The sequence below is a fragment of the Eublepharis macularius genome, chromosome 3 (assembly GCF_028583425.1).
Source record: "Eublepharis macularius isolate TG4126 chromosome 3, MPM_Emac_v1.0, whole genome shotgun sequence".
NCBI lineage: Eukaryota > Metazoa > Chordata > Lepidosauria > Squamata > Eublepharidae > Eublepharis > Eublepharis macularius.
The window spans coordinates 140,841,410-140,913,498 of NC_072792.1; the positions used below are offsets into that span (position 1 = coordinate 140,841,410).

Sequence of the window (72,089 nt, forward strand, 5' to 3'; positions counted from 1 at the left end):
AAATCTTATTGGTCTCTAAGGAGTACTGAACTCAATTACAGCAGATATGAGAAGGGAGCTTTGACTCTCCAAAGCTTACACCCTTGAAAAATCATGTTGGTCTCTAAGGTGCCATTGGACTCAAACCCTGCTGTCCTAATTCACCTTGAGCTCCAGTGAGAAAGAGTGGCTGTAAATGAATAATCAAAGACTTTATGGGTTAACATCTGGCAGTGCTCTCTCCCACTCTTATTTAACTTGTGAATGGTGGAGATGTGCAGTAACTGGAGCAGCAACACATGCCTGGCTTTGGATCTCTCTGGGTCCACACCTCTGTGTGCCAGCAACAAACTGGAGGCCACCCCACCATGATAACTTTCATAATAGCAGCCACTCATGTGTGTCCTCCTGGGAGCCGCGTGCTGGCCAATCTCTCTTCTCTCCTTTCCTCTCTGGCCCATTTTGATCCGATATCCAGACAAAAGGAGACAAATCTAGTGCCTCAACTTCTGCAGCATGAATTAGGGGATCAGGTGGGCTTGCTCACTTACCCATGTGACTTGCTTGGAATCCTCACCCACTCTCACAAGCCCCTTGCTGGGTCCATTTTTGCATTACATGGAAGGGGGAAGCTCACCTTCGGAGGAAAAATAGCAGCAGGGAGGGAAGGACCTTGTGAATTTCACCCAGGTGCCTTGGAAAGAAAGCCCCCTTCTTGCAATGCCTGCCTGGGAGGTTTCCTTCTGGGGAGAGCAGCGCGCCTTTCAAACCTTCTGCAGGGAGGGGAATTACTCTCCTTCTGCTCCTGGGACTTCTTGCAAAGGGTGCTTTTTGCATGTACCCGGGAAATTTTGTGTCTGTAAGAATTCTGCACCCAAGGCAACCACCCCTCTCGCCCTACCTATGCTACGCCACTCATCCTGACTCTTCAGAAAGCAGATAGTATTGAAAAGGGGATGCAAAAAAATGTTCTAGCTCAAACTTTTTTCCTCCTGTTACAAGACCAAGAGATCTCAAATCACCACAGACCTGTGCTGTAACAAGCACCTGTGAAGGACTTTCTACATCTTTCACTTTGCACTGAAACAGCAGAACTGACCATGTCCAGAGCTCTTAAGTTGGAACTTAGCCAATAGACTTATTGTACAATAAACATACCCCAGATTGGCTCCAATTTTAGGGAAAACATGACAATGTATAGAAGATAATCTTCTTACACTCTCTCCACCCTGTTGTAACTAAAGCCTTCTCCATATAACTCTTCCCTGCTTTCAGTCGACATGCAGAGAGGGATAGTGTGTATGAGTGCACGGGTCCTATCTTCACACAATGGTCAGCTTGTGAACATGACACCTACACACAGATCAAATGCACATACATTGGTGCTGTACCCATAATCAGGAAAGTTTGGAAAGGTACATCCCTGATCATGGAGAGGGAACATATGCACACACACTTTCCGAGGATGTAGATGCCATGCTCATGAGCTGGCAATCATATGGAGTCAAGGATGGAGCTACCCTCATACTTGCTTCTCCCATGTACATGTTGAGTGAACACAGGGAGGGTTTAAGATGCAATCAAAGTCTTATTGCTTGACAGGAGTGATAAAATGACCAGACTACCCTGCAATGATTTATTTAACCCTGAGGTAATTCAGTTGTCCATGTGGGTTATCTTTCATGGCTTATGAAGATCATGAATTCCACAGATTGAATAAGTGATGGCATTTACTCCATACATCCAGTTTATCTAATGACAACAGGAATTTTGATGTTAAAAATCATGATATTCTTAAGTATGGAATTTTTAAAAATCAAAGCCTTATTGCAAAGATATTGTGAAAATAAATGCAACAGAATTTACTCCTATTCTCATTTTGCAGTTGTGGGCTTTGCCAACATAACTGGCATCTGATATCCCATGAAAGACCATGAAGACCTGTTGAAGAAACAAAACTGCAACAAAAGTTCTATTTACTTCAACAAAAGATTCACACAAGCCTTTATTTAATAAAATAATGTGAAAAAAATGATAATCGTATTTTACATTTTATCAGACCTAAACCCTGAATTGCAAAAAAATGTTCTGAGGTATTAAGACTGGGAAAACCATGCACAATGTTTTTTTGTAAGAGATCCAACACTACGGGAGGCAGGATATTTTATGAACAGACCTTGACAGACCACGTTGAAGGCCAGAATGAAGCGATGTAACAGTTTATAAGTATATTTTCAGTCATGATATTCAAATAGCCCTGATAATAAACCATTTGTGTAAGTTCACACAGAAAATATAGACACAAAACCCACAAGATCCTGAAAAATTACATGAAGGAATTGTTTCAAGCATGTACAATGTGCAGCTGCACTGGAATTCAGTTTGTTCAATTTAATACTGGATATAGGCCCAAAATGCTGATAAAGTTAGCATCCAAACTATATTTTTCTATAGTCTGCATCATGCAGCCTCACTTATTGTCAGTAAGACGATGAGCTGCACTGATACATCTAAACTGCTATATTTAAATACCTAGTTAAAGAAACAAAGTCATTCAACTCTATTTCCACTTGAGCAAAAGGTGTGAGTCAATGTGTGCTAACAAGATACTTGCCCTGTTCTTCTCAAGCAGGTCTCTTTCCCCCATGCAGTGACAATCTCATAGTCATAAAAGACAAAATAATATTGCTGACCATAGGCAGGAAAAGAAAGAAAAGCAACTTTGAATTATAGACATGGGTCACAATTTACCTCAGAATATAAAGTGATAAGTGATCTTTAAGTGCCTCAGTTCTGAAGAAAGATAGGGAGTCCACCATCTTTAAAAGTTGGTCAAGGTTGTCAGGTCCCAACTCAGAGATTCGCCTGTATGGGCTACTGAATCAGGACAAGACAGCTGTGACTATACCACTAGTTCTTGTGTCAGTCTCCTCCCTCACCTACAATCGTGAGGGAGAAGAGCAGAGGAAGGGGCTAAGAAAAACAAGTGGAGAAACTGCTGCACTTTCAATTTTTTTGGTTTAGCAGGGACTTACTGGAAACAGTGTCCACTTGACAACTGGACAATGAAGATACAAATATAGCCCTGGATGGTCACCATTATTGTAAACATACTAGACCCTCTCTAAATCATGCTAGTTGTAGGTAGACATGGGTACGAACAGAAAAAAACCCCGAACATGGTGTTTGTTTTTCGTTGCCATCCATGAACAACAAACAACGAACATTGATGAACATGATCCTGTTCACGAACATGTTCATTGTTCCTTGTTTGTGGAGGCCAGCAGGCTCTCCTCCAGCCATCAAGATCCTACCACACCATTCCCTGAAAGCCAGAGCTAGGAGTCCCCCTCTCCTCTGGTCTTTTCCTCTTGTAACAAATTTGGAGCTCTAGTCCACACTTGGAAGGAAGACCTGCCTATCAAGCTAAATTGGGCTTAGATTGGGGTTTCCAGGGCAACAGCAGGAGTTCAGACAGAGTTCAGACAATCCCTGCCTAAGTTGCCAAGGGAATTGATTGCAGGTGCCAGACTGTCTGGCTTGACGAACAACAACGAACAACAATGAACGAGGCTTGCAACTACCACCTGTTGTTTAGAATGGGGCCTCATGAACAGCTTGTTTGCAAACAGCAGATTGGGCTGTTTGTGGGTTTTTTGAGTTCGTATTGCTGTTCAAGCCCATCTGTAGTTGTAGGCACTTTAATAAGAAAATAGATAGGTTCATAGCAGGTAGATTCTTGACTTTTAGTGACTTATGCCTGTTCCTCCTAAGCTTTAACATACTCCACGATTATAACCATTGCTCTGCAGTCTGTAAATGAATTGTTCCCCTTCTATAAAGAACACCCTTTATTTTTAATGCAAAGGGTTGTTTTAATAAAGGGAATTCTACAGTGATTTTCAGAGTCCTTAGCAGAAGCCTGCCCCATTGAGCTCAGTGGAAATTACTTCTGCCTGTATATAATCATAGTTAGGATTAAGCTGCTAGTCTCCCTGAATTCTCATGAACTTTTACAAAGCCCCTTAGTATATTTTGCTTTCTCTTCTCTCAGCCTTTCCTTTGTCAATTCTCTTAATAAGAGAGGTTGCTAGAATCTTGATGAACATCTATTCTTCTTCATACTACAAGTCAGTATTAGAACTAAGCAGACTGGTATTTATTGAATTTGGCTAAGATCTACCAAGAATTGACAAACTTGTTACTTTCCTGTTCAAAGCATTTTAAAGATATTTAATAGAACCTTTAATAGAAATTGAAATGAGTAACGTTTAGACAAAATTGGATTTTTGATCAATTGCGTGTCCTAATAGAAATCAGTCAACAGAAGGAATTTGACAAATTTTGTAAATAAAATGTGAATTTGCATAGGAATGTGTTGAATATCTCTCTGTTTACATTTTAGGGCTGAAAACAGCTATTTGGAGAAATAAAAAAATACTTCCAAAGCAATGCCGACTATGAAAATATTCACTTTTCCTCCATTGAGCTGCTTCAGCTTCAGCATTATTATTTCTTCTTCTTGGATTACTAGATTCCAGCCAATTAGGGGCCACATAATGAACATGATTATGTCATAATGTTAGACAGCTGATCAGAATTTGCTGTATGCTAAAATCACGGAAAACAAACGAAGTCAGTTCAGAGTGAGGGCAATGCTTCGTGAATTAATCATACAGGTGATTCCAGCCAATCAGGGACCATGTAGTGAATACGATGGTGCGTAAATATTGCACTTGCTAAGGGAAATTGTAAAGAACAAAGCAAATGAATAAATTAACATTTTGCCAAAAATACATTAAAAGGGGTAAGGGCGCTTTCTTTAAAACAGTGAGTAGGTTTAGCTCAGCGTTAAACATTCATTATTAAAGATTCTGGCTTTATAGGAACAAGTCATGCATCCATTCTTGTCATTTCTGTGTACAGTGGAAAGTCACATAATACAAAGCAGAATCCAGCCCACCACAACATTTCATCTCACTGCCAAATAAAATAAAATCACAATCACTTATTATTTTAAAGTCTATAGTTTCCTTTCATGGGCTGGCAGAAATGATAACTATATTCTCTAAGTGCTATATTTTTATACAAAGGTTTGGTATAAAATTTATATTTTTGTAGATAAAAATAGAAACAAAAACAAAGCTTGGTTGTTGTGGATTTTCCGGGCTGTATAGCTGTGGTCTTGGCATTGTAGTTCCTGACGTTTCACCAGCAGATGCCAGCCACAGCTGCTGGCGTCAGGAACTACAATGCCAAGACCACAGCTATACAGCCCGGAAAATCCACAACAACCATCGTTCTCTGGCTATGAAAGCCTTCAGCAATATAAAAACAAAGCTTGTTCTTTCCAAAGTATTGCATATTACCTGGCACTCATATTTATTTAATATGAACAAATTTGGAGGAGGTGTTTTTGCCATAAGCCTTCAAAGCTTTGAAAGCATTTGGGGTTGTCAATAATATCACAGACACAGTGTCAAATATCCTGATCACACACATACAGAAATTAAAATAATAACTGTTTTACTTCTTATTATCTATACAATAACATATACATTCTACAAGTAGGGAAAGATTAAATTTGAAAGACGCAAAATGCTGACGGTGCCATTTCAAAGGAAATATTCCATGACAATCTCACAGAGAAAGTCCAAAAGATTTTTCTTTCTAGTTGAAGACTGGGTTTTGTATACCATTCAGAACTGGGCTACTGCCAGACCACTTCCTGTGGAGGAGGGTGAGGGAGAATGTGAAAAAAACGATGCTCATTATTCCCAGAATCACTACTCCTGAAATCAGGGCACTGGTGACTGAATTCATTTGAAAAGCAAATCCATTTGGACCAGCTGCAAAGGAATAAGAATTAAAGAGGAAAATGTTACTGTTTTACAAGCACCAGGAACCATCTAGACATTTAAATTTAAATACAGATTTATTTACATAAACACAGATTTATTTACATAAAAGCCCCAATCTTTTTCACTGTTAAGAGGTTAAGAATTCGGCTCACCCGGCTGCAGCGTAGCCACATAAGCCGGGAGCTGGCCTTTGCAACCCCGCCTGGAGGGAGAGACAGGCTCCCTTCCTAGGCATATGGGGCTTTGGTCGGGGGAGGGGGAGCCAAGAGCCTTTTACAGATAGCTCCACTTTCCCCGGCCACAGTTGCTTCGTGCGCCCGACCTGAGCAGAGCACATCTCAAGCTTTCTCAGCTGAGCTCCTCTGAGGCTGGTTTTACTGAAGGCCCTCAGGGTTAGGCAGTAGTATCTGCCCTGGAGAAGCTGTGATATCCCCCTGCTTGCTACCTTCAAACTTCAAGAGGAGAGCCAGGGCCCAGTGCCAGGCTCACTGGTTTGGCAGAGACTTTTTCATATTTACATTTGGGGCCTGTTGTCTTTCAGTCAGGAGGGCTAAAGTTGTTATCCGCCCTGAGCCTGCTTGCGGGGAGGGCGGAATATAAATACAATTAAAAAAAATAAAAAATAAAAGCAGGGTTATACCCAGCCCTTGCAGGCCTCTGGCCTACCTAGGCTCCTCTTTCTGCAACACTGTTTTACTTTGTTGGGAGAGAGTACCTGTGGCCAGCAGCAGCAGCAATAGGCTTTGCTATAGGCCACATGGGAGAGTTGCAGCCATCTGAGGGGTGGATTAATTCATACTTTATTGTTACTGATCTAGCAGGCTGGATACTGGTAGCTCTCCTCCCTCCCATCTAGGCCCCCCCCTCACTGTTTACACTTACTTAGAAGGGAGTATTTCTAGCAGCAATAGCTCTGCCTCAGCCTTCAGGCAGCAGGGGCCATTTTGCAGGAGGGCTTGGCAGTTTATTCAGTTGGGTGCAGCCATTTTGAGAGTAGCAACCAGTGACCTTAGTCTCATGGCAGTACAGCCATGTTGTGAAGACATCTACAATATGCACAGCTCCAAGAGCAGCCATTTTGAGTGTGGCATTTGTGTGGTCTGATTTGCCTCTTGCTTACTGGCATAGCAGTCATTTTGGTGGGGCTTGTGCAGCTACCTGCAGACTCATTCTTTGAGGATGATATAGAAGCCAAAGGGATGAAGGAAATACTGGGCTATCTGTTTCTATCAGTTGGAAGGGCTGAAGCAGGGTTAGGCCCAGCCCCTGCAGCCAGCAGCAGCAGCAATAGGCTTTGCTATAGGCCACAGGGGAGAGTTGCAGCCATCTGAGGGGTGGATTAATTCATACTTTATTGCTACTGATCTAGCAGGCTGGATACTGGTAGCCCTCCTCCCTCCCATCTAGGCAGTCATCTGAAGGGTGGCTTGCTTCACAGATTATTGCTACTGGCTTAGCAAGGATCTACAGTCCCAGGGTCATGGCTGGTTAAACCACCTGCCCCCCTTCCCTTGCTCAATTTTGCAGCATTTGTAGGCCGAAAGGGTTGTTTTTAATTTTTGTCACTCATGTCACTCACACCATCTAATAGAATGCTGTGTTATTGCACCTGCTGAAACCTGCAAAGCTTTCACACAGGGCACAGTAGTCTAAGATGTGATCTGATCTTTCTACCAGATTTGCACAATTGACGGCTGGTAGCAGGTCTGGCCTAGGCTGCTATAATCCAGTCATGTTGAGGGGGTCAACCAGCTGCCGCTGGGTCTGCAGCTTCTATATCTTCATTCTCATCTCCCATATAGAGTTGGCTTTTGGAGTGTCTACTTGCTTGGCCTGGTTTCATCACTAGATCTCTGAGTCATCCACATGCCCAGGTCACACCTGCCCAAGAGGGTTGTAACAGTGGGGTTAGCCAGGCCTACCCTTTTTCTGGAGTAGGGTGGCCTTATAGTTATGGCCCTCAATGGGACCCAGTTCCTTATGGTTCCCTCGTGTATGGCATGGTTCCATATAGGGCATTGCTGTTTGGGGACACAGCATTGCCCCTGGGGATCACTTAACACAGACCACCCGGGACAAGATAATAAAAGGGGAATGTGTGGATGTCTTCACCCTTCTCTTCAGGGAGCTGGAGAAGAAGGATAAAGACAATCTGGATGAGAGGGACAAGGAAAAGATTAGGCAGAGATGGATTGACCAGACTTGGTCCCAATGGTTGCCCAGCTTTCTTAATTATGCAGGGGTATTGGAGAGGGTGGAGCCCTGGAGGGCTCTCCCCCTCTTCCAGTCCATGAACATCATTTACAGAGGATACACTGATTTTGAAGGGGCATCTTGGCTGCGGTATGATGAAGAATTTCGCATATGGGCAGCCTTGAACCCAAGCCGTCCATGAGACCAAATCCACTAGCAGCTGTGGCTACAGGTGATGGCTCCTGCTAAATCTAATCTAGGTGATAGGTCAGACAGTGGTCACCTGATTTTCCAGGCTTCACAAGCATCAGGTACCCGCACTCCTGCGGGACAGCAGGTTCAATTCCGGCTGCTTTTTGGGGCTTTACGTCCAAGGGAGTGTGCAACAGGAAGGCCTGTAAATACAAGCATGAGTGCCCTTCCTGTGCTGGTGCACACCTGTATGCAGCTTGCCCCATGGCCAAGCAGGGCAGTAGACGCTCCAGTGGTGGAGGAGATCAGTAGTCAGCTGGAAAAGGGGCCCAGCCCAGTATAGCTGAGGGTACTTGAGCACTTGCTACAAGCTTACCCAAGGCGTCATGACACCACATATTAACTTTTTGGGTTTAAATTTGGCTTCTGGATCCCCTTTCAGGGCCCTAGGACACCTTTCATGGCAGCCAACCTTTGATTAGTGGCTGGCATGGAAGAGGTGGTCCAGACTAAAACCCTGAAGGAATGCACTGAGGGTAGGGTTTGGGGGCCTTTTGATGCCCCTCTGGAGCCTTCCTTGAGGGTTTCTGCTTTGGGGGTGGTTCCTAAAGGTGCCTGGTGAATTCTGTCTTATACACTACTTATCTTTTCCTCAAGGATGCTCAGTGAATGACAGCATTCCAGAGGATCTCTGTTGGCCGAGAAACTGGAGGTTCCTTTGTGGCATGAGAAAATGGAAGATCCTTCCATAGTATTAACATTTTTGGGCATTGAATTGGACACGGGACAGCAAACCTTACGGTTGCCCCTTGAAAATGTGGAGGACTTAGGAACCTGGTTAGATGGTAGGAGTAAGGGTAAAGTCTCCCTTCTGGAACTCCAGCAGTTAGTTGGCCATTTAAATTTTGCCTGTAAGGTGGTCACCCCAGGTAGGGCCTTCCTCAGACAGCCGTGTGATGCCAGGGGGACCTTATGGTTGCCCCATCATCGTTTGAGGATCGGTAGGGGCATGCATGAAGACCTAGAGGTCTGGCATGCTTGGTCACTTCTGATGCCTCAGGGGCTATAGGATTTGGAGTTTACTTTCGGGGCCACTGATATGCTGACCAATGGCCTGCGGATTGGATGACACGGGGATTGTCCAAAGACCTTCTGTTCTTGGAATTTTTTCCCTTATTGGTGGCTATGTGGCTTTGGGGGACGGAGTTGGCCAACCACTCGGTCCACTTCTGGTGTGACAACTTAGAAGTGGTGTATGTGGTCAATTCTTTATCATCTAAATCCCCTAGGGTGATGAGGCTGGTGCATGCCTTCACCCTATAATGCCTCCAATTAAACATTTTATTTAGAGCCAGACATGTTCTGGGAGTTAACAATGGTGTGGCAGATGTTTTGTCTCACCAATAGATGGAACAATTCTCGCAGCTTGCCCCTTGGGCCAATCGGCAGCCAACTCAAATGCAGTTTGACAGCATATGTGAACAGGGTGATCCAACTTTCCATAGCCCCCAGCACATGCAGGGCCTATGACTGTGTGGTGGGGCAGCTTAATGGGTTCGGAAAGGCGGCTGGGCTTCAACAGTTATGGCCTATTCCACCTGAACACCTTATGCACTTTTGTGTGGTAGGTTCTTTCAGTTAGGTCCATGAGGGGACAGGTGGCCACCTTGGCCTTTGCGAGCAAAGTGTGTGGCCTACCAGAAGACACGGGTGATTTTAGGGTCCGTAAAATGTTAGAAGGATGGGCCCGGGAAGCTGGGGTGCATGGTGATCTTAGGCACCCCCCATCTCCCCATTGGTTTTAAGTGGCTTGGGGGCTGCCTGGGGCGGGGGGGAGTTTGTTTCTCTAAGTATGAAAGGAAGCTTTTTCTGCTGCTTCTTTGATGGCATTCTTTGGGCCACTTTGGTTCAGTGAGCTGGTGTCTCAATCACGTAGGGATGCGTCTGGATGGGCTTTGGCAGCACAAGATATCAAATTTGTGGGGGATAAGGTTTCCATTAGGATTCGGTGGCCCAAGACTGACCAGCGGCAGCAGGAAACTACTTTTCCATAGGCCCCTGTGAGGATCGGGAGCCTTGCCTCATTAGGGCCCTTAAGGAATATGTGGGGCTCCGTGGGGAAGGCCACGGCGTGTTGTTCTGCCATGAAAATCACACCCCATTAACTAAGTATCAGTTTGGGGCTGTTACAGAGAGGGACCTTAAGAGAATTGGTTTGTCTGGGGTCAAATTCGGCACTCATTCCTTTAGGATTGGGGCTGCCTCTATGGCAGCAGCCATGGGGTATCCTCACCAGGTGATTCAGCATGTGAGCAGGTGAAGGTCGAGTGCATTTAGGACTTACATCCGCCCCTGCCTCAGTTTTAAGTGATCATACTAATCACTCTTTCCTTTGGTGCAGTGTCGGGCCAAGGAAAAAAGAGAATCCTGATTTTTGGACATGGCATGGTGTTCTGGGCAGCCTACTGAGCCAGGGGAATGCCAGTTGGATCCCAGCTGGGCTTGAGGGTTGTGGCCACTGTTGAGGGGCAGGGATGGCGTGGCCTTTGGTGGCCGGCCCTACTGCCATTTTTGTTTAGGGAAAGGATGGGTCTTCCCCCACATATTTTGGTCATCCACCTCGGTGGTAATGACTTGGGCTTAGTGCAGGGAAAGGCCCTGTCACTACAGGTAGCTGAAGACCTGCAGGTTATAAGCAGCCAATAGCCAGGCGTGCTTATATTTTGGTCTGAGATGCTGCTAAGACAGGTTTGGCGGGAAGTCTTAGATCCTAGGGCAATCAAAGGGGCTCGGCGTAAGGCTAATCATGCCATTAAAAAACCCTGGGGGATGGCTTGGGAATTTATTTACCACACCCAAGAATTAGGGCCAAATTTGCCGACCTCTACCAAGGCAACGGTATACACCTGTCGACGGAGGGCAATAAATTTTTCTCGATGACCTGCAGCAAGGGCTTTAAGCCACCTGTGGGGCATGAGGGTCTAAGCAGAGGCTTGACCGTTGTGGTGGCAGGAGAGTTTTGGGAATAGGGTGCAGGCCGGTGAGCACCCTTGGGTGAGGAACAGAGTCTGCCAACAGTGCGGTATTCTTGGTATGGTAGCAATGCGGCTACTATAACATGGACAGACACCTGTGGGGATCCCCAGGGACAAGGCCTTCCCTCTAGCTGTATGGCTGAGGCATTAGATGCTTGATGGGGGGATCCATTTGCCTGGCCAGCTGGGTTGCAGCCATTCGAGGGATGGCCTACACCCGGGGCTGTGGGGCTTGCCCAGACAGGTGAAGGCAGAGGTCCAGGGATGACCCTGTGGCTTGACCTGTACCGCTTAGTTAGCCTTTGCTATGGTTTATGTTTATGGTCATGTTAATAAATGGCCCTTTAGTTCCAAGCCTGTGTCTGTCTCTTCATTCCAGCTGGGGTTGCAAGTACTTAATTGTTTTCAAATGCAATCAATGAGGCTAGGCTGGACAGTATTTACTGCTGTAGTTGTTGAACTGTGAATCAGCACTCTGCTGGTTCAAATCCCACTGCTGCTTCTAATCCCACTATGCCATGAGCTCAGTAGGTGGCTTTGGGTAAGCAGCTCCTCTCAGCCCCAGCTCCCCAGCTGTATTGTAAGAATAATAATAACACTAACTTTGTTCCCCACTTTGAGTGGGGCAATAACCAGTGTAGAAGAGTGATATACGAGCTCAGTTATTATTATTTCTCTCTTAATAATATCCACATTCCAAGTCATTCTTTGTGTTATAGCTTTATAAGGAAACTAGGAAGAACCACTTACAATAATATAACCAGGATGGCTATTGGCTTCTTTCAATGTTAAATCCATTTTAAAGGGAAAGAGCTAAGCACTTAGCCAGCAATATGAGCTGAATTGAATGCTCGAGATTAACCATGTGCTTCATTTACAATCAATATGTTTTCAGTTTAAATTAATACAGAACATACCACAACACAACTGATTAAATACATGGAATTCTCTTATTCATTACTGTAAAAGTCAAATCCTCCTGTTTTTAAAAGCCGTTCTCAGTTATTGGTACAACTTACCAAGCTGTGAATTATTAGTTGGAGTCTCATCTGCATAAAATATAAAAAAAGATACTTCTGTAGCTTCTTTCTGTTCAAATAAAATCTGTGATATTTTAAAACACACCAGCTGTTTCTAAATTGCTTGTTAGTCACTGTCAGTATATTGGTTAGACTCAGAATATTAATTATAAGAAATGGATTTATAGGACAATTGGTCATGATATTGTTGTTAAGAATAGTTTCATGTTATCATTATTCCTTTTTAAAACATTTGCTATATTTTTTTAAATACCAAAATAGGGCATGCAATAGCCTCCTCCATACCCTTGCTTCTCCCTTTACACTAGTCTACATCTTATCTTGTCTCCTCTTCTTTGCTTTGGAGTATGGGATCAATTTGCAATTGCCTCCAAAACACAGACTAAATTCTCAGTTCCTTTTTTAACAGTGATTGACAGGCACTTTAGCTCTGTTCAAATACTAATTCAATATGTGAAGGAGAGATAACACACACTGTCCTCATTTAGACTTTGATTTGAAGATCAGAACAGAATCTATGCACATGTAAGGCTGCCTTGGTGCAGCTGGGAACCCTGATTCTTTTTCAGATTTAGTAGTTGCATGGAGAAAACCACATGATTAATCACCAGCAGTAGCATGCAGTCTGGTACTGGGAACTGCCCCTTAACAACAAGGTTTTGAAACCATGTAATGTATGAGAAAGCCTAATCATCATTCCTACCAGTCCTTGTAATGATGGGGCCAGCAGAGATGATAGCACTTCCAGAAGTGCTCTGTGGATTCCAAGTGGTTCTCATTGCAGCATCTCTTCTTCTTCTGTTACTGCAGATCTGAAGGGTCAATCAAAACAGTCATGATTTTAGAGTGTAAAGGGCTGTTTTCCTTCTATACAGAATACAAGGTATATTTAAAGTTCTGCTACATTTTTATTTAACTAATTGTATGCAGGAACTTACTTGCTGTAAAACTACTGATTTATTAAGTATAATGCCATTATATTGTCGAAGGCTTTCACGGCCAGAGAATGATGGTTGTAGTGGATTTTCTGGGCTGTATAGCTGTGGTCTTGGCATTGTAGTTCCTGACATTTCGCCAGCAGCTGTGGCTGGCATCTTCAGAGGTGTAGCACCAAAAGACAGAGATCTCTCAGTGTCACAGTGTGGAGAAGATGTTGGCAGGTAATTTATATCTACTCAGGAAAGTGGGTTTGGGCTGAGTCATCCTGTAGGAGTTTCCCAGGGTGTGGAATGCTAATGGAGGGAGGCTATGTTCAGCCACTGCTGATTTTTCAGGATGGCCAAGTCTGCAGTGTCTTTCATGTTCTTTTATTCTTGTCTGGATGCTACGCTTTGTGGTCCCGATGTAAACTTGTCCACAGCTGCAGGGTATACGGTATACTCCTGCAGAGGTGAGGGGGGTCTCTACTGTCTTTTGCTGAACGTAGCATCTGTTGTATTTTTCTGGTGGGTCTGAATGCTGTTTGTAGGCTGTGCTTATGAAAGCTTATGAAAAAGCTTATGAAAAAGCAGTGGCTGAACATAGCCTAACTCAAACAGGACACAGTATCCTATTCCAGGACACTAAAATACTTGACAACACTTCCAACTACTTTGTCAGATTGCACAGGGAAGCCATTGAAATTCATAAGCATAAACACAATTTCAATAGGAAAGAAGAGACTTTAAGAATGAATCGAGCATGGCTTCCAGCCCTGCAAAACACCAGGCTAACGAAATACTCCATATCCCACAACAGCCCTGCAGAGAAGATTAGCATATCAAGCACCAATCCATATGCAAAAGAACCTCCTCAGGATACAGTGACGCCTCCCTCCATTAGCATTCAACACCCTGGAAAACTCCTACAGGATGACTCAGCCCAAATCCACTTTCTTGAGTAGATATAAACTACCTGCCAACATCTTCTCTACACTGTGACACTGAGAGAGATCTGTCTTTTGGTGCTACACCTCTGAAGATGCCAGCCACAGCTGCTGGTGAAACGTCAGAAACTACAATGCCAAGACCACAGCTATACAGCCCGGAAAATCCACAACAACCATTATAATGCCATTTGTACCTGTTTGCATCCTTTCATACACAGAGTTTATTTACTTTGAATATAGCAACGCTGCTGTAAATTCTCTACAGCCAAATTTCTCCTTGGATTTGGAGTTGCCTGATCTTGCTTGCTAACTGTAACTGATGCAAGAATCCTCTGTTGCTATATTTTTATTTCTGAATTTTGTACAGAAAATTGTGCACATCTGGCTTGCTGCAAGTTTGTATGTTTGTATGTGATTAGTTATATCAAGTTTCTCGTTTCAGTGGTGTTTTACCTATGTGCAGTGCCACAAACTTATACCAATAAAATACCAAGCATATTTATTATCATATCAAGTTTGCTTTTTTGCAATAGTTGATCAGTGTGTACCTGAGTGGAAAAAAAACTCAAATGATCTCAGAGAAGTTAAAATTGCAAGAAACTGCATGTGGCAGCTTTTAATTAAAAAATACAAAGTTAATTAAAATAATTTAGGAGAAAGAATACAATCCAGAGTGAACTTCCAAAACAATGAAGAAATTAAACTGGGGAAATCTGCCTTTTCCATATTCAGTATGCTATCCAGGCCATAATATATTTGATCCTGTAATACTTTATCATCAGAATTTTGGAATCAGATGTTGTCTCCTCCTTCATCAGTTGATCTCGCTGCAGATACAGCTTTGTTCACCAGAAACCTGGTAAAAAAGCAAACCTGTTACCTACAGTGATTCTCTTAATTATAACTGCAGTTATCACATGATTAACTATATAAAGGTATAAGCATGAATGATCAATGGACGCTTCTCTTAGGGCAATTAAATACACTGGCAATGGGGAAAACACCACAATAAGATTCTCAAAACTTAATTCCAAGTTCACTGGATTATGTTAACTCATTCTGTCCTCCATATTATTATACTACACATCTTGTGGCCATAGCAGGAATGGCATTGCACATTAGTGGTGAGTGACTCAATTTCTGATTCATGTTTTCACTGAATTCAAATACATTTAGCTCTGAATGTAGCATTACCAAAACACTCCAAAACCTACAGGAGCAAGAAAAGGGCAGTCATCTGCTCTGCACAGCTTTGTCACACAATGAAGAAAAACTGTGGACATTTTCTGATTCTTGTGCTTCACGAAGCGGAACACCTCAAAGGAAAACCGGCCCATCTGACTCTTGCCGTTTTCAATTATAGTTGTCTGAGGGTCCTTGTCACAGCTGAAGGAAAAGATTGAAACTGATGTAACTGTATGTACCACGTTTTCTGGTTCCAGAAGAGTAGAGAAAGTGAGCAAAACATTCAGATTTTCCCTTTTCTCAAAGGAAAACAGTAAATGCCATATAAGAAATGCACAAACATGTTCAGAACTGCCAGGCTTGAACTGCCAGTTTCAGTGCCAATTTGCCTTGCCACTGTGCTTCATTTTTCTCTCGGGCAAAACTTGCTCAGTGCCTGGGAATGCTGATTATCTTCTTTTGACCTCTACTCTCTCTCCCTCCACCTACTCTTCATCTTCTACTGTTGCCCATAAATAATTCTATTTCCTTGTCACTGTCTACTATATGCCTGAGGAACAGTTTAAGACTTTTGCCTTGGCTTTTGATTCCTGTTCCTATTATCTATCCTTCTGTCATCTAGTTCTGCTGCCCAAACTAGTCTGCTGCTGCAGTTTTTGGAATTGTTCTCTTGTTTCTGTCATGAATTAGTGTAGTTGCCATTTCATGTCCATTAGTAGTCACCAAGCACCATTTGTTTCCAAAGTGTTTTGCAGCAATGGAAGCAAGTGTTAATTAGCATCAAAAGTAAGAAACTAAATATGTTTAGCCCGAATCCCAGTAAATTCATTAGGACTTTTTTCTAGTAAAATGTTTTTATTTCTAGTAAATGTTCCATATGGGTATTTATTTAGACTCATGCATAGATTAAACCTTGCAAAAATGTGAGGGTAACAGTAAACTTCATAAGATGTTCCTCTATTAAAACAAGCCCATAGGCCAATTTACTTGTCATTTACTGCCCAGGGGTATCTTTTTCTCCATGATGGCAGTTCAGACTGCATTTACTTCATATACCAGCCTCCAGATCTTCAGCATTTCCCCATCAGCATCAGTTGCTCTCAGCATGGTGCTAAAATGCCAATGCAGCAGTGTTTAGAACAACATAAATAGGAGTTACATATCATTCCTTATTATACAGATCACTGGTATGGGGACAGGCTGATTGATGGATACTACATGATATTTATTTAGATCTTCAGAATGTGAAACCATGGTTTGGAGCTTCATAAATAAGCAGTGAAGGAGTCTTGCAGTTTGACCCTACACAGAGTTACTTATACTCCTCTAAGTTTACTGACTTCAATGGATTTAAAAGAGTTTGTTCTGCTTAGAGTAGCAGTGTTGGGAATGGATCACTTGTGCAATCCCTCTTTCTCCCCTCACATGCCGCTTGTGATAAGCCACTGCTGGTTCTTAAAACAAAGCGGTAAGCCACTTTGCACTTACCCTGCAAACCAGAATTCCAAACTACAGTTTGTCCCCAGGTTGGAATCCTGGACTGTGGAGTAAATTCAAAGCATGGTCAGGATGTAAACGGAATTTATGATTTGCTACAAACCCCAAAATAAGTACTGCAAAGGACCACAGAGATCATGCAAGTGATCCTTTAAATGCTCATTCATATAGCATCAAAATGGCATTATAATTGAACCAAGCCAATGTAAATCAAACATTCATTTTTATGACATGTTTTTACTAGATATCTGCATCTGAAGTGTGGACTGCTTTTGACTTGACAGGGTGATACAGATGCCCAAGCTACCTCAGGGTATGAACATTCACCTTGAGGAGGTGGGTTGTCAGCAGCATGGATCCTCATTTCAAAACAAATGCACTAAAGACAATATCCTTAGTATATATTTATTGAAGGAGTTGTGTAGAATAGCTTCTGCTAAAGGCTGAATTATTTACGTGTATATTTTGCACCAATATCAGAGTGATTGATGCTTTTGTTAGGGGCTTGTTAGGCTCAGTACCTATTTTCACACATGTAAACTAAATGCAACTAAAAAAAGCTTTTAAGCTTATTTTTTAAAATAGTGCACAAATGTTATGTCGATCCAACACAAGTATGGCAGAAAAAAATCCTGTATTTTGAAAATGCCTACCTAAAAAAGAGATCATAACGCAGATCATCATTTGGATTTCCAGATGGTGTAGTATAGCAGTAGTCCATCAAAACATTCCATCTGTGCAATGAAAGATAATTAACTGTTAAAAACCATCATTACTTGAGATTAAGTATGTTCAGATGTATGTATTGAAAGTGCTGGTTGATAACTTTAATATGTGCTGTTATCATCTATTATGATTCAATAGATGAACAAAATTCCTGTCTTTCATTGAAGCAATTTGGCTTTTCAGTGCTACATTATGTATGATACTGAATGATAGTTACAATATAACTCGTGTGGAGTTATAGTCTTGACGTCTGTTAAGTGGTGTAGATGATATAGTCACAAAGCACAAAAGTGCTATATTTACCATTGATTTGCTGTCATTTCATTAGTTTTTTCAGACTCCATGAGATCATTAGCCAGAACTCCCATCCTTTAAAAAAAAATAGAGGCACCTACATCTTGTGTTATTGGGTCACTAATGGATAACCAAGGAGAATAACCCCAGTTTTTTCAACTGATTGTACCTATAATTTTGCTGTTGGATGGGATGCACAAACAGCAAGTCCTGTACACTGGACTGGAAGTCTCATTCCTTATTATTTCATAAATTATTTCAACCTTAGCATCCTTTCTTTAGTAACATGATGACTAACTGATGAGTCCAAAGTCCAAATCCATTATCTAAGAATTATTGGCTCAGGATTCATGCTCTGAATAATGATCAGCAAACAGAAGCTTTAGATATGCCGAACATTGCTTACTGCCAAATGCATAAATAGACTCTGAGATATTATTAGGGGCCTACAGTCAAAGATCTGGCTGATAAATAGGTGAGATTCTGCTCAGTCCATTCACATCCTTCCTCTTTGGGCTCCCAGAGTTCTTCAGATTCCTAAATTACTGTCTATTCCTTAGACAACAATCATGCCTGCCAAAAGTTCAACACTTCTCCTGTTCCATGGCCAAGTAGTAGTTTTTCCCATCAATGCCACTTTTCCATTCCATTTTGGTCACCACTCACCAATTCATTTCCTACACCTACTCCCCACCCCCACCCCCATCTTTTCCATTAACATTTTCCCTTTGGTTCCTGCTTCTAAGAAATAAAGGACTTTGTTACATGAGGAAAGATAAACTTTGAAACGTAAGAAACTAAGATGCATCCTGCTGAACAATACTTCACAAATGTAGGGGCCCACATCAACATTAACATTAGGTTTCAATGCTTAAAATGATCAGACAAGGCAGTAACAGTGGTGGAAGAAAATACAGTCCCAGGACTAAGTGTAATTTCCTCCATATTCCTTTTAACTTCAGTAGGGGGGTATATTCTTAATGTCATATTGAAGCTGCAAATTTAATCAACATATGGCCTATTCATTCCTTTCACTTATAGCCTCAAGCTTGGTTGATAGCCTGGCTGTGTTGTGTGTGTTATGTGCCATCAAGTCACCTCCGATCCATGGCGACCCTATGAATGAAAGACCTCCAAAACATGCTATCATTAACAGACTTGCTCAGATCCTGCAAACTGGAAGATGTGGCTTTTTTTATTGAGTCAAGCCATCTCATTTTAGGTCTTCCTTTTTTCCTACTGCCTTCCACTTTTCCTAGCATTATTGACTTTTTGAGAGAATCATATCTTCTCATCAAGTGTCCAAAGTACGATAGACTTTGGGCCAAGCTACACATGACGAATGACACTTGAACGGCAAGTGGATTGAGTGGAGGGCAAGTGAACAGGGAGAAATACACTTGCCATTCAAGTGTCATTCGTCATGTGTAGCTTGGCCCTTAGTTTTGTCATTTTAGCTTCTAGGGAGAATTCAGGCTTGATTTGACCTAGTACCCACTTAATTGTCTTTTTGGCTGACCATGGTATCCACAAAACTCTCCTCCAGCACCACATTTCAAATTAATCAATTTTCTTCCTTTCAGCTTTCTTCATTGTCCGACTTTTACATCCATACATAGCAATAGGGAATACCATAGTTTGGAATATCTTGATCTTGGTTCATCCACATCATTTTTTTGGAGCCCTTACCATGTTTCCATCTTGCTGGAATAGTGAGGACTTGAGCTTGCAAAAGCTCATGTTTGAGAAGAACCCACCCTTCACTCACTCCTTTCCCTTCCAGCACACTCCCCCATGGAATGACTCTCATCAAGCCTCTGAGTTCATTAAAGTCAGCCCTATGAAAATCTAACCTACAAGTCTGGCTACAAACTTCCTTGGCCCCCCACAGCAACTGGAATTTAAGGAGGACATGGTCACTTCCCTCTAAGGTCCCCACCACCTTCACCCCATCTACCAATTCTTCCTTGTTGGTTAATATTAAGTCTAGTATGGCCAAGCCCCTTGTAGCTTCCTCCACCATTTGAAAAAGGAAGTTACTGGCCAGGCAGGTCAGGAAGTTGCATGAGTCTTGTAGCTTTGCTGAGCTTGTCTCCCAGCACAATTGTGGAAGATGAAGTAACCCAAAATTATAAGGTTCTGATGTCTGGATACTCTACCAATCTGTTCAAGGAGGGAGCATCCATTTCCTCCCCCTGGTCAGACAGTCTGTAGCAGACTCCAACAATACCCTTTGTCCATCCTCCCTTTATTTCCACCCATATACTTTCTACTGGGCTGTCAACCACATTCTCCAGAACTTGCTGACAATCAAGCCCTCTCCTCACATACAATGCCACTCTGCCTCGTCTTCAACTCTTCCATTTTTTCTTGAACAATTCATCCCCATCCACTACCACATTCCAATCATGGGAATCATCCCACCAAGTCTCAGTAATTCCTACTATATCGTAGCCCTCTGTTTGCAAGAGAAGCTCAAGATCTTCCTTCTTATTACCCATACTTCAGGCATTGGTATATAGGCACTTGTAGCCTTGTACCTTTGTTTGATCTGTCCTGCCTAGGTGGGCCCCCACTGTTATCACTTCTTCATTGAAATCCCCTTGTTGATCATCCCCTTCCCCTTGTAGCACCAGTTTAAAGCTCTCCTGATGAAGCTCTCCAGGTTCTTTCCAAACATTTTCTTCTCTGACCTTGAGAGGTGAAGCCCATCATGAGCTAGAAGGCCTTCTCTAAGGAAACTTATTGCTGTGTCATTCGTTCCCATGTGAACCAGCACAAATGGGTACTGATCAGTCAGTCTGATCAGTTTCAGCAGTCGGTCTGTAATATTCTGAATTCTGGCTCCTGGCAAGCAACACATCTCTTGGAGTAGGGGATCTGGCCTGGACACATGGCGTTCCATACCCCTGAACAGAGAGTCTCCGATGACCACCACTTTCCGTTTTCTTCCACTTCCGTGTGGCCCCATACCCTCTTCACTCCCTACTCCAGGTCTTTGTGGTTCTTCTTCTACTCTCGTCTCCATCACCATCTCAAGCACTGCAAAATTATTCTTGAGCTCCAGTGCACCAGAAAGTCATCTTAGTCCATGTCTTCTGGTTTGTACTGCAGAACTGAGAGGAGGCTCAGAAGGGAGATCGACTCTTCCTTCTTTCTTGGACTTATTTCTTCATGCTTGTGCAGAGCCCCCAGGCTCTTCTCAATAAAATCCTCCCCTTCCTTAATTTCCTAAAGAGTAATGATCCTCTCCTCTAGGCTCTGAATCTTCTCCTCCAAAAGCCTCACTGGCTTACACTTCTGACAAGTGAAGATTTATTCTAATATATGTGAGATATTCTGCATAGAGGTTGAACAGGTAGGATGATAGCCTCATTAGAAGATTGGAAAAAGGAGCAATCATCCCAGTTGCTAAAAGCAAAGTACACTTACTGGCTCAGCACAGGTTCTTGATAGGCAGTGTTGCCAACTTTGTTGAACAATGAGAGGGTCCTATTTGCAGAAGAAGCCTAACTAACTGTGGGAAAATGCAGTTCACATGTAGAGAAAGCAAAGAATATTCAAAGCAAACAGCTCCACCCCATCACTGCCTTCATGAACAGACTGTAGTGAGGCTTTATCACCATGAGACAGCAAACTAGCATAGTCACATCCAGAAGTAAGGGATAGATTCCCGAAGAAGGAGGAGTGCCAGGAATCCTCAGAGTTTTCCTCTATGACCCCTGAGCAACTGACTGTGCAATCCTCATAATACTTTCTGCAGAGTAAACCCCATTGTGTAGACTGGAGTACTATAAAGTGCAATCTAGACATCAACATCAACTGGCTTAAAAGGGTATAACTCTGCAAGCTGTATGTGTGGAAAGGCTGTAGGCAACTACCCTGTCCAGCAAAGAAAAAGAAAAGTGGGAGTTGCTGTGTGAGCTAGTATGAACTCTTTTCTTCCTTTTTCTCCCTTCTCAGCAGCTGCAGTGGCTCCCATGTCTTCACCTGAAAGGACACCTGAAGGCACAGAGACAGCTCAGTGGTGTGTATCTTGCATCCTAGTAAACTGTCCTCAGCTTAGTCCCCCACCTACTTGGGATCTCGGAGTTCATGTTCTAGGGAAGTGGCAGCAATAAAGTGCTATGACTCTGCTAATCTCCTCTATTTTCATAGAAGGAAGAAGTAGTGGATGAATGGACCAGGAACAGAGTACAAATCCCACACCTTTACACATTATGTAAGTACAATGCAGTATACAGTGTGTTATATTACACAAGATATTGTGGATCACTGAGTTTTATAATATACCCTATAAAGGCTCAGGGCAGGAAACACTATATCCTTTGAATTACTAGTTTTCTAGAATGTGTTTTTCACAATTTTAAAAGTTCCTGGTCTTTCTGGCCTTGAGGTGCACTGGTAGGCCATCAGGCTAACCTTGACTGCCATCTGACATTATAATAAAATCACACGTATTTTCACAGAATATATTATTATCCTTTACAGCTGCAGCCAATCCAGCTTTAGCTGAGCCTGAGTTAGCTAGACTGGCAACATAATCAGAATCAGCAGCAGCAGCAGATAATGTGTGAAAACGAAGAACACTTGTTCAAGGCTGCCCAGTGATTGAGCTGGGCTTTCATTATATGTCCAAACTGAACATTGGAATTTATGGATAGTGATGGTGCTTCCATGCATGGTATGTCACCAAACCCTTCATTGCTTGAGTGTGTATAGGATCTGACAGATCTGGTAAACAAAATGAATTTACTGTACCTGCCATCAAGATTGGTTGCTCTCACACCAGCAAAAATTTTTGTTTTCAATGGTAACCCTGTACTAGGGATAATCAGCTGCTGGCTGTAGGTTGAGTCCTAGAAAAGCAAACAATCTTGTAATATTATTCATTTTATTATTTATTTAGGGGATTTATATGCCACCTCTCCATAGTCCTGCTTGAGGCAGCTTACTGTAAAACTGATATTATAAAATCATAAAAACATCATATATTATCAATATGAAAACAAAACAAGCCATTAATGTACAGCCACACAACTCTATGTAATATAGAAGTTACTTGATGAGGTTTCCAAATTCACACTACAAATACTATGGGTAATGAGTATTAGACAATTGCTAATGGAAATTTATGTATGGAGAGGTTATAGGTAACAGAGAAAACAGTATACAATCCTCTTCAAAAGCATTGTTTCAAGACACTGATATTAAAATGTATGTGGCAGAGTTGGATGTCAGGGCCAAAGAAAGAGTTAGATAAAGTACAGGTTCCCAGTCTCAGCTGCAAACTTGTAGGGTCAGGAGTTCTTTCCTTCTTGCCCAATGAGGCCCAAGATGGTCCACAGAAGCAGCATTTCTGCAGCCCATCCTGAACCAGGTAGTGGCAGCCTGGGGGAAGCATATGCTCTTGAGTTTCTTCAGTGAGGTTCAGGGTAGACTGTAGAAACAGATAACTTCACAAGTAATCTGAGCCAGATTGGCAAAGGGCATTGACTTGAGAGGAGCAGATGAGTTTATGTACATCATTCTTTCTCAGCTCTATGCCATTATCACCCTAGTCCATAACAAACTATAGACCCAAGTGTTTCCTCTACACTCCATCTTGGACTTTTTATGAATGCCACAGAGGGACATGCCCCTCTAGAGGCAAGCTCTGCCTTGACAGCTCATCCTGGAACCACTGAGGTGGTTCAGGAAAAGATGGTCCCTCCAGGCTGCCACCACCAGGTTTTGGATGGGCTGCAGAAATGAAAGAGCTCTTTCCCCTATGCTGTTATTGCCCAAGTATAAGACAAGTAGCCATTTGCACTGCATCTGGAGTTCAATCTAGACTCTTCTGCGCAGCACAGCATGGGTATATTGGCTTGATCCAGCCATGGGTGGAGAAAAAGTAGGTAATAAGTGTTTAATGCATTTCCCACTGCTCTTCCCTTGCAACACCCCCCAAAGCACCCTCCCTTTCCTACTGTATACATTAGGAACAAACAATAAATCCTAGTAACCTCTGCCATCATCTCTATTCATCGACACTCAAGCAGGTATTAAAAGTAGTAGGAGAAATTGGGGGAAATTAGTTCCCCTTTTCTTTCAGCTGTGGGTAGGGCTACCAGGTCCCCTGGTTGGAGCAGGGGATCCTCTGCTCCCTCCCTCCACTCCCTGCCACCATTCACCTGGCTGGTGGGGGGAAGGTAGGGAAACAGGCCTCCTAGGTATGCTTCCTGTGTGGTGTCATCATGCAGGCCCCAGGGACGCAAATTGGCCCAGTGCAAAGGATGGGAGCACTCCTAGGGCCTACACTATGATGTCACTCCCAGAAGTGACATTATCACACTGCACTGGGGGTGCAAAGTGCATATGCAAGGACTGAAAAAGGTGAGTGCTGAAGGGTAAGGGGACCTGATAACCCTAGCAATAGGTCACATGGGAAGGGGAAGGCAGAGAAGATCTACTGAGTTGCTATAGCATAGTGGTTAAGTGGTTGTGATGCAAATCAGCACACTGCTGGTTCAAATTTCACTACTGTCATGGGCACAGGAGGAGGTGGCCTTGGATAAGCCACTCTTCTCAGCCACAATTGCCCAGCTGTATTGTGGGGAGTGGTGCACTAAGATGTGCTATATACCTGCAGTTGTTGTTGTTGTGTCTTGTAGAAGGATACTGCGGATGAGAGAAATTAAATGGCACTTATGCAGAAGAGTAGGTTTATCCTTACTGACTTACATTATGTATTGGGAACCATATAAAACTGGATTAGCACACTCAGACATAATTCAGTATAAACAAATGCACTTAAGAGTGAATAATGCTGTAATTTACAGTGTGGAGGGCGTGTCAGTATATATCAAGAACATAACCAATAGGAAAATATGTGTCAACTGCAAACAGTGCCTGACAATCTACAAAGGAACTAAATCAAATGGGAACCATGATATGTGAATGGAATACTAAAGTGATGCAATATGTCACTTAGAATCTATAAACCAAGCTGCGGAATACATTAATACCCAAATAATCCCTCCATTAAGTTTAGCAAGATTTTTTTTAAAAAAAAACCTTTTGAAGACATCTTCAATATCAGCAAAATTATCCTGACAATTTTTCAAACAGTAGTGCTTTTATTTCTCTTCTTCCACAGTTCTGGAGATTTCCAGAATAACTTTCACATAACCCACCATCACTGGGATTCACAAGGAAGCCTATAGAAGGAGGTCATAGCCAAGTGGTACATGCATATTTATTACACAGACTCAAGGTGCAATCCTGTGCACACTTTTGTGCACAACCAACTTATAGCCAACTGACATGTTACAACAACCCTGTGGCCACCACAAGGCCTTGGGATTTTACATGCACTGTGATCTTCCTGTTTACCAGGTATGAGTTACCAAGCTTGATTCAGATCAGGACCAAGGTGCACATGAAAAGGGTCCAACTCCCTCCCATCCACCCTGCCAGTTTCCCAACCTGAAACCGCTCCAAGGAGATGTTATTTGCTCTTTTGGGGAAATTATACATAAAAATCATTAGATACAATTTCCCCAACATATTAGCTTGGACCTCACCTAGAGTTCCCATATGCACAAAGAGGAACAATTTTTACCAATTTCCCCCAAACTTCCCCCCTAGAAATAGCATGGGGGGCATTTCAAGTTCTTTGTACACACAAAATTGTAGACAGTCACAGGATCCAAGACAATATTATACATTAAAAAAGCATCCCAAATTGCAAACTGGGATTAAAAGTGCGTTTTCATCTGAAAAGGCTGAAGACCATTTCTCTATCTTGTACTTGGGATCTCTAGTTTTTTTGGGGTGAGGAAAAGAACTGGTTTTCTTAGAGATAATGATAGATGTTTTTCTCATAGTAACCGGCATTCTTCTTAAGTATAAATCAGATTTATATAAGTTCTAATAGTTTTATTCTTGTTACCTTGAGGCCATGGCACTGCATATTATTCTGTAGAGGTGACCTAGCTCCTAGTGAAATGTCAAGGAGATCCATGGAACATGTGCTCACTCATACCAGTGAAAGCTGTAGTACTGTGTAATCACTGCTATTATTGTGGGGCTTAGGGAACAGAGGGTTCAAACTATGAGCCACATGGCCAGAACTGCTACCTAGCTTTGGGTACAACAAAAAGGCCACCACTTACTATTCTTATTAAGAAAGATACATTACTTAAAGATGTTTTAAGTTATCAATTCTCAACTAAAAAAACAGATACGAGGTCTTTGGGGGTAGAGTGACTCCCTCTATATTGATTTAATAATACAGTCTATTTCTTCTAGCTGTGATGAACCCTAGTTATACCTCCTACAGTTCCCTACAGCAGCCATAACTTTTATTGTAGGGTTTTCTATCTGTACTTTATTGTCTTTTTGTCTGGTGTGGTTTTTGATGAAAAATAGTGTATAGAATTGTCAAATGTTAATTAAAATACATATATAATAATGGCATTTGAATTATTAATTTACAACATTAATGATTCGTTAGCCAAAACTTATGATGAAATGAACTAAACAATAGGTTGACACTTAATAGGTTAATTCCAAGATTGCCTACTTTTTAAGCCATAAACTCTGGTAATGGGGAAAATTGTACTTCAATTTATTATGCAAACACAGAAGAGTTTGACTAGAATTTATTAAATTTTAAATGTATGGAAATGGCCAGACTTCGTATTCATGTTTAATTAATTGCTCTACTCAAAGACTGCGGGCTTGACCCTAACAAAACCCCTTAGTCGTGAGCATCTCTTGTTCACCAAATTGTCCCAATAAAGCCTACAGTGGATTTATGCATATACATAAAGTCAGTGGGAATACTAATATGAGCAATTTCACCCAAAGGTATAATGCAATCCCACTTCCCTAACTCCCATCCAATGAGCATCAACTTTATATGTGAGAAACACAACTGCATTAAATTAGGATTGGGATCTTGCTTCATAAATAACATTCACCAGTTTATATTAAACATGACTGCTTTGTGCAGTCATTAAACATGACTGCACAAAACAAAATATGATCTTGACATATCACCCAAGAAGAGATGAGCACAAACAGCAATATGAACAAAAAAAAAGCCACGAGCAGCCCAATCTGCTGTTCGTGAACAAGCTGTTCGTGAGGCCCCATTCCCCACAAACATGTGTTCATTCCAAGCCCTGTTTGTGGCTTTCTTCAGCTGTTCATAAAGCCAGACAGTCTGGCACCTTCAATCAATTCCCTTGACAATGTAGGCAGGGACTGTCTGAACTCCTTCTGTTACCCTGGAAACCCTAATCTAAGCCCAATTTACCTTGATAAACAGATTTCCCTTCCAAGCATAGAGCTCCCATTTTGTTACATGGGAGCAAAGGGTAGGGGGGAGGGGGTCTTCTGTAGTTATGGGAACACTAATCTTATCCCTCCAAACCCTGATAGGTAGTTCTGACTGCCAACCACAGACCTCCTGTATTTCTTTATGGGTCCTCTGGTTATAAAAGGCACTGTGCTCCCAGCTCTGGCTTTCAGTTTTAGCAGACAGTGGAGTGGGAGAGAGCTGTCGCTGGCATTTAAGAGAGAGAGGGAGAGTGCATTGGAGCTTGAATTTTTTCTGTGTGTGGTGAGGTGGGGCTCTACTCCCTCAGGTTTCAGGGCTGCTGCCATGCTCTGGGGCCAAGCTATTCCTTATTATTATTACATTTCCTGCTGCCTGCTCAGGTCAGGTTTCTGGGAGCGGTGGGGTAGGGCTCTACCCACCCTCAGGTTCCAGGGCTGCTGCCAGGCTCTGGGACCAAGCTATTCTTTATTATTATTACCTGTCCTGCTGCCTGCTCAAGTCAGGTTTCTTGACCAAACTTGGATGATGGCTGGAAGAGAGCCTTCTGAACACTCCCTGTGAATATGGGCTCTCTAAGTCCCAAGGGTGTCATTCTGGCCCCAACAAACATCCAACCATGAAGATGTTCGTGAACAGGTCATGTTAGTTGATGTTCATGAATCACTGTTCGTGGATGGTAAAGAACATCGTGTTCAGGGTTTTTTTTCCTGTTCATGCCCATCTCTACTCGGGAACAGTCATGCACCTAGATTCTTAGAGTACCCATGTATAACATGCAAAGAGACATATGCATTAATTCCTCTAATTTTCAGAGTGAAGACAGACATACTATTTTAAAAGGTGGTGGAAATGGTTTAATAAGGCTGCCACTGCAACCATTCTGTCTTGCAGGGATCTGGAAAAATATTTTGCAGGCTTTCAGCATCCTTTAATTTCACTAAACTGAAAGATATGCTGGGTGCTTTCTCGCTTGTGCTAGTGCCATTTGCACACACACTCTATTTGTTATGGTTTAAAATGTCCATCACTTTATTTGTAAAGGGAAGGGATGTTCATAGGGGAGGACACATAGTTCAGAAGTGGAGTACATGTTTCATACATATCAAATCCTAGGCTCTGTTCCTGACATCTTCTGGGTAGCAGGTGTTGGAGATGACTTTCCTCTTCCTGAAAGCCTACAGAGCTGCTGCCTGCCAGAACAGACAGTGCTAGGCTAGAAGGAACAATGGTCTGACTCTGTATTAAGCAGCTTCATATTGTTCAAGCCATTTATAGATACACAAATAAGCACAAGCCACTTGGAAAATTACTTTTTCAATGTGGAGAGGTCATCTTTGTCACAAGGGGTGGGACAACAGTAAAAAAGTGGACTGATACACCTCCTTGGACTAATCTGGCATTTATCTTGATAACACAGTAAGAAATTGCAAAAACTGGATTAACACCATAGATGAGAAATGTCTGTGACTACCCTTAGAATCCGTCTTCAAACTAAGATCGCATTAACAGTTGAGAGAGTTGAAAGTTGAACAAGCACCCTGCGAGAAAAAGGTTAATCAAGCAAATGCCTCTGGGTACATATTTATATAAATTCTAACAAGAACAGTTCAATGGATGTCTTGGAACCTTGTACCAAGCACACCATTTTGTTCCTAACGTTTCAAAAAACTTTCCACTTTCTTCTTTTTGCTACATACAGCTTTTAATATTTAAAAAATGAAAGTGATATCTTTAATCTAACACAGTTTATTGTGCTCTGCCAAACTCTATACTGTCAGGTAGCAAAATTTACAGATATGAAATCTGTTTAAATAGGATTAGAAATATTCTGCTACAATATTAATAGCTCATTCATTATACTCCATCAAAAGTACTAACTTTCAAATCAACTGCATGAATTATAAACGAGGTCCATGATGACATGAATAATAATAATACAAAAACTGTAATTTACAAAAATGCTTCTTGGAAGATTGAAAACCAGTTTTTAAATCTAGCATTCAAATAGATCAATAAAATGTTTAATCAACTCAAAAAAATAACATTTGGAGGACCAGTGTTGCTATTAGAAATTAAAGTCAGTAAAGTCCTTTTATATTTCTCTTCTAATATCCCTCTTAATGCAATATGAGATTACCCAATTACATAGATTCAAATTTGATAATAATGTTAATAAAAGAAAAAGAATTTAAAATATTAGTCCTTGCAATATTCAATGGAAACTCAATGAAACAGCAGCAACATCCTATAGACGTTGTTTATATTTTCTACATCAGTAACTGCCTGTTGAATTTAGCACCACGCAATTTGCCCCAAAACAACTTGCAGTCACATGTAACATCAATAAAGTACTCCCTCTCACACCATTTTCTGAAGCTGAAACAACCACTAGACAATGCATGTAACACCAGCTGGCTTCACTAATCTTCCTTGTCACATATAATGTAAGGAAAATAATATTCCCAAGTGCTCTGAGGCTAGATTCAGCTTTGAAGCACGGCACAGGAGGGGTTTCAGTCTCCCCTCCCCCACACACGCCATTTTCCTCTACTGAACTCATAGCCATTTCACATGTCTAGTTTGACTCTGGACCCAACCTTCCATTTTATACGGGGTGCTCAGGGGATACTTCTGTCCATTGATTCTGGGAATAAACTCTTAGAATGAGCTAAGGCAGTCACAGAGTGGGTTCTTCAGTAGAGAAAAATGTGCTATTTTAAAAAATATTCTTCTTCTTTGTACTTACATTGTAAAGGAGTAAATTCAAAGTGCTAATGAATGTGCCATTATTCTCTCTTACAGAGATAGCAGCGGATGACCTAAAATAGATTTAGAAAGCAAAGAAAAAATATTGATAAAATTATTTCTGTGTTGCAATTTCATATTTCTATGTTGTTTGTTGTTAAATTGATTTTTTAGAGTCACCACAAAAAGTAAATTCTCCTGTTTGGTTTATAAACTACCCGAAGTGTAAAATTTATTGCACAGGATCTGACAAACCCTTAGCTATTCTTAAAATAATAGGCCTTGTTAAAACAATATATCAGACAAATAATTAGCTAAGAGGCTAAATGACAGAAACAAAAAAAAATAACTCTCCATGATGCGGAGTAGCTCCTCTTAAAAATAGTGTTTATTGTCATATATTTAGTGCTATACTGCTGCGGCAAAAAAATACGGTTGGCTCAGGATACATATTTAATTGTCTGTTTTTAAAATGTCTACCTCCATTCTTCTGTCCATATATCATTAAAGGTATCTTACAATATTAAAGAATATTAATACCAAAAACATTATTAATAATAAAAGCAAAATGAAACCAGAAAACTAGGGCATTAACAGCCAAGGTGGTAAGTTAAATCTGGGCAATTCTTTTTTAAAAAAAATCAGAGTATGAAAGCAAGAGAGACATGGAAGTGAAGTGTCTCCACAGTAAGCCAAGCCAGTTGGCCCCTGTGGTGATACAAGCCAGAGCTTCAAGGGGTTGTTCATAGGCTTCTCAAGCCCTCCTCTTGCAGGGGGTATTTCAGGAAAACTCTGAAATTACAGCATTCCCTAGCATACCTGTTACTTCCAGGTGCCTGGGGAGTCATATAAGTATGGCAGGATGCTGTCAATGTTCTCCCCATTTCCCACCATTTCCCCCCTACCAGCCATCTGAGCAGCAGCAGGAAGCACCCATTGGTAGCAGGGAATCCCCCGCCACTACTCAGCTCACTGGTGCAAACAATGAATATTAGGTCACCCACTGCTTCCTTCTGAAAACTGTTGGCAGTGTGGGAAAAGACAATTAGTGAATTGACACAATATTACCAATGAGGAGTCTAAGCCAGGTAGTACTCAAGGCTCTCGCAGAGTTGCTAGAGTTTGGTTATGCTTACCCCTAACCACCAGCAGCTCTCCAGAGTAGTAGCCCACCAGGAAATTTCTCTATATGTTAAATGGCCATTAGCCCCTGATTTTTCCACCCAAGTCCCTGTGGTATAGGATGCTTTCACCAGTCTCTTAAAAGTCAAAGAAGACACTGGACAGACTTTGTGAAAAGAGGAATATTTTATTCATTTACTGACAACTACTCCTTTGCTATTTACATGAATTTTGGAAGCAAATTCCATCATAAAAGCAAGCAACAAAGCACAGAATTTTCTTCTAAACGTATTCTATTGTAAACCACACCCTTGGAACTGAGTTCCTTCTTGCAATTAAATTTTCCTTTTTAAAATTATTTTCTTACTCCTTTGTTCCTCATTCTTATTTTCATTCACTCTTCCTAAATTTCTTAAAACTACTTTGTACATAATTGAAAAGGACTGGCATTTACACAAATGGTTGGTAGAGATCTGGCATGTTTCTACAGCACATCCAGCCCATCTTTTCTAAAACTCCAGACAAATATCCTAAAATGTAAAGATAATACAAGGCTGTCTGTTGGGAACATAAATCAGCAACCCTTTTTTACAGTACCAATGCAATAATCATACTCACGAAGCAAGTTGTGTATTGTTGACCAGGTATTCCAACGGATAGCTACAGCTAAATTTATACAGAAGTCCTGGTAAATAGCTGATGATTGTTGGTGGATCTGGAGTATCTATATATCCTGACACATTACCTATTTGGACTGTTGATATATTGCCATAAGCATTAATTCCTGGAACTGAGGTTACCTATTTGGAGAAAATACAGCTTATTGGATGGCAAAATCTATAAGAAAAGATGATGATTAAAATAATGTAGAGGTGGATGATAAAGATTATATATCATTCCTATATCTTCATTGGAATACTTGTTGCATCAGAGATATCCACTTCCATTTCCCCATCACCATAGTACCTCCATTTATTCAAACTTTTCTTTGCAACCATGACACTTTAAAACTTGGAATTTTGACAAATAGAAGGAACAGATGTCTGGCAATGATACCGGATTCTGTAACATTGTACCATTTTAGACCAGTCTACCAGCCTGCTCAGACCTAATGCTTTCCCATCACTAAAGGAATTCTTTTGAACCTGGCCCTTTTTGCAAGCCAGAAATATGTGTTTGAGTTTTCTGTGAGCATGAAAAAATCCCACCCCCTGACCCCGCTTCTTCTTTTATTATTATTATTATTATTATTATTATTATTTCAATCCTCAGGGGCTCTGGGCAGTGAACAACAGTTAAAATCAATAACAAGAAAACAATTCTAAAGAAAATAATTCTAAAATCAACATACAATAAGCAATAATAAAATAAATTAACCAAGAACATTAAAGTACAACGGTGGGGACAACCCCCCCCACCACAAAGGTGGGAGGCCGACATGGCACTGCCCCCTTCAACCACTGAACGCCTGGCGGAACAGCTCTATCTTACAGGCCCGACAGAATGATAATATATCCCGCTGGACCTGGGTCTCCATTGACAGAGTGTTCCACAAGGCTGGGGCGAGGACTGAAAAGGCCCTGGCCCTGGTTGAAGCGAGGCGGGCTTCCTTAGGGCCGGAGACCACCAGTGTATCCACTGTATTTCTTATGTTGTATCTCTTCCACTGTATCTCTTATCTTGTACTATTCAACCTTAGTTGAGCTCTGCTTAGCATAACTCTGCAACTGGCAAAACGTGAATAGATTTCTCTAAATAATCAGTTCAAAACCAAAGATCAAGTTCATAGTAAAACTTTAATAACTAAACATGTCATAGAAAACACAATACTTAGGAAAAGTTCCTAAGGAATACTTAGGAACTGTCGGTAGACATTTATAGGCAGAATATGAAAAGGTAATTTGCTAGCTAATCCTATACTTACCAAGAGCTTCTACATTCTTTTTCCTGGGAGTAGGTACAAGCTGGATCATGTAGGTACAGCCTGATAAAATCCTTGACATCAGAGTCTGGACTCGAGTCTTGAAATGGAATTCCAATCCAGGCTAACAGTGTTATAGATTTTCCCACAGTCAGAGAGTTTCTTTTCTAACCCAATCATAAATTAAGGTACTCATTCAAAGTTTCCCTCCAAGACTGGCTTTTGACCAATAACATCAAAAGTCTGAATTAAAGGAGCTTTAAGACACCAAGGAGGAACCAGTAATAATCCATCATGCCTTTTTTGGCATCTTAACCAAATGGTGAAAATTGAGACTGGAATTCATATTCCTTTTCCAACTTAATGAATGAATCTAAACCTGTCCTTCCTTTCTTGGCATTGTAACATAGTGGTCCCCTTCCCCACCGATAAGCCTGAGTTATTCTAAGAGTACATTTATCTTTTCATAACAGCACAGAAATTCTGATCCTGGCCTAACCAAGATCTTCAACACCGGGCTAATCATGCAGGGTGATTTCAGCATCCTTGCTGAAATTGCCTGGTTGGGCCAGGATCAAGACTGTAGGGCTGTTAGCAATGTACCATTAGAATGACACGAGCTTATCTCTGGGGATGGGGCCATTAGATCATTGCCACCAGTTCAGTCAGGGCAGTTGCCTATGAGCTAGGAGGACGGTATACCAGTTGAAGTCTGAAGCCATTCCTGACACACACCCAAAGACACATGCAATCAAAACTGTTAACAGTTTATACTGGGAGTCTCTGAAAGGCAAAGGACTCCCAGAGGATCATAGCTGCTTCCTCTCCCTTGTTGCTCTGACCAGAATTGGTGAAGGACTGCTTCACAGTATAACCCTCAAAGCAGCATACAGTGAAATCAAAAATTAAAATTACAGTACACATGTACAACATAAAATGAATCTTCAAAACAACGAGCAGCCAAATCCAAAGACTAAACCAGCCAAGCAGCAACAAACAAAACCTAGTATCAGCAGAAACTGACATTAAACATGTGCCTCTTAAATAAGAAGTGGAGTACACATACTTCCATGGGCAAGAAATTCCAAAATCTTACTGTCACCATGAAGACAAACCTATTGCGCATAACCTCTGAAAGCCCTGATGGCAGTTGATATGACAATTAGGGTGATTCCCCCCCCCCTTTTCTTTTTTAGATTAGTGAATTGTTCCTCTAGGATAGTATGTGTTAGATGGCTATTTTATTCCTTTCTTTTATTAGACTGCCACTACTCCCCCAACTCATCTTAAGTTAACTTAAGTAACACCAAGTAGTCAGAGATATGGTTGTGCTGGAATTAAAACCTCTTAATGGCTGAAGGCTGCCTCCAGGAGGTAAAACTACCAAGAAGTTTATTGTTTCTTGTACTCCCCCCAAGTTATAGAGAAGTATTATTTGTGTAGTGCCTCCCATCTATCCCTTTGTCTTGGTAAATATAAAACAAAATACTCTTGCCCACAATCAATCAAGAGTTGTGAGGGATGAACAAATGACAACTAACTTTTATTCACTTCCCTGGAAGGGAAAAGAAAGAGCAATAAGGCTGTAAACTATTTACAAATGTAATAATACAGCAAATGGTGGGCACAGGATGTAGGAAATAGTGACTAATAAAACATGATATTCTGGGAACAGTGAGAAAATATCAACCAATCTGCACTTTGAGAGAAAATTATGAGTGGTTAGATCCTGGGTTACTGAATCCCAGAGTAAACTACCAAAGAACTTTAAAATCAGACTAGGATTTGTCCCTTTAGTTGCCTTCCACCTTGGAAAACTAATGAAAGAACATTAATTGTTACATTTATATCACTCTTTTAGCCGCCTGCTTCCACTGAAGTCAAATTCTGGGACAAACACTGCCCTCTGAGACAAAGAATTCCCTAACCTGCCTTTCTTGTAGCTAAATTTTGTCAGAATGGCAGTTTAACTGTTTTGCCCGCATCTGCCCTACCAAGGATCCATGGGCCCTGGTTGGCTGTTACCCACTTATTGGCTGTTACCCAATGAATTCCAACCAGTTTTAAAGGGGATTGGTAGTTTTCCAGAATTGGGCAGGATTTTGATCTGTCCATCATACTGTAACATATGACAGGGCCTATCCAGCTGCCCTAAGTTTAGGGATGCCAGACCCCTGCACGGGCGAGGCATGCCCTGCCTCCACTCCCCACCCCCTGCCCCCACTTACATGGCCAGCAGGGTGGGCGCATGCTCCCATGTACAGCAGCCGCCTGGATCAGGCCCATTTTGGCCCGGATTGGGGTCACTGCTGAGCGCAGGACCACTGCTGACCTCCACAGCGGCCCAAAACGGGCCTGTTTTGGCCCAAATTGAGCTTGTTTCAGGCCTTTTTGGCACAGATTGGGCCCATTTTGAGGCACTGCAGAGCGAGGGAGCACTCCTGTGCTCTGCAGCAGCCCAAAACAGGCCCATTTTGGCATGGATTGGGCCTATTTTGGGCCACTGCAGAGTGCAGGAGCACTGCCATGCTCCACAGTGGCTCAAAATGGGCCTGATCTGTACCAAAACAGGCCCCAAATGAGTCCAATTTGGGCCGAAATGAGCCCATTTTGGATCGCTGTGGAGCACAGGAGCACTCCCGCGCTCCACAGTGGCCCCAATCTGAGCACCTGTGGAGCATGGGTGCACTCCGTGGGGCCATGTGATGATGTCACTTCCCGGAAGTGATGTCACTGTGCTTGCAGGAGCATGCACACACACATACCCCACCACAAAAGCTAAGTGCCAGGAGCCAGTCCCCCGCCGGGAGGTTGAGAGGGCCTGGCAACCCTATCTAAGTTACTATAGGCTCATGATGGAGATTGCAAACTTTGAGGCACCCCAATCTCAAACCATTTATTTTAGTAGATTTATTTAGTAGATTTTCAAATGGCAAGAGCAGTGAAAACAACCAGCTATGATCTTTGTTGCAAAATAAAACAATAACAACAAAACTAAAAAACCACATCTTCTGCTGGGAAGGGTAAGTGTAGCATGATGTTACTTTACAAGTGGGTTCCAAAAGGTATAGTAAGTTAGAACTGGGTTCCCCTTTTAAAAAAATTACAGGAAACATGCTAGCAAATTTCTCACTTGATCCTAAATCCTACTTGAAAACAACTCTCCTCGAGTTCAAAGGTACTTCCTGGTAAGTGCTTTAAATACCACAGCCACAATGTTTATCAACATTCAAAATATTATTCATTTTTAAAACAAATATCTTGCCTTACCATTAAAGCATTTCCACAGGCTTCCAAAGTGCTGAGATTGATGATGAAAATGACCACTGCTGGAAAAGTGTTGTTATTTATAAATCCTCGGCAATGGGAATCCCCGTGTTTCCCATTTAGTGCCAAATCAGTTTCAGAGTAACCAGAAAAAAGGACAGTGCAAAAATTAATCTTCATAGTAATTGCCTGTACTCCACAGTAAACACTGATATCTCGTTCAGCTGCAAGGAAGCACATTTAGGAGCATGCAATTATTTATCAATTTGTAAAATGTTGAAGTTGTATATTGACCAATCAAGTATTCAATCTGATAGAAAACAGAATAAAACAAATAGAGAACGAATTTAACATGCCAGTGCAATCTAAAAAATATCTTAAGAATGACAGCGGTCCCTATTGAAACAAATGGATCTTCCTTGGCAGGGAATTCCATAAAAGAGGCACTACAAATGAAAAGACCAGACATTGCACTCTCATGGACCTCATATAATGAAAGAAATGCAAAGTACAGCAGCAGCAAATCTTAATGCCACAGAGAAGCAGCTTCTTCACAGATGTAACAACTGCACTGAAAATTATAAACAATATGTAGTAGTGACTTTCCCCCACCCACCCATTTTACTCTCTTTGTACTCCCTGTAGTTAGTGGGCAGGAACAAGAGGACTCCCCTATTCCTTAAGGACATTTGTAGTGCAATCCTTAGCAAAGTTACACCTCTTTAAGACCATTGACTTCAATGGGCTTAGAAGAGTGCAATTTTTCTTAGGATCAAACTGTTAATGCTTCTTTCTTCAAGGTGTGTAAATACCCTAAATGTAGCTACAAACCTTTCACAAACATATTTTCCAGTCATGTTGTAGCTGTAAACATGCATTGCAGCGTATGTGAATAAAAATGAAATGAAAGAAGAATTGTAATAAAATGCCTCATTGTACAAAGTGGTACATTTAAAGCTTTCACACAACCGCAAATGATGCAAGATATGAACTGGAAAGCTGTTATATGCAAAGAACTTGATAATGCAGCATTTACACAAATCTGTCTCCAAAAGCAATATTTGATGGAGAGGTACATTTTGCCCACAATTATTCCTACATCATGTAGGATTCAGTAAAACATGAGTGAGAATTCAGAGCACTCAATACATTTGGTTCTGGAAGTGTAAATAGCAGTTAATAATAGCAATTTAGAATTCAAATCAACACAGCAAAAGAGGCTATAAATGGAAGAAAGTTCCCTGATAACATCAGATTAGTACAGCATGAAAAAGTCAACATACTGATGAAACCTTTAGTAAAAGGATTTTAAAAAATCAGCAAATGCCACATTACCATTATAGATATCGGGGGGGGGGGGGTGTTCATTAACATTTATCCCTTGATTCTAATTCTATACACTTGGAAATAAGACTATTGATTTTAGCAGTACTTGCTTCAAAGAAGAGTGGGACTGCAAGCTTTGAAATATACAGCCTGATTCAGCAAGGGACATTCATATGTGTAAGCACCAGGAGAATTCTATATGTGTTGTTAATACCAATGCACAGAACTAAGCAACTAAGCCAAGCAGTAAGCCAAACACTCTTCCAAAACGAAGCTTTTTAAATACCATCAGGTCCACCTAAAACTGTTGCCCTTATCACGGCAAGGACAGTTGTGGGAACTAGGGTCCATGAAAAAGGATCATCACATATGATACTTTTATAATTAAGGAAGGGTCAAGTGGGTACCAACCTCCAGGTGGGACCTGGAGATCTCCTGGAATTACAGTTGATCTCCAGACTACAGAAAAAATGTCTGCTATGGAGGGTGGACTATATGGCATTATACCCTGCTGAGGTTCCTCCCTTCCCCAAACCCCACCCTCCCTAGGCTCCTTCCCCAAACCACCCAGAATTTTCCAACCTGGAGTTGGCAACCCAAATCAAAGATATTTCCATGTTCCAAGCTAACATCAAGAAAGCTCTCCAGATTTTCTTGATGTATAGGGTTGCCAGATCCCCATAGGCTCCCAGCATGGGAGGGGCAGCACTTAATGGAGCTTCAGTGCTGGTCTCAGTTCACAGAGCCCTGTTTGGGGCCAAACTTGCCCCCAGTGAAGTGCAGGTGCATTCCCTCAGCCAGCGCAATGTTGTCACTTCGCCAGCGATCGGTAGGCACCATGACAAACTGCTAGGAGTTTTCCCACCACCAGCAGATACCTGGAACTTTATTGATGCGCCTTGCTTTATACAGATGTGCTTCCTGCACTAAGGAGAACCAATTGTTGAGATGGATCACTCATTGTTGACCCCTCTTCCCTCAGAGACTCCAAAACAGTGGAGTCATCTATTATTCCTTACACTGCTTACAGATTTTCAGAGAAGGAAGCTGGCTGAATCAGTGATCAAATAGCTGTTTTAAGCATTGGTTTGGTGTTTAACCAAACATTCCTATTTTGTAGCTTATATTTAAATAATTTATTGGTAGTTTTTGAGCAGGCAAATGCTTCCCTCACTGCTGGCTTTAGAGCACTAGCTCCATAGTTTGTTTGGAGGAAGAGTTTAGGGAATCATCAATGAACTTAAGTTTTGTAATTAGGTCAAAAGATTTTCCAAGGTGAACAAAATATTTCTCTGTTCTTTCTGATAAAGGTATCCTAAGAGGTTACTTCCACAGTCAAAGAGACTGGGCCTTTCCATCTGATCTCTAAGGCAGACATGCATATGGATACCAGGGGTGAACTGGGAAAGAAATGGTGCTGGAAAAGGACCCTGTCCCTTCTACCCTGACTTTCCCAAGCTAACCCTCAAAGAAGAGAGGGGGAGGCAGCCTGAATCCTCCCCAATTTCCCCTTGTAGTGCAAGGTTTGGGTAGGCCAAGCAACAGCCTTCTGCCACTGGGCTGGCCTGGTCTAGGTTGAGGGGAGGCTATCTACCCACCATGAAAATTCCAGTGGCTATAATGACCAATCCACTTCAATAGATACTGTATGTCTGGCAGAAGGAACCCTGTACTCTGATAGTGGTATTACTTTCTTTGGGACAGCACATTGTGCCAGTAGAGATCCAGAATGTTTTGAGTACTGTCTAGACTGGGCATTACATGAGATACTCCATCTGTTTTTATATAACCTGTGATTCAGAGAAACTTAGGCAAATGTAAGAGCTCTTGCACATGGTCCAAAAGTCATTTGACTTTTATCCATTGAACTTATGTCGACACATCTGCATTCTAACTGAAACATTTTTAAGTTTCAAATACAATTTATTCTATGGTAGACTTGGTTTCTGTTTTTTTTTTTTTAAGTCAATCCCTTCCATACACACAGAGCAACATTCATTGTTCTCTGTGCTGCAGCCATAGTTTGCACGTATTCAAGTTCAATTGATACTAATGATTTGCTCTAGGTTTCAAATGGCTAAGTATTTTTGCTTATCAAATAAATAATTAAAATATATTTTCACTAAATTGTAGCATACCATGAACAATGCAACTGGTAAAAGAAAAAAATGTTATACTATATTGAAATCCTGGAAATGAGTATTTATTTTGTTTATATATATACAAAATTTATACCCTGCCTTTCTCCCCACAGGTCCACCAAAGCAGCTAACAGATTAAAACATACATAATAAAAACACATCTTAAAAACCATTAAAACTAAACAGAAACACATTATTCAATGAACTGAAACCAAGTTAACATACACATATAAGAACAAGAGAAGGCAAGAAGGAGAGATCACCAAGGGGACACTAAACAAAACAAAGATGTCTTACTGTGCTGGCAGAAGATGACAAAAGAAGGGGACAGAGGAGAGGGCTCCAGAGTTTTGGTACCAAGAAGGCCCTCTCCTGAGTTTCCACTATCCTAATCTCAGAAGGCAACACCCAAAGAAGGCCTTGGAAGATGTTAGTGGCAGCTGGGTAGGTTATTAGGGAGGAGATGGTCCTTCAGGTATTCTGGTCCTTTGATAGACGGCACTTGAAATCAGGTTTCCTAAGTGCAGCAATCAGACAGCTGGTCGGGAAACAGTTAACTCTTGCTTGGAATGGAAAGCTTGAGTGACAGGCTGCTCCCTCCTCTCTGATCAGTCAGTTAGAACCTGGCTGAAGGACTGCAGGTGGTTTCTGACAGGATTGTTCAGAGAGAGTTTGGGAGTGAGTCTGACAATGAAGGTCAGACAGGTTCCCCTCTGGATTGAGGGAAGAGGAAACTTTTGCCCTAACTGTAATATCACTATTCTGAAGAATTCTATTTAAGATTCTTAGTATAAGTGTCAGCAGATGCTGAAGCTCATTGACACAGACACCATAGAACTGAGAGTGTGTTTTGGCAAGAGTGATTGGGTAGTAGGTTAGACTCCCTTTCAAGCCAAAAGAAGAAGGGTTATATCTTCTTTGGAGAAAATTAATTCCTGCCCAGTTTCTAAAGGGGGTTTGGTTCTGAGGAGGACCCTGGGTCTGTTGTGAAGGGAAAATAGTTTTAAACTAACTCCAGGAAGCCTGAACTGTCATAGGAAACTCTGTGAAGAAACATTGTTGCTGTAAGTAAAATATTAAGTAAAACATTGCTCACTGCTAAGAACCAAGAATATGAGAAACTATGCTTCAAGGAAACTATTTTTTCTGTTACTCAAAGTGTATTCTCTAATACCAACAAAATTTTACCTCAGCACTTTCATTCCCTGACTACACTTATTCAATCCCTGCCTGTTAAATAAAGTTATTTCCTTTTAAATATTATACAGTCTCCATTGCCATTTCCAACAAAAAGGAAGAGGGCTCCATCAGGTCCCTGGGCTGGGCTAAAAAGCCAAAATTATATCTGAATGCCAAGGTAGGAGAAACGTACTTTCAAACCACAAAGATTAACACACTACTTGGGACTGCTCAGCCAAAGCAGGCAAACTGAATTTTAGTGGGAAAATGTGGGGGCGGTCAGTCATAGGTCCCAATCCAGTTGGGTCCAGACACATATTGATAGCCAATGTAGATGAGCAAGGACTAGAGTGACATGTTTTCTAAGACCCACTCCAGTCAACATCCTTGTTGCAATGCTCTGCACTAGCTGAATTTTCTGAACACTTCAACTCCAAAACTGCCTCTAAACACTGGTTCAGGGTTCTTACAGCCTCCTTGGGATCTGCCAGAAGTGCAAAAGAGAACCAAGAATCATCTACATAATGATGATATCCCAACCCAAATCTTTAGATAGTCTTCACCAGTAGTTTCATGTAGATGTTGAAAACAAAGGGAACAAGATGGAGCCTGCAGGACCCCACATACCCAAGGCCAAGGGGCTGAGCATCAGTCCCCCCACACCATCTTCAGAAAACTACCCTTCAGGTAGGACCAGAGCCATCACAAAACAGTGCCGCCTAGTCCCAGCTCAGAAAGACAGTCCAGATACCACAATTGATGTTCTCAAAAATCGCTTAGAGGTTGAGAAGAATCAACTGAGTTGCAAATATTTGCATAGAAAACAGAATTAATACATCAGAAACAAGAAAATGAAATAGCACTATTCATCCACTGTTAAATGGAGAAAATATTGCCAAACATAGTAAGCCCTTGTTTAATTCTTTTTGCATTGCAATTATTCTTTGTGCTTCAATATGTGGCTCATTAATTTAAATAACAAAGAATGTATTAAATCTTGTTAATGATTTAACACTTTTAAAGTGCCAGAAAAGCATTAGTTATTGCCACTAAGACTGTCTGGATGAATTGTTATATCACCCTTCCCACAACATGAGGAAACCAGACTAGCTAAAACAAAACACATAGCTCTTCCATATATTGCAAAAAGTGGCAAGTGCCTCTAGGTCAACAAAAGGGTGTCTCATGGCACTTTAAAGACTAATAGATTTATTGCAGCAAGAGCTATCCTGAAGGATAAAGTCAAACCATGAATCCACTGTTAAAATAATTGAAAAGGAGGGCTGTGGCTTAGTTAAGCAACAGACATTTTGCATATAGAAGGTCCCTGGATCATTCCCTGGCATCAGTGGTCAAAAATAAATCTGATAATAGCTGGACCAGAAAACATCTAAGACCTTAACAAGCCACTGCTAGCCTGATTCAGTAACGCAGCTTTTATACACTCATAGGTAATAGCTAAAAGCTACATAAACACACATGCCCCAACGTGATGAGCTAATACCATTATCATCACATACTAGGAATTGAAATAGAAGATGACATTATATACTAGCCCTCTGAAAATATTTATATTCTCTCTAGGAGAACTGATTTCTGTTGTCTGTTGCAATTCCAAGAGCTCTTCAGGCCCTACTTGGAGGTCAGCACACTGACAGGAGGACATTGTGTTTAGCTGTCCACATATTTATTCATCATCTGATTAGACAAGTAAAGACTTTAAGTACACTGGTTTTCCATTTGTCCTGCAAGATTACTTAGATGGGGTGGATTGATAATATTGTTATGAATTCATTGAACATTGTGTGCCAGTCTTTGTCATATTTAATATTTATTAATATTTATTGTTATTTTATTTAAAGATGCTAGATCCAGTTGTTGATGGTTATGAGTATATACAGTATGTAATTCACTTATGAGCACTTTGTACTTTATAAATTGGATATTATACTAATACTAAGATATACTTTGATGTTTTGGTACTCTACGGGGGACTATTGTTCCTAGTAGTTTGTTTGCCTACTTGGAGGTTAGCAATAGCAACTCTAATTAGCCTGTGATATTAGGAAGTAGTGCAAGGAAAGCTGAATGTTACTTACATGAGGAAGAACCAGATATTGGAGACAGGTGGAACTGTGTTCTCCAAGAGAGTTAGAGAATTTGAGAAGTAGGCTGCTGAAGCCCAAGAAGCTGAAGGGGAAAGAGATTAAGGAAAGAAAGGAAGGTGGGAAGAGCCCACACAGGCTGTTACAGCAGAGGAAAGGGTTGCAGTTGGCTTGTCAGCCTTCCCACCCGCAGCTGGTGTTTTCCACTGTCGATCTGAGCAGTGGCAGGAAACAAAAAATTTTAAAATGGTCATTGGCTAATGCCATGATGTCATTTCTGAGAAAACACAGACATGATGCCATACCTCTCTAGGAATTGTCTCAAACTCTTATGGTAAGACTGTAGAGTTTAGGCAAATTGCTACAGTTGTATGATATCATTTCTGGGTTTTCTCAGAAGTGATGTCACACTGTCAGCAGATGGCCATTCCCCGTATCCCCAAGCCACCCTAGGTTGCAGAGAAGTATAGTGGTTCATAAACAGCCCAGAGGTGTTTTCTTGTGCTCTAATATTTATAATCCACAGCCTTAGAGAAAGGATAGCCTCTAAGTACTGGGAAATTCCCAAGCACGCTAAGAGTAACAACTATTAATTTAAAGATAAAAAATTAATTGCCAGTATTATTACCCCTTTTATTGAATCAATAAAGTTGTAGAAGCATGATTGAGCTATATTTTGTGATGCATTAAATCACCAGCAGAAATGTTAACTAAAATCTAGAATCAGCATTATTTTTATAGCCTTTGTGCATAATCAAGAACATAATCCACTGTGGCCAACATGTCACTGAGGACTTTGTGAGGCTAGCAATTACCATAACCATCCACTCACTTCAAAATAATGATTTGGAATTATTTATATGCAATAAATACCATTTTTGAAAAACTCTTAAGAATAGAGGTAAGTTTTTAAGGTAATTTCTGCTGTGTAGATAAAATAAGCATAAAGAATTGGCCATACACTTTGGGAACGATAGGAAAATGTCTCACATTTCATTCTTAAGTAGAAAATGTGCCTTTATAAATTTCATATCATGATTACAAGATACTTATTGTGTTTTAACTTAATCATTAGGGCTGGTTCTAAGACACCTAGTTGAATGTCTGATATATAAGCACAACTGAACAATCATAAATTGATGCTAGATCCAGCACTGGTCCTATTAATAAACTTAATTATTTAATGCAAAGTTGAGTATTTTAATTGAATAGAACATGCACATATTATATGAGGAGGGAAAAAGCTTTCTCCAGCCCTTGTCTACTCCTCTGGAGAGATTTTTGTTTATACACAAAATCGGAACCTCCTGATACGTATACAGGAGGCGCAACCAAGAATGGGATGAGGAACATCATGTACATACATGATTTCACAAGTCTACTTTTTGTTTCCTATACCTCTAGTAATGACAAAGCAACACTAATCCATTCTGAAAAGAAACCGTATTCACTATGCTTTGTCCATTGTGATTACTACATGAAATGTATGAGAGAAAATGTACAATGAAAGTGAGATAAAAATGTTCTATGAGACAACCTGCATAGTTACTTATTTTATTTATACCTCAAATATTTATATCTTGCACTTCAGAGTGGACTGGCCAACCATTTAACTCACAGAGAAAGTTCCCGGTAGGCCACTATCCTGAGGGGCTGCTGGCAGCCAGGATCAAGCAGAACCAAACCCCAGTAGTTTTGCCAGCACCGCAGGAGCCACTCAGTTTGACTGGTTCCTGGACCATTTTAACTTCACAGTTCACCCACTGAACTTTCTCCCACAAGTGACTCGAAAAGCTTTTCTAAAAAGATTCTTCTTTACACTTGCATGAGATTTTCCCCTTCCCAGTCTTCAACAATTCTCAAGTTGGAGGAAGTGAGCCTCCAGAGCCCTTCATGAAAGCATCTTTGGATTTGTTAAAGCATGGCTTGTGAGTAGGTCTTTGGTCTGATTTTATATAAGCACAGTGGAACCACTGTTTGCTTGATATTCTGTTCTCTTTTGGGCTATGCTTGCTAAGAAAATGTGGTTGCAATATCTGGCATATAGGCATGCAAAGCTGCAAACTGGGGATGATACAGACAAACCCCAGTGATAAGCTGCAGTTATCCAAATTAAGGTAAGCCGTTTGCTGGAACGTACTAATGTACAAATAGATAGCCAGGCAGGTTGCTGAACATATGACACTAGAGTCTACAGCCAGAACTCCACAGCAGAATTTGACCATAAACAGGAGCCAGGATTGAGGCTATGATACTGTGAAAGGTAGAGTTAACTCTTTCTTTCCATGTAATTTTCTGGTAAAATATGTCCATTGGGCCACTTTAAGCCTCATCAGGAAAAGAAAAGCTGAACGCAGCTCATTGGCCATGTATTGCTGTTTCACAATCTTGACTAGCTGACAGAGAGATCAGCTTGGTAATAATAATAATAACAAAAATAATAATAACAACATTTGATTTATATACTGCCCTTCAGGACAACTTAACACCCACTCAGAGCAGTTTATCATTATTATCCCCACAACAATCACCCTGTGAGGAGGATGGGGCTGAGAGAGCTCCGGGAAGCTTTGACTGATCCAAGGTCATCCAGCTGGTTTCAAGTAGAGGAGTATAGAATCAAACCCAGTTCTCCAGATTAGAGTCCTGACGCTCCTAACCACTACATCAAACTGGCTCTCACTCAACCACTTGAGCTGTGCTGGTACCCTTTAGATGAAACCTATATTTATAATGGTGCTCAAACAGAATGTTCATAGCTTGGTCCACACAGAGTATTTATAGCGATTATCAAAAAGCTACATTGGTTAACTACCAACTACTTATCTTCTCTTTCATGAATTTGTTACTAAGCCTCAGAGAAAAGATATTTCTGTACTGCTAGAAAGAAAAATCCTTCTAAAAAGACAATCAACAATAGCCATATGCATTTTTACTAAGAAAATCATCTGAATAAACATCCTGTGGGCAAGAAATTTATGTACTGAATTCGCCCTTCTCAAATGAAATTATTTTGTTATTATTGGTACCTAAATCTGCAGATGGCAAGTCTGGTAGTTCTGTATTATCTCATCCACCATTAGTTAATTAATGAGAATTTCTTTCTCCCCATGCTTCATTTACCTTAAAAATCTGTAGCATCTACAAATAAGCATCCATTGAAAACAAAGTAACAAAGGACTTACAATTATGATGTTCTAATCAACACTTACCAGGGAATCTGCTGTGTAGGTTGGCGTCACAATTGTATCCGTTGAATTGCGCAGTCACTAGGAGCACCTTTACAGTCAGAAGGAGCAGCAGCCATACTCGTTCCATTGCAAAACCTAATAAAACATTTGCCATTATTCTGAGTGCTTGTTTATGCATAAGAGATGCTTATTTCAGAAATTCCATGATCACTAAATCAGATGTCTGGAAGGGGGCTGAAAAATCTTGGCCTTTAAAGCAACAGTGTCTCTACAGATAGAAAAATGGCTAATTAGTGGAAAATCCACACATCACAAACTAGAAATCACTTATAGAACATGTCTCTACTTGTGCCTATGCTTTTTGCCTGCATAAGAGGGTGATATTTTCATCTCTCTCTTTTGCATCTTTCTTTTCAAAATAATCTTTTCACACTCATAATCGATGAAGCAGTCTCTTTGGGTGAACTCCATCCAATCCAAAGTTCTCTACTGGATTATTAAACTCTGCACATTTACACATATTTCTATGTTAGGGTTTTTTCTCAATAAGTTTATGTTTGCTTGGATAGAGTTCTGCCTATGCCATATGACAGGCAAGTTGGCAACAGCAGCGGTGCCTGCAGCTGGCTGGCGGGCCAGGCACCCCCACATGCGCGCATGCACACACGCACACACGCACCAGCCTCTGTTATGACGTTGTGTGACGTCATCACAGGAGCGCATGCGCTGCCCGCCCGATCGCTGTGGCGGGTGGCTGGGATGGTGTGCGGGTGGCCTCCAAGCTCTCCCGCTCGGTTGCTCTGCAATGCCGCAGACGCCTGCCCGCGGCTGCTGTGCCCGGCCGGGGGCATGTGCTGGCAGCAGCGGTGGTGTGGGGCAGGAGGGCTAGGAGGCTGCAGCTCTGTGGCATGCACTTCTGCCCCCCGTGCCTTCTCTGGCGCCCCCTCCGACACCCCGCACCCTGATGCCACCGCCTACCTGGCCTCAATGGGCTCGCCAGCCCTGGTTGGCAACTTCAGGTTATATAGAACCACATGATAAAGAACTAGACTTCTCTGATCACCACTCAGCTATATTTGACTAAGTAATCTGGCAATGACTGATGCTCTGTTGTTAGTATGAGAGAGCAATCCTCAGTAAGTCTATCCAGAATCCTTCTTTCCATGGGACTTACTCCATGAAAGTGTGATTGCACTATAAGAAAGGCTTTGATTGTGTTAAGCTTAATTTTGTTAAGAGGAGGAGGAGGAGGAGGAAGAGGAGAGTGCCCTCAAGTCACAGTTGACTTATGGCAATTCCTATTGGGGTTTTCATGACAAGAGACTAAGTGAGATGGTTTGCCATTGCCTGCATTTGCAACCCTGGTTTTTGTTGGAGGTCTCTCAGCCAATTACTAACCAAGGCCGATCTTCCTTAGCTTCTGAGATCTGATGAGTAGACATGGGCACGAACTGGGGGGGAAATGAACCGCGTGATTCGTGGTTCATTCAGTTTCATGGAACATGAACCACGAACTTTGCTGAACTTGAGCCAGTTCACGAACTGGTTCGAGGTTCGAGGGAGCCCAGAACAGGCCCCTTCATGCTCACAGCCAAACTAAACAAGACCTTCACAATGTCCAATACCCACCAAATTTTCAGGGGAGCTAGTCCTCACTGACCTCTAAAGACCCCCAAGTTTCAGAGAGATTGAACCCCGGAAAGGCATGATCCATGGAGCCCCCCCTTTCCTGTCATTTTCTCTTCACAGTAGCAAAAACTAGAGTGTCTGCCGGCAGCTACTTTGAGGGGCTACAAACTGACCTTCCCAATGTCCAATACCCACCAAATTTGCAGGGGAGCTAGTCCTCACTGTCCTCTAAAGACCCCCCCCCCCAAGTTTCAGAGAGATTAAACACTGGGAAATGCATGGTCCATGGGAATCCCTTTCCTGTCATTTTCTCTTCATAGTAGCAAAAACTGGAGTGTCTGCTGGCAGCTACTTTGAGGCGCTGGCCCTTTTTCTGGCTGGATAGGCCAGAGTGGGAGCTCTCTAGCTGGCAGGGACAGCTGCCAATCAAGCATGGAGGCCTCAGATTGGGGGCAACCAAAAGACTGCCACCATTGCCTGGGCGATGTATTAAATAGTGCCCAAGTGTCTGGCTTCCCGAACTGACATCGGAACAGTAGGAAAAAGTTGCTTGTTTAGTAAAAATGCGGCCCTATGGAACATGTGTTTCTTTGACTACGAACCAGCCGTTCCGTCTGGAATTTTGTTCCATGGTTCATTTCATGCCCATCTCTACTGATGAGATCAGGCTCACCTGAGCTATCTGGGTCAGGGCAATTTTGTTAAGAAGAGACATGCAAATTTCAGGATACTCTAGCTGCAAATCTAAGGGAGACATTTCTGTAATCATTCTTCTACATAAACTTGTTCTATAAGAAAAGCTAAGTGCAAGAAATTAGTTCTGCAACAGTGTTTATTCTGTTTATTTAGAATATAAAGGTTATATGTGGTTGTATGTGTCAAAGTGATCACCACAAAGGCTATGCTGGAATCCTGGGCCCTGCATGGACAAAAGCTATGTATGATAGGAACTGTAACAAGAACTATAATTGGGTGAGACTGAACAAAAAAGCTGCTTGGATCCAGTCCACTGTTTTCGTCATATTATCATACATCTATTAGATAGTTGGATAGAGTTCTGCCTATGGTTGGACATTATCATATATCTATCTGTTCTTTTTAAAAAAGATAGATCTTAATAATTCCTTACTGCAAAATACTAATTTTCTCCATTGTTCCAAAGAAGAAGCTTACACACACATTCAAGTATGTTCACTGGAGCTGTGGCATTGAAATTTTCAAAATAAATTTTCTAAAAAGTTCTCTAGTCTAAACAACCAAATGTACACAAGGCAAACAAAAATGTTATGATTAATTCAAGCTTTGTAAAGTGCTCATTTACTTTTGTCTTTGGAACGTTTAAAGGATTGATCAATTATTAATTAGTTATATTTTTTTTTTGCCTTCAAGTCACATAGTACAATCCTAAACAAAGTTCCTCCAGTCCAAGCGCATTGATTTCAGTGGGCTTAGACTAGAATAATATTTTTTAGGAATGCATTGATAGTTGACTTATGGTGCCTCCATAGGATTTTAATGGCAAGAGACATTCAGAGGTGGTTTGCCATTGCCTGCCTCTGAACAACAACCCTAGACTTGGTAGTCTCCCATCCAAGTACTAACCAGGACAGACCCCTGCTTAGCTTTCGAGATCTGACAAAATTGGACTAGTTTGGGCTGTCCAAAACAGGTCATAATAATTGTCAGAGCATAAATAATTATTTCATTTAAATTATTTAAGTATTTTATAGAAATTTTGATAAATTTACTAGAATTCCTTTGTATATTCAAAAGAGGAGAGGCGTTGTTTGATAGAAAAACAGCAACCTAGAAGTTAATCCTATTTAATTAACAGAAATGATTGCTTATCAAGTATAGCCATGATTGTGGTCTTAATTACTTCTGTAATTTCACTCTAACCCTTTCCCAGAAACTTTCAGCATAAGACTATACTTGGCCAATGAGAAGCAAAACAGGAGTTACGGCTAGCATTAACAGTTCTCTGGTTGTACTCATACACTGAACACTATCTCACATCAACCTAATATGAACAGTGGCTATACAATCATACCTATTAAACAATTTTCTTCAAACTTACCACAAGTAGCTTTTTTAAGTAATGAGAGAAAGGAGATGTTCTGTGCAGTCATAATTTTCTAAACCCACTTTCTAAAGAATAGCCTGAGAATTCTGTGTAGGTCAAAGGCTGTATTGAGGAAGGCCAACAGAAGCATTTTTGCATGCACAAAGCCTGTGCAGGTTTCATCCCCAGCCTCTCCAGTTAAAACTATTTCAGATAGTAAACTCTGAAATGATCTCTGTTTGATAGGCATGGGTCCATGGAGAGCCCCTGCTGGTCAGCATAGAAAATACTGAGCTACATGGACCAATGATGTGACTCTGTATAAAGCAGCATCATATACTATACATATATACACAACTCTCAAGCTTTCTCCAGTCACATGGATAGATGCAATTCAAACTGTCACTTTCTTTTAATTATTATTTATATGCTTCTAAAAGTAAACAAAATATAAATATAATTCCTTCATGAATAGTTGAAGCTATAAATATAATTTCTTCAAAAATAGTCGAATCATACTACCGATTCCCACATTCCACCCGAGCATAAAAGCAATTGCACTTTGTTGCTTCAGACCCATTCCTGATATATTTTCTTCAAAAAAAAGAAGAAAGAGATAACTTGAATGCAATGTACAATTTGGCGGTAGTCTTATCTAATCCGCAAAAAGTTATATATATTTGCCTTATGGATATAAGGTTGCTGATATTTAATGAAGTCAGCATCCAAATGCCATTAGTTTTTGAACCCTTTAAATTCACTGTGTTCTTTGATTTTTACTGAAAAGTTGAAAACAGTCCAATTTATAGTGAAATGGAAAAATGATTCATTTATAGAAATGCCATTTACCTTTATTTTGAATCTCACTCAATAATCATGTTGGATTCAGAGAACGTTTAAAGTCATGCTGGAAACAATTTTGAAAATATGCCTGGTGTAGCTGAGAAGGGGAGGGAGAAAGGCCTATTAGCAATAATATATACTTTTATCAAGGATAATAGCTAGGCAAGGCCAATACATCCATTTCACTTCTCTTGAACTGAAAACCTCAAAATACATTTAACTATTTCAGTTCCTATGCTATTCTGAACCATATCTGTGAATCAAAGGGCTTTTATTTCAAATTCACCTTATTTTTAGCATAAGTACATATAGCCATCTTAAAGAAACCAACCCAAATTAATGGAGTTCAGACATTTTTGTAATATGAGACAGTTACAATAATCAAATTAATGTCCTCAATTGCAAGGGAATCCTGTTCAATAATATCAATTATCAAAATTTTCCATTTGCATCTGTCAGTGCACTGATTGTATGAACTTGTAGACTAACTACATAAACTGAATAAGATTGTCTGTCTCTCCTGGATGGCAAAGTTTAGTGACTGATTTGCATCAGCGCTCCGAGACCATGATTTCTAATGTCCTTTTCATATGAAAACAAGAAGCTAGTGTGGGGCTGGGTTTCAACAAATATACTCCAGGGCGAGAAAGTAACACTTCCTCTCACACTGGATGTCTGTCAAAAGTTTTATTTCACTTTGTTCATAATCAGCTCCCAATAGCTCAACCAGAGTAATCCATGCTACCTGACAAATGATATGAAGGAAATGTTTTTTAAAATTGTGCAATATTTGATATTTACCAAAAACATTTTGAAACATTTTAAGGAATTTGTATGAAACACACTTACCCAGATCCCGTGGAATTGTTCACTCAGCTGTACTCCATGTATCCTGAACTGATGTATGTAATCAAGTGTTTAACATCACTGCCCAGAAGAACTTTTTCAGAAAATACTCCAGTTCCTCAGAAGAGGTGAGGGAGAAGCTCACTATGGAAATTCTTTTTCTAAAGTATGCCTGGATTTTAGATGGGAAAAGTTGCCAGTACTCAAAATGCTTCATAAGTCTGTTCATCACCAGACTGAAACTTGAGTAGCGTCTTTATGATAGCTTTTTCAGTCCTCCTCAGTCTTTTTGTGTTTGTGTGTGTGCGCTTTTGATCTCCAACTTTCCAGGTTACAAATATTTCAAGAGTCCGTGTGGGGTGAGCAAGCACTCTGGAGATATTATTCTGTCATCAGCTCATTGAGGGAAAATCTTGTCTGTGCAGGAAAGAGAGAGAGAGAGAGAGAGAGGAAAGAGTCAAGCATGGAGATAATAATGGTAGCTAACCTGCAAGGTTATCAGTGTCCTGTTGTGTTTGTGAGAAATTTCTAACCCTTTTCAGTTGGCTCATACACACAAGAAAGAGAAACATTCCATATTGAGATAAAATGTGATGTGAGATGTCACCATGTATGCAGATGTCATCAAATAATGTTCATCAACAAGGTATCTATACATACAATGCCAACCGAGCTCCACGGAAAAGATTCAATAGTTAGAAACTGAACCTTGAATTGTAAGCTCCACTTCTGCATCTTTACAATCTTTTGTTGGTTGCTTCTTTCCAGTTTGGTTCTAAATTGCTCCATTAGGACATGAGCTGATATAGCTATTTTTGTTTCTTTTTGTCATAAGTTGTTTTAGTTGGCCTCATTTTCTTGCTGTCATAGAGGATTATGTTGTTCCTTGTACGGCATTTTTACACCATTTTATATTGTTGTTTATATATACATTTTTAGACAATAAATATACATTTGTTGCAAAGATACTATTGAAAATGCTTACATTTTGTCAGAAAAAAATTGATGCAAGAAAACAGATAACCGGATCTTACAAATCCATTCCGCTGTATTGAAGTTGTATTGAAATAGTCAGTTTGTGCTTAACCATGTTGCTTGAAAACAGAATGTTGAGAAGTAATCTGCAGTTGATAATATTGGTGGCTTCAGGGACTTTTTCTTTTTTTAAAATCGGTCACATCTCAGACTCTTTCAGCCTGTTCTTTCTTTAAATAAGGCATTCACAATCATGTGTGCAATATATTGCTTGTTGCTCTCACATCTCCATAATGTCTGCATGCAAACTTTATAAACTGAAAACTTTCCATCAAACCTAGGGCCACCAAACTAGGGAAACCAGACTCAACTCATCATAAATTTTAGTGTGGGGTTTGGCCTTTAAGCAAACCACAGCTTTGGAGTCAACCAACACAACACTTTTGCTCATACTTGAAGAAATGGGCAAATTTTTATTTTGATGGCAGCACCTTGTGGTTTATGGTGTTGGGAGGGGGCTTCTCAGGGAAACAGGAACAGGAACTGCCTTTTGTACACAAGAATAAAAAACCCATGATTACTTGCCTCAGTGATTTGTGTCTTGGCCATTAGAAATCTGTGCAGAGAATTGCCATTTTAGACAGCAATCAAATAGATTTAGAATAGCAACAAAGCCCTGTTACTCCTCTTACACCTCCATGATGCTGAGTGCTGACTGCTGACCATTCATATACTACTGCCAGCATAGAACTTAAAAGCCAAGCTAGAATTGACTTATTACATGTGAAGAACACTTGATTGGTCTTGTAAGTTTACCTGGGAAGTGAAGTCGGAGATGCCTTCTTCTCTCTCTGTGAGAATCAGTGGCTGAAGAGCCAGAGAAACCCAACAGCAGCTACAGCTATTGCGAATCATTCCTCCAGGCACAAGCCCGTCTGACACGGGGGGGCCCAAAGACCGTTCTGGGGTGGACAGCTGCTGCTCTCTCCCAGAGCGCCCTGCGGGCTGCCTACTCCTGGGGAGCTGCTCTGGAGAAAGCCGCCGCGTCAGTGAAGCTCCAGCCGCAGCGACAGCAGAGGGATCTGTTGCTGCTGCTAACATGCTCTTCCCCTGTTCCTAAGTTCCCAGAGGAAAACCAGAGTGAGAGCATGTTAGAGCAGCAGCAGCAGATCCCAAGACTGTCACTGTGGCTGGAGCTTCACCGATGTGGCGGCTTTCTCCAGAGCAGCTCCCCGGGACCAGGCAGCCCGATGGACCCAGGGCGCTCTGGGATAGAGTAGCAGCTGCCTGCCCCCAAATGGTCTTTGGGGGCTCTTGTGTCTGGCAGGCTTGTGACTGAAGAAATGGTTTGCAATTGCTGCTACTGCTGGCTTTCTCTGGCTGTTCAGCCACGAATTCTCACAGAGAGGGGAAGGAGTCTCCAACTTCACTTTCAAGATAAACTTGCAGGACCAAATAAGTGTTCTCCATGTGTAATAAGTCACTTGTAGCATGGCTCTCAGTCACCATTATGAACTGTTCAGAGATGGGATTTAGGATTGCTTTGTTTGTATGGCACTGAAAAAAGAATCTACTGACAACGGTTTTAAAAATCAAGACAGAAAGTAAAATCCAAATATTCTTCTGTGTTTAAGTCATTGGGCCTCTTTGATACAGTAAGAGCTCCATAATCTGGTAAATTACAGTGAACTACAGTGAATTACAGAAGCCAACCACTTATATCTTTATCTGAGGAAATTTCCATTAACATCTGGGAAAGCTTGCATGAGTAAAAGACTGAGTAAAGCCTAACTACTCTCTCGTACCATTAGTAATTAGAGTGATTTCACTGAGCAGAGATATTGCCATGTAATAGAAAGAAGAAGAAACCAGAAAGCGGAAGAATTGTTCACAGTTTTAAAATCTCCAATTAAAGTTAAGGCAGGATCACTCTGCGCATGGAAGGAATCTGCAATAGAATGTTACTAAAGCATCATAAACAAGTGTACTTAGGGCACCTTTTACCCTTGAGTAGATTTACAGTATGTGAATCTTCTGATTTTATGATGTCATTAGTATAAAAAATGTACTTTTTGGTCTTTAGCAGGAGGTTATTAAAAGCATAAAATCATTTTACAGCACCACTTGCTGTCTCTCTCCATTAATGCTGATATGAAAGGTACCACCTCATAGAGATCTCCAATGACATTTGGAGAGTTTTTTTCCCCTTCCAGTAGGAGCACAGCTTAACCCTGAGGCTATTTTTCAATATTACTTCAGCCTTCCATAATGCTACCAGCACAAAATATGCGTCAATATATAAATCTATATAACACTTGCTGTGGTACTAAAAAAACTATACAAGGTCATCACAGTATGCTTTTAGAAAGGTAGTACATCCATCAGAATATTATCTGAGAGGAGTATGCTTAATCACCAGATTTCTGTTTCAGTTTTGATTCAGGTCAGCTGGGATCAGCTCATGTCTGATCTATTTGGATTTTTTGTTTCCATTCAGTCCATTGTGCACATGTGAGGCAGGCGTTGGCCTCATATGCACAGATGTACCTTGTTCTTTTCAAGGGGAGGGGAATGAAGTGCTGGGGCAGATGTTTTTACATGTAACTGCACTAACAGCGCAATCCTATGGAGAGTTACTCCAGTCTAAGCCCATTGAAGTCAATGGGCTTAGACTGGAGTAATTCTCCATAGGATTGCACTGTAAAATTGCACAAAACACAGTACTCCCTCTAAATCATTGATCCACCAAGTTTTCATTCAGTTACACACACACACACAACAACAACAACAACAACAACAGATCCTGATGAAAATGAGTGTCATGAAAACATGGCTGGGTCGGGGAAAGGGAGGGAAGCGGCAGCATTACAATTCTTTCTGTTCACTTTTTTTCTTTTCTCTATAGTGCCAATAAATCATTACCTTTGATTCCACATTTCCTTGTGCTTACTCCCAGGGAAGTGTCTTTAAAATTGCAGCATATTATTGAAGACTTCCAGGGATTTTATCAAGATTGATTGAACAGACCACCACCACCCCCTCACACACATTTTCCTCACAGTGATTTCAAGTGCACTGATTTGAGTGGGGGACAGATCGGTTCCTGGAAAGCACTGCAAAACAAACCAAGGTGCATCTCAATAGGTCTACTCAGATGTAAGACCTATGTTATTCAATAGTGCCTACTTCCAGGGAAGTGTCTTTTGAATTGCATCTTATGACTGAAGTCTCACTTCCAAACGTTTCCAAAGCTGATAGGCAGGAAGGGGAGGAGTTCTTGCACAGATCTGATTGGCAGGGGGAAGGGGGAAGATGCATCTGAAGAAGTGAGCTGTGACTCACAAAAGCTCATACCCTACCACAAATTTTGTTAGTCTTTTAGGTGGTACTGGACTCTTGCTCTTTTCTACTGCAGGGGAAGATGCACTATCTCATTTTCCCTTCCCATGACATCTCTCTCCCTTTGGGATTTGATTGATGAAATGCTGTTAAGAGAAACAAGAATGCTGTCCTGTGAAGCAAACCCAGTCTCAAGGTAACACACAGGCTTTTTTTTTGGTGGGACGGGCTAGTTTCAATTTAGTTTCCAGTTTTGTTTCAGCATTCTGGAAGCTGCTGTAATGAGCCAAACTAGTAAATTCTGTGTTTAATGTTTGCTCATTTTTTCCATCATGTATACCCCTATCATGACCTTGCAGATTACACCAATCATGATGACCCTTCAGATTACACTCTGAAGATAATATAGTCCCTATGGTGTTCAACAGCCAACGACCAACTGAAAAAAGAGGAGTTGGAGTTTGGAGGTAGAAGAGACAGGAGGTTTCTTGAGTAGTCAGGGAATCAGCTGCCTAGGGAGGTGGTGAGCTCCCCCTCACTGGCAGTTTTCAAGAAGAGGCTGGATGAATACTTGTCAGAGATGCTTTAGGCTGATCCTGCACTGGGCAGGGGGTTGGACTAGATGGTCTGTATGGCCCCTTCCAACTCTATGATTCTATGATTCTTACTAGGGACTTCCCAGAATTATTTGGACAGGCAGGGTTTGGGTGCTGCTCCTATAAAAAAAAAAGTGGTTGAGGCTTCTCTGGCTATTGTTTCTAAGCCTGACACTCTTAGAACATATTTTAACCATTAAGCACATAACACCTCCTAAACTGATAATTTGTGTCAGTTTATATGCTACAGTGGGAAAGCATTAAATGTCACAATAACCAACTTATTAAAATGGTGTTTTATTACTCTTGAGTCCTGCGTTCTCATCAACATGTATAACCCATTGCAAACTCTACAGAGACAAGGAAAAGGAGGTCTTGGTTGGTATATGTGTGTAAAAATAAAAATAAAAGAAATCCACTTTGCCTCACACTCACAGAGTTGAAGATGTGTGGTGAGGTGGTTCATAACCCTCCAACTTGAGGGACTTGTTCTAAGGTAATAATAATAATAATATAGAAAAGTGCAAGACCTTGATCAAGGGTAATTAGTGATGCTCCCCATTCCTCTTTTGTTGTTTATCAGCATTCCAGTCCAGCATTTTCTTCTCTGCAGGGGACATCCATTAGCACTCTCACGTGTAGTGAGGTGAAAATAGCCATTTCCTGTTGCTTGACCCCAGCTACTGTCAGTCAGAAGAACCGTGCTTCTGGCCATGTATGTTCTGTTTGTACTTACCATAATTTATAACCATTGAAAGTCATCTTCAATAAAATGCTCTAAGCATTTTAGAGGCGTAATTTCTAGCGACCACTGCTCTGTCTTACAACTCTGTGCTGCATAAATAATTATGGGTCCGGTTGCAGATGCCACCAATTATACTTTTTATTTATCCTTGATCTATTGCCAATAATCTTCATAGATTGACTCTGAATTCCTGTGATTTAAATGAGAAGAATAATTTTTCATTATTCACTTCTTCAACAGTGTGCATAATTTTTGTATGCCTCTTTGTTATCTCGCCATTTGGTCATACTTTCCCTAAAGTCTAAATAGTTTTAACTTTTTAAAAAATGTTTCAATTTTCTGTTTGTTTCATCTTTCATGTCCATAACTTTTTCAGCTGTAGACTCACTTAACACAGGTTTCAGGCTTGATTTTGAACAGCCATTCCCTGTGCTGTGCTGATGGATGATTATGTGGCAGGACTGATACAGGTGACATCCATGGAACGCTTAATCATTCCCGAAGGATGATCCTGTTAGTCTGTTGCAGCAAGACAGACAGACAGACAGACAGACAGACAGACAGACAGACAGACAGACAGACAGACAGACAGACAGACAGACAGACAGACAGACAGACAGACAGACAGACAGACAGATAGATAGATAGATAGATAGATAGATAGATAGATAGATAGATAGATAGATAGATAGATAGATAGATAGATAGATAGATAGATAGATAGATAGATAGCAGTCTTGAGGCAAAATACAGATCAGCAAAAGTCTGAAATAAAAATATGCCAATAAAAATCTGGATTTCGTAGTGTCCTTGATGCTATCAACCATGTTATCCTCTCATGCTGGCTGTCAGGGTTCAGCACTGGCAGTTATGGTTTACATATTGCTTCCATTCCCAGTTCCTTAGGAGGAACTCAGGTGGTGCTGGGGTTGCTGCTCCAGACCTTGGAAGTTATCTTCTGCAGTAACACAGGGTCCTTCCTATTCCATGTGCTATTTAAAATCTATAGGGTGCTTCTGAAAGAGAACGTTACAAAGATTGGGGCAAGGTGACATCCGTAGTCCAATGACATATCTTATCCTTTTCTCAGATGCTAATTGAGCAGTGGAATCCCTGCTCAGTTAATAGAAGAACTACCAGGTTGGATAAGGGCTAATAAACTAAAACTCTGTCCATTTAACATGGAGACATGCCACCTCCCCCCTTCCTGAAGCTACAAACTTTCTGAACAGAGTAAAGCAACTTGGTGTGGAACATGGCTCTTTCAACAGAGGATAAACTCTTACTGGGACCTACCTTTCTTGTAAATTATTCTTCCCAGTCTTTCCCAGCATGACCTTTTGCCTAATTTCATAGGAAATTATGAATGGTTTGTGACTGGTATACATTAAGGAACACCCTTGTTTCTTCATATCTCTCAGGGAGGCATTATAGTCTATATCTCCATTTTGTGATTGATCATCATCTCCCAATGACAGCTAGCTCTAGATCCTCCTGGTTATTGCATCCTTACTTTAAAATTCCATTTCCAGGGGATTCCCACCTAGCCAATACTTTTCTGGTTTTAAGAAACTTTGATAAAAATTTCCCTTTATCAAAGGAGTAAATGACATCTTATGATGCAATATACTCTCTCCCACCCTCCCTTTCTCTCTCTCTGTGAGCTTCTTTGAGATCCTGCTTTCAAGGTATATGGATTGCCAAGAAGCATTAAAGCTGATCAAGATAAGGGTGATTAACCTAGATCGTGCTAGCACATTAATCCGGGCAAGGCAGATATGCTCTACTTTTCCACTAGGGATCCCTCCCCCTAAGACCGTCCCCTATTATATTAAATTTATTACAATCCCTAGTCATAGGCTCACTTTCATGCTTGCCAGGTTAATAGAACAATCCTATGCAGAGTTACTCCATTCTAAGCTCAATGAACTCAATAGGCTTAGATTGCATAGGATTGTACTGTATATGTTCTCCCGATGGCAGAACTGAGAAGGTATTTAGCTAAAATCCCATTTTCAGACCATTTCTATGACTATGTATCTGACACAATAGAGGCAATCTACCATTTTTTGTTGTACTGTGATTAATGGACATCCCCAGGGCCCTTTGGATTGCTCTAATTTTATCTAAATATCAGTTTCCTCTTGAGTAGGGGTGGGCATGAACTACGAAAAAATGAACCGTGCAGTTCCTGGTTCATGTGCTTTCATGAACCATGAACTTCCCCAAACTGGGGCAAGTTTGCGAACCAGTTTGTGGTTCGTATGTGGGGTTGAAATGCCCCTTTCCATGGTGCTGCAAAGTGACAAGGAAAGGGAGATTTAAACATGCGTATCAGCTGCTTGTTGGGGAGATCCCTGACAAGCAGCTGATCATTTAAACAGCAGGGCTTGTCTGGCTGGCCGGGAGTTCCTGGCTGGTCAGCCAAGCCCCGATGTTTAAATGGTCACTTCCCTGCTGCTCCGAGAGGCGGGGAAATGGCCATTTAAACTGCGGGTGGGGCTTGGCTGGCTGACCGAGAACTCCTGGCCGGCCAGCCAGGCCCCGCTGTTTAAACGATCAAGTGCTTGTTGGGGATCTCCCCGACAAGCAGCTGATTGATGGGTTTAAATGTCCCTTTCCATGCCGCTTTGCAGCGGCACAGAAAGGGGCATTGCTTTTTTAAATGAACCAACCAAACGAACAAGCATACCAGTTCAGAAGTTTATGGAAAGGAGCTTCCACGAACCACTGGTTTGAGAACGACGGACTGGGCCAGTTTGTGGTTCTTTTTGGTTCGTGTTCCGTTTTGTGCCCATCTTTACTCTTGAGTCCTGGGTGGTATCCTTATTAGCAGACTTTGATGCAGAAATAACTCGACTGTTGCAAAATATTTGGCCAACATGGTCTCCTTAAAACTTTATTAAAATGAGTTTATTCTGATGTTTAGCTGAGAAATTGTATAGGTTCATTCATTTATTTTATCAAATGTATTTTAACTTTCGAGATACATTGTTCTCCATTTGCTTTTGCTTGTATTGTCATGTTTCATAATCCAGAATAATGACGACTAAGCTAACAATTATGATTTTCCTTACTTGCATGGAAATATCTGTGATAATGTTATTAAGCATTATTGTACATCAATTGGAGTATTTTTATTGTAAAATTAAAGGGAAAAGAACTTAACTGGCAAATACTAGTGCACCATATTTTTTTACATAAAATTGCATTATGCTTATTGAATATTTTCTCTCTCTTAAAAAAATAAATTTGGGTCAAAATAATCTGCTCGTCTTATTGCTTTAGTACACAGAGTTAATGGCTTCTGAGAGAGTTCCACAAACACCCATGACAGAACATTTCTCCCAAGCTTTTACTATGACCCCAAAATCTCGTTTGTAAAATCAGCAGAATTGTGGGTAAAGCTTTTCCACCCTTGATTCAGGCTGGAAGTAAAATGTTGCATGATTGAATGCTTCACACACACACAAACACACACACAATAATCATCCTTGCCCAAAATAGGTTGCCCTAGAGAAAGATAGACTATATTTAAAACTGAATAGTATGCATGCAAAGGACCATCACATTTCCAGATGTCTTTTGTAAATTTTCATTCAGGAAGTGATGTTTCCTTCCCTTTTTCTACTTGCTCTTTGGGGCTGTTAGTGCAAATTTGGACCAATGTGATCCTATCTTGGCCATTTCTTGTTCTATGCCTGTTTATGACTGTATGATGAAAATGATGAGGATGCCTAAGTAATCTGTGTTGTGTCTTAATTTGACTAGGAGTAAAATATTTAAATTCCCTTCCACCTCAAACACACATTAGTGCTACTATCTTCCTCCATCCCTTCTACCTCATAGGGAATCTGGCCCACTGATGTAAACAGTAGCTTTGCTTTCTGCTTCACATTCTGAGGTAACCTTCCATATATATCTCTTTGGTCTGAAGAAGTAGAAAGTCATGCTTATTGCACACTCCATTGCCACCTGGATAGACTACAACCATTATCTTCCCTACACAGCAATGGGTTTGATGAGATTAATTCTGTTAAACCAAATGAACGTATAATCAAAAATAACACAAACCCTCTCACGCTTACAATGAAATCTTATGCCATGTTGCTCCAGCACAGGTCCATTTATTTCAACAGGTTTAAGGTTGGATCCAAACTTAATCTAAAATTCTCACTTCCAACAGGCAGGAATAGTTCCAGTTCTGCCTGTCCTGGGGAACAGCCGATGAGAGCTCATGGAATGCTTCGGCTAGGGACAGTTGAAATCCACTAAGGCAGTTAGAGAGAGGAGAGGGAAGGTTTTGGAGCTGTTGCAGAATAGCAGAGATAATAGCAGGCTGTGGACACATGTTCTGATGTTTGACTAATTCAATCTTGTGTTATATATGATGTAAATAAAAGTTATTCTTGTTTCTGTTTTCACCCTGGCTGGCTTGAAGTTGTTAGCTGAGAGAAAATAAATATACATGTAAACAGGGCTCATTTGGAGGGGGAACGTGCCAGAACGGCATTCCAGTAGCTCTGAAGAGAGATCACGTGGGTTTTGGCCCTGCCCACGTGATTCCTTTTCCTCAATGCTGCCTCCCTGCTGCCTGTCTCTTTACCAGCAGGAAGCAGAGGCAGAAGCCAGGCTGCTGGGGCTATCTTTGTAAAGGAGGGCAAGCTGCTTTGATTTCACTTGCTTTACTTTCATTCATGACTCCTGAGTGAGTGAGTGAGTGAGTGAGTGAGTGAGTGAGTGAGTGAGTGAGTGAGTGAGTGAGTGAGTGAGTGAGTGAGTGAGAGTGCCTGCCTGCCTGCCTGCCTGCCTGCCTGCAAGCCGGGCTGCTAGTGTAAAGGAGGGCAAGCTGCTTTGATTTCACTTGCTTTATTTTCATTTGTGACTCCTGAGTGAGTGAGTGAGTGAGTGAGTGAGTGAGTGCCTGTAAGCCTGGCTGCTTGGGCTGGCTTTCTAAAGGAGGGTATGCTGCTTTGATTTAATTTGCTTTATTTTTGACTCCTGAGTGTGTGTGAGAGTGTGTGTGGTAGCAGGAGAGAGAGAAAAAGAGAAAGAGTGTGTGGGTGGGTGGGTGGACTGGAGGGAAAGAGAGAGTTGGGGTGGTATAGAGAGAGAGAGAGAGAAATCAATCCACAGATCATGAATACAAATATCCACAGATCTTGAATTCATTTCATCTGAGGCTCAGCTCTACTGCTTCGGTTATCTGCCTAGCGTGCCATTTTCCTTCTTGAGTTGCCCAGGAGATGCCCAGGAGATGCAGTTGAAGTCTGAACTGTGTTAGCAAGTGCACAAGGTGGCCACTTAGAGAGGATTGTAGAGTTAAGTGACATACAGTGCAATTTTAAGCAGAGTTACTGCATTCTAAGCCCATTGAAGGGACCTCTCCCTCCGTTAGATCTTTGCAACTGCAAGGACAGGGTTGCTCCTTAGTGTGTACTACACTGTGTAGTGACTTTTTTCCTCTGAGGTTATTTTTTGTCATCTTTTGATTGTTATCTGTTGATTGTCATCTTCCAGAAGGGCCCTAGGAATACGTATCTGTATTCCTCTGGAGGGGGGGAAAGGGCACTATGGAGGGTGATAAAGCCTCTCCCAGTGATGTTAGGGGGTGTGGCATATGCAAATCAGTTGTGCCAATGACACACTTCCAGTGATGGCAAGGGGTGTGGCATATGCTAATGAGTTATGTTAATGAGTTTTGCTAATGAGTTCCTGCAGTTCTTTTTCAACAAAATGACCCCTGCACATAAACATCAAGCATTCTCATCATGACAAATGACCTGATTTATTAAAGATGTGGTAGCATATAGAGGGATTGAATACTGAGCTCCCTTTTCCTAACAGCCCTGGGCAGGAGCTGGGTGAGGGGTAGTAAATATAGGGAGCCATATAGGGAGCCAGCTGCCAGTCTGGTGGGGCCTCTTGGAAGAGGAGAGAGGGGACCCTGTGGGGATTTGAGTCAAGGTCTCAAGCTGATAAATAGAGGTCAGACAGGTGGCATGTTGTGACTGCCTTGAACGGCCTGTGAAGCCCCAAGCAGTGTGTAAGGGGCCACACCACCAATTATCCCTTCCAGTTGCAAGTACCACCAATTATCCCTTCCATGTAATTTCTTAGGGCCCCCTATCCCTCAAGAATAGCATTTCATGAAAATCAGTGGGATGTAGTGGGAAGGATGCACAGAAAAGGCCCATTTTGCTGGTGGAAAATTTAGTCTAGAGCCAACCTGTAGTCTGGAATAATTTTTTTAAAAAATTCACTATAAATAATGAAAGCAAAGTATCAAATAAGGGTATAAAATATGATAGGGAAGCTAAGTGCTGGAATGGGGAGGGGGCAGCACTGGATTTTTTTGTTTAAAGCAAATTCATACAACTTCTCAAGGGTCAAATATTTGAATTTTATGCTTTTGCCAAAGCTCACAAATACCCAAATTCAATTTGTGACCATGAAAGTGGTTAATTTGTTGCAGTGCTCAGAGGTTGTGAAACATACGTTTAATGAAAGAGAATTATCTTTATTCATGAGCATGGTCAGAGGGATTAGGCTTTCAAAGATACAAGTGGCACAGGGAATCTATGCGAAGGTAATGAGTCCCAAGTCTCTTTGCTCACTCAGATGCTTGCAGAAAATGCTCAGCTCCTCTATCTCCAAATGGTGTACGCTTGTTAGTCTCTTGTGTTTTTCTTTCTTGCTTTATGGTCTTTATTTGCAGACAAGGGATTTTGTCATGTAAAATATTCAGCATGGTTTTATTTTATTTTTGTTTAGGTCTTTTCAGGACAATTGCAAGCTGTTATCCTAGGCAGAACAGATGTAAGTGTGCAGTGCCTCATATATCAAAGACATAGAAAGCAAAAAACCCACAAATTTTGACATGGCTCTCAAAGATGCCTCATTACAAAGCACTTCGCTCCTTATAGACATACATTTCCCTTCATTTCACATACCCCCGCTGGCTATTTGAATGCTTAGTTCTGAATCTTACAGGATGTCAGAAATTCTGCCTGAAAGTGACTTTTCAGAAAAAACTATACACAACCAGTAATTTTTTTAAAAAAGTTTCAGTCTTTACCCTTGACAGTTTGGAATGCCTTTTATTGGTTTTACAGCTTGATCTCATATGTAATGTCCAGGCTTTTAATATCAACCAAACAGTAAAAGTATTGTTATCTTCTTTGTATTCAGAAAATTGTGCTGGGGAGAATGAAAGAAAGACAAAGCAATATTATTAATCAGAAAAATAAAGCACTGAGTTTGCTTCGACTAAATTGGCACTGACATCTTACTGCTATTATTAAAAAATTCCGAAATCAAAAAGCATCAAGTATTGTTAAGGACAATCTTTCCTATGAATTAAAAAAGAGAGAAGAGCTGGTTTGATAAGTCAACATATGTGCTCCAGTTTTCAAAAAGCCCATTAGCATTGCCATGTGCCCACTGGGCAGCAGGAGCTCTCTGCGACTGCTTCCTTGCTTGCTGGTGGGAGAAAGAAAAAAAATCACTGTCACTGTATCTAGGAATTGCTAAAAACTGTGGTTTTATCATAGTTTCTGGAGATTCACAGAATCACAGAGTTGGAAAGGGCCATACAGACCTTGTAGTCCACCCCCCTGCCCAATGCAGGATGAGCCTAAAGTATCCCTGACAAATATTCATCCAGCCTCTTCTTGAAAACTGCCAGTGAAGGGCAGCTCACCACCTCCCTAGGCAGCTGATTCCACCTTTGAACTACTCTGACTGTGAAAACGTTTTTCCTAATATCCAGCCAGTACATGCACTGCATGCACTTTAAGCCTGTTGCTTCGGGTCCTACCCTCTGCTTCCAACTGTAACAGCTCCTTGCCCTCCTCCAAATGACAGCCTTTCAAATATTTAAAGAGAGCAATCATCATGTCCCCCTCAATCTTTAGTTTTCTCCAAACTAAACATTCCCAAGGCCCTCAGCCTTTCCTCGTAGGGCTCAGTCTCCAGACCCCTGATCATTCTTGTCACTGTCTTCTGCATCCTCTCGATTTTGGCCACATCCTTTTTGAAGTGAGGCCTCCAGAACTGCACAAAGTATTCCAGGTCCAGCCTGACCAAGGCAGTATAGAGAGGGGCTATGACCTCCTGCGATTTCGACGCTATGGCCGCTTTGATACAACCCAAGATTGAATTCGCCTTTTTTGCCACTGCATCACACTGACTGCTCATATTTAGTTTACAGTCTACTCTTACCCCAAGATCCCTTTCACATATACTACTGCCCAGAAGTGTATCCCCCATCCAGTATCTGTGCTTCCCATTTTTGTGGCCCAGATGAAATACTGTGCAGTTGTCTTTGTTGAATTGCATCCTATTCACAGCTGCCCACTTCTCCAGAGTATTCAGATCTTGTTGAATTTTTATCTTCTTGGGTGTTTGCCACCTCTCCTAATTTGGTATCATCAGCAAATTTAATGAGTAGCCCATTTACCTCTTCATCCAGGTCATTGATAAAAATATTGAAAAGTACCGGGCCCAAAACTGAGCCCTGTGGCACCCCACTGGACACCTCCCTCCAATCTGATGAAACGCCATTGACTACCACTCTTTGGGTGGGGTCCGCTAACCAGTTCCCTATCCACCGAACTGTCCTATAGTCTGATCCGCAGTTTTTCAGTTTACCCATTAGAATGGAACCTTATCAAAAGCTTTACTGAAATCCAGGTAAACCACATCGATAGAGTTCCCATGATCCAGTAAGCTTATCACTCAATCAAAGAAGGAAACTAGGTTGATCTGACAAGATCTGTTGGGGACAAAACCATGTTGACTTCCTTGGATCACTAAGTGGTCCTTCAGATGCTTACAGATCGATCCCTTTAAAATCTGCTCTAATATCTTCCCAGCAACAGAAGTAAAACTGACCGGCCTGTAGTTTCCCGGGTCATCCTTCTTCCCTTTCTTAAAGATTGGGATAACATTCACTCTTCTCCAATCTTGTGGCAGGAGGCCTTGAAGATGATGGACAGAGGCTCTGCGAGTTCTCTAGAAAGTTCTTTGAGCACTCTTGGGTGCACACCATCCAGGCCAGGGGATTTGTATTCATCCAGTGCAGCCAGGTGCCTCTCCACAACCTCTCTGTCAATGTTGTGTCTACTCCTTCTACTCCCAACAGCAGTCCAGTTGCCTCTTTTACCTTGCATTTGCTTCTCACATATCTGTAGAAGTTTTTCTTATTGTAGCAAGCCCCCTTGGCCAGACCCAGCTCATACTGAGCTTTGGCTTCTCTGATGGCTGATCTGCAGTACCTAGTAACCCTCATAAATTCCTCTTCCTTCTCTCTATTTCCTGAACATTTCCTTTTTCTCCCTTAGATTATTCTGGAACTCTCTGTCCATCCACATCAGTTTCTTGGATCCCTTACCATGTTTCCATCTTGCTGGAATTGTGAGGGCTTAAGCTTGCAAAAGCTCATGTTTGAGAAGAGCCCACCCTTCACTCGCTCCTTTCCCTTCCAGCACACTCCCCCATGGAATGACTCTCATCAAGCTGAGTTCATTGAAGACAGCCCTACAAAAATCTAACCTACGAGTCTGGCTATGAACTTCCTTGACCCCCCACAGCAACTGGAATTTAAGGAGGACATGGTCACTTCCCCTTAAGGTCCCCACCACCTTCACCCCATCTACCAATTCTTCCTTGTTGGTTAATATTAAGTCTAATATGGCCAAGCTCCTTGTAGCTTCCTCCAGTATTTGAAAAAGGAAGTTACTGGCCAAGCAGGTCAGGAAGTTGCATGAGTCTTATAGTTTTGCTGAGCTTGTCTCCCAGCACACATCGGGGAAGATGAAGTAACTCATAATTATAAGGTTCTAATGTGTGGATACTCTACCAATCTGTTCAAGGAGGGCAGCATCCATTTCCTCTCCCTGATCAGGCAGTCTCTAGCAGACTCCAACAACAATACCCTTTATCCTTCCTCACCTTATTTCCACCCATATACTTTCTACTGGGCTGCCAACCACATTCTCCAGAACCTCCTGACAATCAAGCCCTCTCTTCACATACAATGCCACTCTGCCTCCTCTTCTACCCTTCTGTTTTTTCTTGAACAAATTGTACCCATCTACTACCACATTCCTGTCATGGGAATCATCCCACCAAGTCTCAGTAATTCCTATTATATCATAGCCCTCTGTTTGCAAGAGAAGCTCAGGCTCATCCTTCTTATTACCCATACTTCGGGCATTGGTATATAGGCACTTGTAGCCTTGTACCTTTGTTTGATCTGTCCTACTCAGGTGGCCCCCCGCTGTTATCACTTCTTCATTGAAATCCCCTTGTTGATCGTCCCCTTCCTCTTGTGGCATCAGTTTAAAGCTCTCCTGATGAAGCTCTCCAGGTTCTTTCCAAACATTTTCTTCCTTGACCTTGAGAGGTGAAGCCCATCATGTGCTAGAATGTCTTCTCTAAGAAAACTTATTCCATGGTCCCAGAACCCAAAGCACTCCTGCCAGCACCACCACCTCAGCCAACAATTCACGTTGAGTATGGTCTGCTCCCTTCACATTCCTCTTCCTTTGACAGGAAGGATAGAAGAGAATATCATCTGTGCTCCCATTGTCTTCAACTGCCTTCCAAGAGCTGCATAGTCCACTTTTATTCTTGCCATGGTATTCGCGGCCATGTCATTCATTCCCACGTGAACCAGCACAAATGGGTACCGATCAGTCAGTCTGATCAGTTTCAGCAGTCAGTCTGTAATATCCTGAATTCTGGCTCCTGGCAAGCAACACATCTCTTGGAGAAGGGGATCTGGCCTGTACACATGATGTTGCATACCCCTGAGCAGAGAGTCCCCAATGCCCACCACCTTCCATTTTTTTCCACTTCCGTGTGGCCCTATGCCCTCTTCACTCCCTCCTCCAGGTTTTTGTGGTTCCACTCTCATCTCCGTCACCATCTCAAGCACTGCAAAACAATTATTGAGCTCCAGTGGACCAGAGTGTTGCCTTAGTCCATGTCTTCCAGTTTGTACCGCAGAACTGAGAGGAGGCTCAGAAGGGAGATCTACTCTTCCTTCTTCTCTTGGACTTATTTCTTCATGCTTGTGCAGAGCTCCCAGGCTCTTCTCAATAAAATCCTCCCCTTCCTTGATTTCCTGAAGGGAGGTGATCCTCTCCTCCAGGCTCTGAATCTTCTCTTCCAAAAGCTTGACCAGCTTACACTTCTGACAAGTGAAGTCCATCTTCTCTTCTGGGAGGAAAACAAACATGGCACACTCCATGCAGGTGACTGGAAAGGGGCCTTCTGTCGACATCATTGCCTTCCAAGTATACTCCAAGAGTACTCTTCTAGCTGCACGTCCCTTTCCTTCTCCAGGAGAAGGAGATCCAGGAGAGGTGTGATGTTACTTCTGGATTTTTTCCCCCAAACATGATGCCATGCCATCTTAAGAGGCACCTTTCCAATGTCTCCACCCCACCTGGGCTCCCAGAGTTTACTAGGCTGGATCTGGTAACCCTATGAATGCATTCATAATCATGAACCAATTGTGCATTTTTCCTGCCAAATTTATATATTTTGGACACTCATTGGCTTTGATTAAGATCATGCTTAATAGTGCAGATCTAAGCAGATGCACCTTGTAAGATGAACTTAAAAGGTTGTAACTCTGCTTAGGATTGTACTGCAAAAATATCTAAGTTTGTCTGATTGTTGCCCATTTTCAGTATGAATCTTCTGAAAGATAGCAACAGCACTTGTAGGATTGTCAGGTCCACCCCTCTACTGCTGCCCAGGGCAAACTGGGGAGTGTTGGGGGTCAAGCAGCAACAGGCACTGATCTGTGCATACATGTGCCCATGGTGCTGGCAAATTATGTCATTTCTGGTTCAAAGTAGAAGTGACAGGTCATACTGGGGCTGATTCTCTAAAAGTTGGCCAAAACAGTGTTTGGTGCAGGGGTTTAGAGTTTTGGTCCCCAGTATGACTCATCTCTTCCAAATCATGCCGAAAATGATGTCATTTGCAGGCACGGAAGGTGTGCATATGAGTGCTTCATTCACGTGCCCATGGGACTGCCTCTCCCATTTCCCAGTGCCTTTTAATACTGTTTGTCAGGTAAACTGCAGCAGGGGATGGTATCTAGTGGGGCTGAGGGCAGGGGATCCCCCATCATAGTGGGGTGCCTGGCAGCTTTGAGCACAAGGAAGGCCATTAGGTACCTGAGCCTAGAAAGGTACCATAATTGCCTCAGGGTATGCATGCTTGTGTGCATTCATTCCATCAAGTTGTAATCAACTTATGGTGACCCCCAACAAGCAACTTTCAAGGCAAGTAAGAGGCAGAGAGGGTTTGCCATTTCCTTCCTCTGCAGTCTTTCTTGGTGGTCACCCATTCAAGTACCAAGCTTCAAAGTATGAAGGCACATGAATTAAGAGAATACCTTAGAGTCCCCCTTAGCCAGAACACATAAGAACAGATAGGGTTTGTCAAGGTCAGAAACAACAGTCTAACCATCTCTGACTTATTCAGGTCTCATGCTGAGTGAGAATCAACACAGCTGCATTGGCTCAGCGAATGATCCCTTTAATGTGCCCAAGTCCCAGAAACTGCCTAACACTGATAACCTCTTACACATCTGTATGTTCTCTGATATGTAACTATAGACTGATGAAGTTAGAAGTTTCCCCAAAAAATCATTCAACCTCAGGAAAGATTTTATATTACTTATACTCATGCCTAGGGTTGCCAACTCTGGGTTGGGAAATTTCAGGAGTTTTGGGGATGGAGCCTGGGAGGGCAGGGTTTGGGAGAGGAGGGACCTTGGTAGGTATAATGCCATAGATTCCATCCTCCAAAACAGCCATTTTTTCCAGGGGAACAGATCTCTGTAGTCTGGAGATGAGTTGTAATTCTGGGAGATCTCCAGGCTCCACCTAGAGGTTGGCAACCCTATGCCTCAGATTAATTCTCCTGAAAAGGTTTACCAAAAACAGAGGAAAGTAAAAGAAATGTATCTCACAAAAGAGTTGCCTGTATGGATATAGCCTTATTTCACAGGAAAAAATTGCAGATTTGTAAATCTGCAGATCCAGTACAACATTGTATTCCCACCTCTATACAAAAGTTACTTTTAAAAAAGATCATCCTTTAAAAATTCTTTCATTGCCCTGAGCACAAATCAATAAGCAGAGCTGAAAAAAATCCCAGATGCCTGGTTTCCCAAGTTCTTAAAAACTGGTGTTGACATAAGTGCATTTTCAGTTCCTTGACAGACTGGTGCCTAAGCATTTGAAATAGTTTTCCAAGCATTATTTTTTTAAAAAACAAAACAGTTGAGTATACCTTTATCTTTGTGAGAAACTGAATGGTTTCTTTTTCCAGGAGTGGGATAAAGAATGCATTTTGATTCGAAAAGTCACACTAAAGTCATCTCTGTTGTCTAACAGATGTGTCCTTCTTCTTTCACTTAAACTCAAATAAATCACAGGTCTGCTTTGGCCAAGAGAAACAGGCAGCCCATTAAAAATTTCAAGTTGTGGACAGATGCCTCCATTCAGACGGTTCCCTACACACTTGCAGGTGCTGAACGGCATATCTTGTATTTCTGAGGGGGGGAGCCATCACAGAGAGGATATTGTTCTCTAAGTGCTTTCCTGGTTTCATATTTTTTCTGAAGTACAGTGTTAAGTTGCTGAAAACCTGCTTCATTCACATAATTGGGAACCTGTTCAACTTTAAAGTGAAGGGTGAGTGAAGCAATAATTATTGTCTGAAAATTATGAGCAGTTTAGATTGTATCTCAAAGACGTTTGCCTACATTTTTTCTGTTACATTGAGGCCAAATTCTGGGGCTTTTACAATAAGCTTTACTCTCATTCTTGAAGAGTTACACCACTGATTTGTCCCAGATGCTCCTATAAAGAGCACCAGTATAAGATCCTGAATGAGGCAGAACTGCAGCAAATGGAACATTACAATTAAGTTTTCATCATTGCTAATAAGAGCTACTCTGATTAGCCTTTCACCTGTTAAATAACCATTGATTCAAGCAGATCCAAATTGAGAGTAATGCTGAATAAACATAGAAGAACTAAGCTTGAATGACTTTAAAATTGGAGAATTGTTTTGAGTGACAAAAATAATGCTTTTTAATCCAACTGCAACTTCCTATTCAATACACTTCTGATGGTATAGTCCAGCCTTGCTGCTACATATAACATGTTTACCAGCCTGCATATACAGGCATCATAGGGTGGTTTAAGCAGTGCTTTTTCCATAGGTTGATAAGATGCATGAGGCCAGACTTTCCAAAAGAGGGTCAGATAAAATATGCTTTTTATGTGTGGACTGAAAGAAAGATTTCTTCCAAATCATGATAAATTGCAGTCTCAACATTTATTTAGTCTACTTGGTGGTTGGGAGGTTGTCCTCGTAGTTTGCATAACTATATAATTTGTTTTAGAATGCTGCTGTGATGGACTGCATGTTTTTTTAAAAGCCTGGAAGTGCTGTACAAACAGCTGCAGTACTATTAAGGGTTAATCTCTCACAGACACAGAGAGCTTTGAATGACAGACTACTCCAAGGGATCTGATTGGGTAGCATGAGCTAGAAAGAGAAGGGTCTGTTTTCAGTACTAGCAGAGAGTAGAATCTAGTGTGAAGAGTTGGGAAAGGGAGGCCTAATGGAGAGTAGTTTTAACACCAGCAGGAGAACTGGGGAAAGTTGGCAAGGAGGTTTGGGAAGTAGATGCAGATTCCCAAATAGGCCAAAGAAAGGGGATAGAACTTCTAAGGAGAGGAGATTTTCCCTACCCAGTCAAATAGTGAGGTAGCTCTGGAGAGTGAAGGTCGAGTGTGGTTGGGAAGTGTCTGTGGAGACC

General features: G+C 41.4%; 1 protein-coding gene across 1 annotated transcript; it reads right to left on the reverse strand.

The window, feature by feature from the left end:
* Window positions 1–5,649: 5,649 nt before the first annotated feature.
* ZPLD1 (zona pellucida like domain containing 1) lies at window positions 5,650–46,327 on the reverse strand. Its single transcript, XM_054974862.1, has 10 exons — window positions 46,216–46,327; window positions 36,256–36,476; window positions 31,683–31,864; window positions 29,944–30,016; window positions 22,631–22,728; window positions 17,503–17,583; window positions 15,382–15,553; window positions 13,004–13,112; window positions 12,280–12,309; window positions 5,650–5,828 (listed from the first exon to the last, which is right to left on the reverse strand). The coding sequence occupies exons 1-10, from the start codon at window positions 46,319–46,321 to the stop codon at window positions 5,650–5,652; spliced, it is 1,251 nt and encodes a 416-aa protein (XP_054830837.1). The 5' UTR covers window positions 46,322–46,327.
* Between the last annotated feature and the right edge of the window lie 25,762 nt (window positions 46,328–72,089).

What these genes read in the sequence shown, in the direction of transcription:
- ZPLD1 (XM_054974862.1), bottom strand. Translation starts at nt 46,321, where the DNA reads ATGGAACGAGTATGGCTGCTGCTCCTTCTGACTGTAAAGGTGCTCCTA. An exon ending in TGAATTTACTCCTTTACAAT is followed by an intron (nt 22,729 to 29,943) that starts GTAAGTACAAAG and finishes TTGCTTTTCTAG; the next exon opens with GACTCAACCTACAGCCAGCA. An exon ending in GCAACCAATCTTGATGGCAG is followed by an intron (nt 17,584 to 22,630) that starts GTACAGTAAATT and finishes TTCATTGCACAG; the next exon opens with ATGGAATGTTTTGATGGACT.